Consider the following 63723-nt stretch of genomic DNA (forward strand, 5'->3'; position numbering starts at 1 on the left):
ACACAATATAAGGAACTGTAACAAAGGGTCACAGCATTAGGAAGGTTGAGTATTACTACTGTAAATTGCACTTAACTCTACATAAAAGAACAATATGAAATACAGTGATTCTCATATGACTATCCCTGAAAGAAACAAAACTTGCTAATCTTTTAAGAAAAGAATGGTGCAGAAACAGTACTCCGGACAATTGCATATTCCTGTACTATGTATCTTGATCACACCCACCTCCACTCCTTTGTTCCACTCCCCCATCAAGCTCCTCTCCTACCTTCATGTGCTTACTCAGCCTGGTTTACACTCCTTGATATAATGTTGGTTGATCCAGTTCAGGTGATCTTAACTGCCGAGTTCACAAGTGCAGTGGGTACACTCTGTACAGAAGACATCGTTTCTCCCCATTTACATCTGATAATTTCACACAAGTCTCGGGGATCAACCTTGGGTAGTCAGGCTTGGACTGTACCTTGCAATATACTTTTTGAGATATCACATCAGCTCCAAAGTTGGGTTTTCAATACAGTGTAGATATTTTGGAACTTCACAGTGATGATGATTTTCAAGAGAGAGTTTTAGGTTTCTCTTAAAAATATCATTTGGATAACTAGAGTTGTTGCACAATTAGAAATAGACATTTGTACAAAATGTCCACATGTGATCCAGTATAGTGTCCAAGGATATATATATATATATATATATATATATATATATATATATATATATGTTATGTAACAATGAGAAAAATGTTCTTTGCAGTTTTTCCTGAGAAAGGAAGTGCTCATTCTGGCATCAAACTCCTGTCCTCTCTCTCTCTTTGTTCCCTCAGGGACTGAGGAAGGAAGCATGTGGAGGTGGAACCAGACCTCCTTGGAAGACTTCATCCTTCAAGGGCTCTTTGATGACTCCTTCAACCATCTTTGTCTTTTCCTCCTGATCATGCTGGTCTTCCTTACTGCGGTGAGTGGCAATACTCTCACCATCCTCCTCATCTGTGTTGACTCCCATCTTCACACACCCATGTACTTCCTGCTCAGCCAGCTGTCCCTCATGGATCTGATGCATGTCTCCACAACCATCCCCAAGATGGCTAGCAACTACCTGTCTGGTAAGAAGTCCATCTCTTTTGTGGGCTGTGCCACCCAGCACTTCATGTACCTGTCTCTGGGTGGAGCAGAGTGTCTCCTCCTAGCCCTCATGTCCTATGACCGCTATGTTGCCATCTGTCACCCTTTACGATATACTGTGCTGATGAGCAGAAGAGTGGGAGTGACGATGGCTGTCATGTCATGGTCGAGTGCATCTGTGAACTCCCTCATCCACACATCCATCTTGATGAGCTTCCCTTTCTGTGGTTCAAGAATCATCCACCACTTCTACTGTGAGTATCCCGCTGTTGTGAAGTTGGTGTGTGGTGATGTCACTCTCTATGAGACCACAGTCTACATCTGCAGCGTTGTACTTCTCCTCCTCCCCATCATCCTTGTCTCTACATCCTATGGATTCATTCTGCACAGTGTCATTCAGATGCATTCAGCTGGGAGTAAGAGAAACGCCTTTGCCACGTGCAGCTCTCATCTCATTGTAGTTTCCCTTTGGTATGGTGCCTGCATGTTCTCCTATATGAGGCCCCGGTCCCAACGCACCCCTTTGCAAGACAAAGTTAGTTCTGTTTTCTATAGCATCATCACTCCCACCTTGAATCCCCTGATTTATACTCTCAGGAATAAGGATGTTGCTAAGGCTCTGAAGAGAGTGCTGAGGAGCTATGTTGTTGTCTAGGGACTACAGTTGTAGCTTTTCAGAATATGTACTTGAATAGGATTTACCTTAAACTGATCTGAGCAAATTCCAGGTGCTCTTTGGACTAGTGCACAAATAACATGGATAACTTGTTACTCTACTATTCTAATATGATTTCCGTTATCCCATAGAATAGTTGTTCCGCCATCTTGGACCTTTAACTTGAACTTCTGGTTCTAGGAATGGCACAGAGTATTCTACAAAGCATCCCAAGTGTTTGAAAATCAAGCAAACCACAAGAACCAATCCCTTTTTTAGGAAGAGGAACCTTGGCCACCTGTCACACATACAGTCCCCTTCCCTCCCCAATCTTCTTTTTTTGAGACTTTTAAAATTTAAATTGGAAACAATCTTGTTTTACATATCAGTCCCAGTTCCCTCTCCTTCCCTACCTCCCATTCCCCCACCAATTCCTCTATCCCACCCACATCCACAGGGGATCATCAAAGTCTGCCATATCATTTGGGGCAGAACCTAGGCACTCTCCTGTGTATCCAGGCTGAGAGAGTATCCCTCCATGGAGAATGGGCTCCCAAAGTCCATTCATGCACTAGGGATAAATACTGGTTTCACTGCCAGAGGCCCCATAGACTGCCCAGGCCTCCTAACTGACACCCACAAGCAAATGGGAGCTCAAGGACCCCAGTCTGACAGTTGGGGAACCAGCATAGGATTGAACCAAGCCTTCCCAATCTTCTAATCCAACAAAACTTCCCTAGTTTGTTAGAGAAGCACTCTCATTACCTGCATATGGGTGTGGGCCCTTCTTAGGTTTTCCATAATAAGCTTGTAACTTGTGTTGAATAGTCTTCTGACTTCAAATTCTTCTGGTTTGCCATCTATTTTATAATACAGACACTATTGCATACATACCATGAAGCTCTTAAAGAACTAAGGAAAAAGTAAAACCAAAACCCAAACCCAAGGCAAAAAAACGTTTTTAAAGGAGGTAAACGGAAGGCAACTCAGTTGATAGAGTGTTTGTTTAGCATTCCCAAAATCATGGCCTGGATTTCCAGGAGTGCATGGAATTGGGCATAGTGGTATATGTCTGTGATCCTTGAACTCATGAGGATCAGAATTTCATGGTCCTCTTCAGGTACATAGTGAGTTTCAGCCTCAAAATTAACCCACCCAAACAAAATCAACCAGCCAGCCAGCCAGCCAGCCAGTCAGCCAGCCAAGCCCCAAGAAGACTTATAAAGGCCAATGACATACCTGAAAATATTAAGATAAAACCACAATGGGCTGTAGATAAAACTTCAAGTACTGTACCCAATAGGTATGGGGTGAATGGATATTCTTGCCTTGTTCCTGATTTTAGTGGAAATGTGTAGTGAGATATACACCCCACCCATACCTGTAGCACAGATGAGGATGTGATGGAGGAGAGGACTAGATTTGGGGGCTCAGACACCTGAGCTCTCTCTGGGTTCTGGTCAGCTCTGGAAGGGCAGCTGAGATTGGATGCTCGGAGCGCTGACCTTGGGTTATCGGTTTCTCATGTAAGTGATTTCTCCCCAATAAAATTAACTCTTCATCACAATCCCATGTATATTTCTACCACAGAAATGCTTTGAGTTTCTTTCTGTTTAGTATGATGTTGGCTGTGGGCTTGCTGTAAATGGTATTTATTATGTCCCTTGTATTACTAGTCTCTCCAGGACTTTTGTTATGAAGAGATATTAGATTTTTCTTCGTCTAATGAGATGATCATGTTTTTAGTCTGTTTATTTGGTGGATTATGTTCATAATGTTTATGTGTGTTGAACTGTCTCTGAATCTCTGGGGTAATGCCAATCAATCATGGTGGGTAAATGATGAGCCCCATTATTGGTTGTCCAGTGCAGAGTGGTCAGCCTTGAAACTATATCTTCTCAGTAGGTTGTATTTATTAATTTGTGTATGTTATAAATATAACAAGAGAAAAATGCTATCAACTTGAGAGTCGGGGCATGGCAGGGGTTCAAGGGAAGGTAGCTAGGGAAGTTGGGGAGAGAAAAGTGAGGGGGAAAGTGATATAATTCTATTTAAATTAAGAACATTAAAAAAAATGAAAAAAAGAATTACCCCTTTCTTTTAGGTTTTCCAGTTTGGTGGTATGCAGATTTTTACAGTATTCTCTGTATTTCTTTTTGTTGTTACTATTTTACTAATATCAGCCCTGAGTTTGTTTCTTCCCAATTATTTTTTGGGTGTTATTTTTTTCTTATGTTTCTAGAGCTTTCTAGTGTGTCATTAAGTTATTGATGCAAGAACTCTCTAGTGTTTTGATGTAGTGCTGGGAACTTGTCTCTTAAAATTGCCCCATTGGGTCCCACAAGTTTGGGTATGTTGTATTTTCACTTTGATTCAACTCTAAAAAGTTTTAAATTTCCTTCTTGACTTCTGTCTTGGCCCAGTTTTCATCCTGTAGTTCATCTTCCAAGAGTTGGTGTATTTTCTAATCATTTACCAGAAATCAATTCCAAAAGGTTGTGGACCACAGCATTAGGTACAGAGACAGCAAATACCTTATCTCTCAGCTGTTTGTGTTAGACTGTTTTCTGTTGCTAAGAGACCCGAGAAGAAAAAGCTCAAGAGAAGAAACATTTTGGCCATTTTCTCAGGGTTTCAGTCCATAGTCATTTGGATCTGTAGTTTTCAGGTTTGTGGTGAGTTAGGGATGTGTGGTGGAGCATAGCTGCTCACTTCATGGCAGTCAGGAAGAGACACAGAAGGAGTTATGGAAGAAAATATGCCCTTAAGAACTGGCCCTTGTAATCTATTCCCTCCAGCTTTTGAGACAGCATCTTTTTTATATTAATTTTTATTCATTTTACATACCAATCACAGTTCCCCTCCCCCCATTTTTCCTCTCCTACTTCCCATCTGCTCCACAGAAAGGGTAAGGCCTCCCATGGGGAGTCAACACAATCCTGGCACATCAAGTTGAGGCAGGACCAAGCTCATCCGCCCTGTATAAAGGCTGAACAAGGTATCCCACCGTAGGGAATGGGCTCCAAAGAGCCAGCTCACAGCATCTTCTAGTAAACAGATATTCAGTGAGAGGATGAAAGCTTGCTATCTAAGTCTTCATGTTGTAGCTCAGTTTCAGGTTGGATTCTTGTCAACTCTGCATGACACATGAAAATCACTTAAGAAGCACTCAGATAAATAATAATCCTTATTCAAGGCTGAATACACCAAGGTGATAAAGATATTTTCAGGATTTACAGGGTCACAATAAGGAGCATATTGTCAACCACCAGGGTTACATCATCCTGCTTCCCATCACTGGGGCATGGCCCAGAATTACCTAGTCATTACACTAATCCTAAAGGAATTTGCTCCACCTTGCTGTTTGGACTTGCCCTTTTCTGTGAGTCAGGTTCTCCTCCTTTCATCTCAGAACAGCAGATGTGATGAGTAAACATTTTTGACCAGAGGTGAAACTGCCCCAGGCAACAACTGCTTTCTTATTGCTATCAGTCGTGTGTGGACAATACAGAGAAAACTTGTGAATACCAAGACTGCTTGAGTGTCATGCTTCTTGCCTCCAACCTTTTATTCCCCCTTCTGTTCCTTCTGTATGTTAGCTCCTGGGAGACAGTACTGAGTACAGTTGGTGTCCCTTCTGCTTCTTCCTGGCATTACTATACTGAACATACTACTTTCATACTTCACTACTTTTCCATTCTTGTTTTCATGTCCAGACTTGAACTTTTAGGAACTCCCAAAGCCAGACCTTCCTGGCAGGGGATGGCAGTAGCAAAATTAGTAACACATACTAACATTCCATCACTTCTCAGTAGTCCGTGAAACTATGGATTTGTTGGCAGGCTGATCCACTGATGAGGTCAGAGCCCTCATTTCCCAAAGGCTTTGTGTCTAAACTTTGTTACACTGGGAGCCAAGCTTGTGAGGTTATTGTAGATCTCAGTGATATCACTTTGAAAATAGATGAGGGATTATCAGTTACTGTAAAGTGGGTGATGGGAGCAAAGAGGGTTGGCGGGGGGGGGGAGAAGGAGGAAGGCTTGATATGATCAAGTATGCATATATTGTGGTATCAGAGCAAACCTTATTAATCTGCACAATTAAAGAAAGCAACAAGGGCTGTGGAGAAGGCTCTGCAGTTAAAGCACTAAGCACAAGTGTGATGACTGGAGTTGATAACCTTAGAACTCATGTGGGCATGGCAGGCCTCCTGTAATTCTCTCCCTGGAAGGAAGAGACAGGGCATGCCTAGAGCTGTTTGGCTAGTGAGACTAGCTGCATTGGCTTACTCCAGGTTCAACTGACAGCTCCTGCTTCAATATATAAGGTTAGCCTTAGTTTTCATCCTGGAGAGGTGTGAAAGAGAAAACCTCAGTGGAAGAGTTGTCGGATACTATTGAATTGTGGGCACATATGTGTGATTGTTTTCTTATTAATTGATGCAGAGCTCATCTAACTGTGGGCAGCACCTTCTTTGGACATGTGTGATGGGGAATGTACTTCTGTGTATGTTCATCTTATTGACTGTTGAATAAAGTACTGTTTGGCCAATGAGGGCAAGTTAGACGGGACTAGGAGTCAAAGAGGATTCTGGAAATGTAGTAGAGAAGTGGTGATCCAGGCAGGAAATAACATAGCAGGGAGACTCATATTTAAGGAAGGACAAGCAGGAAGTGGTCCCTTTTCCCCTCCGCTCTTTCTCCAGATTTGCCATGTGATCCACCGGCAAGGGAGGACACCAATGGAAGGTGTCTGAGAAGATAAGTCTTATAAAATATATAGATATATGATAATTAAGACTGAGCTAGCAGATGAGAAATCCTAGTCATTGGCAGCATTTGTACCTAATATAAGTCTCTGTATTATTTTGCCCATCCACTTGGCAGGTAGAACTCAGGTGGCTGGCAGAGACCGCCCACGTGGTGGTAGGGCTTGGGCGGCTTTTGGCGGAAAGATTTACTGTAATACATGTGGTCTTGGGCTGTATAAGGCTAATGAAGTATGAGTCTGCAAGCAAACCAGTGAGCAAGCCAGCAAGGAGCATCCCTCTACAGTACCTGCCTCTATTTCCCTGAGTGACATCCTGCCCTGACTTGACTGTGATGTGGAAGTATAAGTCAAACAATCCTTTCCTCCCCTATGTTGCTTTTAGTCTGAGTTTTTAATTATTGCCAGAGAAGTAAAACTAGAACAAGTGGAGAGTGGCCAAAGAAGATGCTCAACACCAACCTTGGGCACACATACACACAAACCTTCATAACCTCATATGCGTCTCCACACATACAGATATACACATACACGTGCACATGCACATGTGTGTGTGCAACACACACATATGCATTAAAAGAAACATATCAATTGAGAGACCTGATCTTCTTTTAAACATTCAATGATATTTATTTTTATTCTTCTCTCATACAATATATCCCAACTGCAGTTTCCCCTCCTTCCATTCCTCCAACACTGCCCCCACCCTGATCTACTGCTCCTTCGTTTCCCTTCAGAAAGGAGCAGGCCTCTAGGAATATCAACTGCATAGGGCATAACAAGTAACAATAAGACTAGGCACAAACCTTCATGTCAAGGCTGGATGAGACAACCTGGTATACAGAGACAACCTGTATCCTCACTGTTAAGAGTCCGATGAAACCCCTAAACTAAACAACTATAACATATAGGCAGAGAAAGCAACACAGCCCACGCAGGCTCCGTGGTTGCTGCTTCAGTCTCTGTGAGTCCCTATGAGCCCTTTTTAGTTGGTTCTATGAGAGACCATATTTTATTTATCTTTTATTTTTTGAATTTTTTATTTGAATCAGAAACGAGATTGTTTTATATGTCAATTCCAATTCCTTCTCCATCGTCTCCTTCCCTGCCCCCCCCCAACTAACACCCTACCTATCCTATACCCTTTCTGCTCTCCAGGCAGGGTGAGTCCTTCCATGGGGGTGTCTTCCAAGTCTGTCAAATCCTTTGGGATAAGGCTTAGGCCCGTTCCCATGTGTCTAGGCTCAGGGAGTATCCCTCTAGGTGGGATGGGCTCCCAAAGTCCATTTCTATCCTAGGGATAAGTACTGATCTACTACAAGGGGCCCCATAGATTTCTGAGGTCTCCTCACTGACACCCACGTTCATGGGCTCTAGAGGAGTCTCATGCTAGAGGTTTCCCAGCTATCAGTCTGGGGACCAAGAGCTCTGCCTTGTTCAGGTCAGCTGTTTCTGTGGGTTTCACCAGCCTGGTCTGGACTCCTTTGCTCATCACTCCTCCTCCTCTGCAAATGGATTACAGGTCAATTCAGTGTTTAGCTGTGGGTGTCTGCTTCCACTTCCACCAGCTGCTGGATGAAGGCTATAGGATGGTATATAAGTTAGTCTTCAATTTCATTATCAGGGGAGGACATTTAAAGTAGCCTCTCCTCTGTTGTTTAGATGGTTAGTTGGTGTCATCTTTATAGATCTCCAGACATTTCCCTAGTGCCCTAATTCTCTTTAAATCTATAATGTCTCCCTCTATTATGGTATCTTGTATCTTGCTCTCTTCTATTCTTACCCCAACTCAACCTTCCTGCTCCCTCCTGTCCTCCTCACCCCTCCTCTTCTCCCCTTCTCATTCTCCTAGCTCCCTCTCCCCTCCTTCCATACTCCCAATTTGCTCAGGAGATCTTGACCCTTTCCCCTTGAGAGACCATATTTTAATAAAATGCACTTTACTCTATACATGTGTGGACACACACACACACACACACACACACACACACACACACACACACACACACACACACACACACACACACACACCACAAAATAGATTTTAAAATGTAATAAAATTTAAAAACATATACAAAAGTGTAGAAACAATAGAAGACACATGTGTTCATAAGGGTGGGTGCAACTGCACACACACATGCATATATTGCACAGACAGACAGACACACAGATCCAAAAGCTCCCGTTAACCCTTAGGAGACAGACTAGGAGCCAATGAATCCTTTTATCCATTTTTTTCTTTTATCCATTCATAATAATGGCCTCAGTGATTAAATCTCGCTCTGTTTCTTTCACCTATACACAGCTCCTTAATTATCACATGGGGATGGGTGGCTCAGCCTCTTCTTATGGGGTTCCATAGCCCAGGCTTTTGCATTAAAACTGGGGACAGACCAATAGGTATGGTTATATTTATTTATTTCTGAGCCTCAGGATTTCATTACTATTATTAAAGATTGAACTTTGACTTGCTAGGGGCACAAAAAAGATAAGCAATTCCATATTGATAAGACTGTATGTTTCTAATACCCATGTGATTGATTTCAGCTCAATGTACTTACATTATCAACTGTTCCTGTCCCTGATGCTGATCAGATATACAAGGCCTTTTCCTCTCACAGCTTTGTAATCTCTAAGGAATGCTGAGGAGAAGAGATTCCATGACGTATTAAGTTGCGTGAAAAAACATACAGAGAGTTGCAGGGTTCAAGTGTTTTTTGTTTTTTGTTTTTGTTTTTTGTTTTGTTATTGTCCATGCTAGGATGGATGGGCTATGGGTGATGTCTTTGAGCTATCCATGTTCCTATAAGCAACTTCTCACCTCTATTTCTGCAGGTAATCCCAACACACCAGCATGTTTGCCAAGCTGGACTTTGGTGTAATTGTTAATTTGGTTTGCCAACAGTTCCTTATCTGGAGTTAGTAGGTTATTTGTGTTCCATCTTCTCAGGAAAACTGTCACACAGCAAGGTGTCTCTATGTGAGCAGGTTTCCCTGACTTTAAATTTTTATACCATTGAGCCTGTGATGTGTGAGGTACAGCCAATGCCTGAGACACTCTCAAGATAGCTTTCCTACTGTCCCAATATAAATTACTTGGCTTCCCTTTTAAAAATTTGTATATATAAATTGTACAAAAATATTAATGGAGTTTGGCCTGAAATTTTACCTAAGATGTTTTGGTCATATTTCCTCCCATTACTCAAACTTGTTGCCCTACCATGGTCCCCTTTCTATTCCTTTGTAACCATTCTTCTCTGTCTAGGCCTTTGGTTTCTAAGATTCCATATGAAGGACCTAGAGAGATGGCTAAATGGTTAAGAGCACTTTGTGCTCTAACAGAGGGCTGGAATTTGGTGCCCAGCATCCATGCTGGATGGCTCACAACTGTCTGTAACTCCAGCTCTAGGGGGATCCCAGGTACTTTCCTGTCTTCTGCAGGTACCCACCTATGGGTGGGCTCGTACACCCACACTCAATGGAACTGAAAATAAAATAAAACCTAAAAAGATTCCATATGCAATGTTTGTCTTTCTGAATCTGACTTATTTGCTTAACATGGTGATGTCTGGGTCCATCCATCTTCCTGACAATGATAGGAATACAAGAGAGGGTGTAGAAGCAAACAGGGGAATAGCAAGGAAGGAGGTTTCAGAGGCATCAAGATTGATATATGGGAAAACCAATGATAGAGGAAAAACAGAAACCCCTCTTTATTAGTTCTACTACTGTGAGGAGACACCATAGCCAAGGCATCTTGGTTTCAGAGGGTGATTTCATGATCACCATGGCAGGGAACATGGAACTGGAACAGTAGCCGAGAGTTTATATCTGAACCAAAGGCACAAGGCAAGGAAAGAGTTGGCTAACTGGGAATGGTGTGGCCTTTAGAAACCTCAAAGCCCACCCCTAGTGATATCCTTCCTCCAACAAGGTCACATTTCCTAATTTTTCCCAAACAGTTCCACCAGCTGTGGAAAAAGTGTTGTGAACACACACACACACACACACACACACACACACACACACACACACTCCTCCAAAAACTCAGAAGGCACTATGTAAATAGTCTATAAAGGAGTGTGAATGTGTGGGGAACCCTTATGCCCCAGAGACTTTGATCTTCCAAACTCTCTGAACCAGGGGGAAATAAATAAGTCAGCCATGGGCTCTGCTTCAGCTCCTGTCTCCAGATTTATACCTTGACTTTCTGCCCTGACTTCGGGATTGTAAATTGCAATATTAAACAAACCCCTCCCCCAGGGTTGTTTTTGGTCAGAGTGCTTTTCATCACAACACCAGAAAGCAAACAAGGACAGACTACTGTAGAAGAATTAAAGCATGTTATTTCATTTGAATTTCTGATAAGAATCAATAACCTTTGGATTCAGTGATAATGAAATCACCGGTTGCATTATTTTTAGTTAATATTTCTTAGCAAATGAATCCAAAGATCAAAGTAGGCCATGCTAACTGCTAAGGTAGAGAGTGCACCTGACTGTTGTCACTGTGGGTGGAGCACAATAATGTTTTCATTGGCTGCAAGGCTAAATCCACCCCTTTCCCACTGCTTAAGCACTGTAGGTTGGCCTTCTTGAATCACAGCTGGGCAGGGAAGGGAGCTCATCAGACTCAGCCCTGCAAGGTGCAGCACACACAGCTGAGAATAAAGCGCAAAAGAGACTTGATTAAAGAAAACAGCAATGGACCTGGTCCCAAACTTTTCCATGGAAACCTGGATGCTCCTGGCTACTGGCCTGGTGCTCCTCTACCTGTGAGTAAACTGCCAGGCTCCTCTCCTTGATCAGGACTTGGGGATTAGATGATTTTCTCCTCTACCTGTTTGGAAAAATGCAATGAGAAAATGAAGGGGATGTTGCTTGAGTGTGGGATGCTAAGACCTAAGGTGTTGCTGTTGGTCTTATGTAAAGTCCTCCAAGGAGATAAATAGCATTCCTCTACTACTAAACTCTACTTTCTGTGGATGGGAGGATCAAGTGACCTTGGTTAGACTTGGGGTATCCTCTGATTGTGTCTCAGTTTTCCCCCAGGTTATCCAACCAGAGCTCAGCAGAAGCAGATTACAGATAACTGGTCACTGTGGATGATGGGGGCCTCTTCCGCAATGTCTCAGGATTGTGGGGCTGGGAGTACATTTTGTGTTGTCTACACCCATGCCCTCTGATGCAGGAGATGTATAGTATTGCCCGCGTGCACGTGGCTAGTTTCTGATCCCTTGTCTCACCTCTAGGACCATTTATACAGTTCCCCAGTGTACCCCAGGCTGTATGACAGGCTCAATTTATTCCTAGTTTTGTTACCGTTCCCTGGAGCTGTCTATCTTTCCCGAGCTCGATCCCCCTGTCTATAACATGTTGAACTATTTGCTTTTAAGTGATGAATCTTTTTAATGTTATATTTGGTCATTTTATTTTATATGAGTGTTTTGACTGCATGTATGTGTGTGCACTACATGTGTGCTTGCTCATGGAGGTAGGTAGATGACATCTTATCCCTTGGAACTAAAGTTACATACAAATGACTGTGAGCCGCTATGTAGAACCTCTAAAAGAGCAACAAATGCTCTTACCCCTAGAACCATCTCTCTTGTCCCCGTAAGTGATGAGTCTTTAGAGCAAAGGAGACCCAACTTTGATTCTTTCCCTTCAAATCCCCTAGTATAAATAGGAGCATAAGGAGGATGTCAGTAGCTCCCCAGCTATGAGAGCTACTGACATCCTCAAAAGGCAGACATTCTGAAACAATTAGGATGTTAAATTATTCCCTCTAAGTTCTACTGGGACCATCAGTCAAAACATCCATACCAGTATTTCCTTTCAGTGAAGGGATTCCTGTACAAGTGAGGGGAGGAGAGATGTTATCCTGAGTTCTAGAGGTCAAAGTGTATGTGACCACCATCCTCAGCTCTTTCTACTGCAGCTATTTTCAACCTGTGGGTCTTGACCTCTTTGATGTCCAATGACCCTTTCTCAGGGATCACATACCAGATATCCTGTATGCCAAATACCATAGTAAAATTACAGTTATGAAGTAGCAATGAAATAATGTTATGGTTGGGGGTCACCACCACATGAGGAACTGTATTAAAGGGTCACAATGTTAGGAAGGATGAGAATCACTGTACTCTCTCTCTCTCTCTCTCTCTCTCTCTCTGCCTATTAGTCTATGGGTTGTAGATGCCCCCTCTCTCACACACACATCACATTTGACGTCTATCGCCATTTTACTCTAAGGAGAGGTAGACATTTATAATGATGTGAAAAGGAAAAATTCAGATGTGGTTTTATTCTTTAAAGAAATATATAAGTATTTAAAGTATTGTGGCAACATCTTTTCCATTTGATAACATTTTACAATTAATTGAAATGTTTCATTTCCTTCTATTCAGCCCTAGAATTTCTTTGAAATAATCCCAGGACCTTTCTTCAAAAGGTTAAAGTGGGGATGTTGCTTTCAATATTTGTGATATATTTATAGTAATTTCATTTGTTTATAATAGTGTCAGGAATGGGAGTCTAATGCATAAATGAATACATATCATAAAATACATACATACAAAGCATGTGTGCTTTGAAATAAACTTGCTTATCAGGTTTAGAAAAATCATCAGTGTTTGATATACCTGTCTGTCTGGTCATGCAAATAAATCCTTTAGTACGGTGTATAAGGAAGAGCATACCATCAGGTATGAGTTAGGAGGAAGTGGAGAATATGTCTCTTTTCTCAAGAGAATTCTCAAACACAATTGCATGTTGTGACTCCCACTGAAGATCACTAGAAAGACAGCTGATTAGTATCCAATCAATTTCCTAAATAAAAGGAAGTGAAAAATGATATATAAGAACTCAGATTGGATGTCACATGAGCACTCAAACCCAAGTCTCCAGACACTTATTAATGATCAACTTTAAGATTTACAGCCCCCAAATTTTACTTACTTTTAAGATAACCTTTGTGGTCTTTGAGTGTCCTACAGAGAACTCTAGAGAAGTGAATGTAGGGGATGCTGTAGGCACACCTGCAAGGGCGTGGTCAGGGTTACGTAGGGAAGGTTTAAGAGTGAGGGATGCTCACATGGGGGGGGGTCTGCTTTCGCCTTCATCTTCGGCTTGCTGTACTTACTGCTGCCCTGCCGGGTGGCTAGGTCTCTCTGTAAGTAAGGCTTTTCTCTATTAAATTCCCTTGTATTTTTATCTGGCTCCGTATTGGTAATTTCCCACATTAAGTGAAGACCAAAAGTAATTAATTTCTGTTGGAGTTTTTGTTATTTGTTGCCTACATGTTGCCTCCTCTGTTTGAATTTATAGTGTCTGTATCCATGATTGCTGAGCCACTATAACATTCGACGACAACCCCAATGTACTAGTTTTCTCTTTCACTTCACAGGTATGGAACCCATTCACATGGACTTTTTAAAAAGTTGGGAATTCCTGGGCCCAAACCTTTGCCTTTCTTGGGGTCAATTCTTGCTTACCGGAAGGTGAGTGTACATTGGACTCCCTATCTTTCCTTTTATAGTTGCCAAGACTGGCTTAGTTTCATCAATACAAAGGCAAGATCTGGAGCAGAACTGAGGTAGAATTTCAGAAACCATGTTTGGTTTCTGTCTGAAACAAGATCAGCTTTTCTAAAGCCTCACTGTAAGTTTTTGGAGGATCCAGTTTGGCACAGTTGATCAGCTCAGACCTCTGACATATTAATATTCCTGTTGAGGACTTGATGTTCATACTTGTAATCCCTAAAGGGCAATGTCCTTTGTCCCCAGTGCAGATTTTAGCAGGGGACAGTTATGTTTCTGGAATTTTTATTTGCAAAATTAAAATTTACAACTAAAACTTAGCTAAAGTTTTCTTTTTAAGTTTCAGAGACTCAGAACAAATATTTAATTTCCAATGTTATGTGTAGAGGAGAAAGTGTTTTCCTTTGTTGTGTTCTGTGTAGAGGGTGGCATCTTCCCTTTTCCCATGTTGCCAGGGAGCCATTAAGGCAAATTCTTTTATTTTTTAAAAATATTTTCATGCATATGGTTATTTTGCCTGCATACAAGTCTGTGTATGAGTGCTGGGTACCCATAAAGGTGTCCCCTTAGAACTGGAGTTACAGACAGCTGGCATGTGGGTGCTGTGAACTGAACTCTGGTTCTCTGGAACAGCAGGCAATACTCTTAATCACTGTGCCATCTCTTCAACCACCATTGCCAGTTTTTATTAGTTACTTTTTAAAACATTTTTTAAAAATTAGTAACAAGCTTGCTTCACATGTCAGTCCCAGCTCTCTCTCCCTCCCCTCCTCCCCCACCTCCCACCAACCCCCCAAACCCTCACCCCATTCCCCCCTCTGCTCCCCAGGGAGAGTGAGGCCCTCCATGGGGGAATCTCTAAAGTCTGTCCTAGAATCCCAGGCAGGGCCTAGGCCTCCCCTGTGTGTCCCATTGTCATTTTTATTCACTTGCCTTCTCTCTCAGCAACTTGAGACTAAATGCTCCAAGTTAAAAGAGGCCACAAGTTTCTTCAGTGTCATAATTCTTTTTTTAAAAAAATATTATTTATTTATTATGTATACAGTCTTCTGCCTGCATGCCAGCAGAGGGCACCAAATCTCATTCAAGGTGGTTGTGAGCCACCATGTGGTTGCTGGGAATTGAACTCAGGACCTCTGGAAGAACAGTCGGTGCTCTTAACTGCTGAGCCATCTCTCCAGCCCCTAGTGTCATCATTCTAATAGTCTTCTAAGGGAGGGGTCATGAAATAAATGAAAAAGATGCTGAATAAGGAGTTAAATGGATCTCACTGGCATTCCCTTAGCTTTCATTCTCCTTCTGTGTCTATGGAAGGAACAATTCACAAAGTCTGAGAATTTTAGGGATAATGCGTAGAGAAGCAAAATCTTTTTTGTGTACTTTTTATTTGAATATTTTTCAATTTACATTCCAATCCCAGTTCCCCCTCCACCCCCTTCTCCCTCACCCCCATCCACTCCTCAGAGAGGGTAAGGCCTTCCTTGGGGAGTTGACAAAATATGGCATACCAATTTGAGGCTCCTCTCCCTACTATCAAAGCTGGTGGTATCCCACCACAGGGAATAGGCTCCAAAAAGCCAGTTCATGCACTTGGGATAGGTCCTGGTACTACTGCCAGCCCCGCAACAGATTAAGCCATGTAACTGTCACCCACATTCGGAGGTCCTAGTTCAGTCCCATTCAGGTTCCCCAGCTGTCAGTTCAGGCCCATGAACTCCCACTAGCTTGGGTCAACTATCTCTGTGGTTTTCCCCATCATTGTCTTACCTGTCTTGTTCATATGGTCCCTTCTCCATCTCTTCAACTGAATGAGAAACAAAATATTTAGAGACATGTTGTTAGCTGTGATAGTGAAGAGTGAGTAGCCAAGCCTGTGCAATGGTGTTAGCAATTATTCACAGCCAAGGGTGAGATTTGTGCATTTCCCATTTCATACACACCTAGCATTTAATCTCCTTTCCATTCAGACATCGGTGAATAAGAATGCCCCTCTCACTTTGGGGATCCACCATGGAGGGCCTCATCCTCCCTGGGGAGCAGAGGGGGGATGGGATGGGGATTGGTGGGGATGGGGGAGGAGGGGAAGGAGAGAGAGATGGGATTGCCACGTGAAACAGGCTTGTTTCTAATTTAAATAAAAAATAAAGTTCATTATGTATACATAAAAATAGTGAAATAATAAAAGGTTAAATACAAAAATAAAGAATGTCACTCTCAATGTCATTGAGGGACAGTAAGCTTGATTTTGTAAGATTCATATCACTTGTACCCCAACTAGAGGTAAGAAGAGTATATTTAAAATAGTTATGGATTCTCATTTTCTTTCTCTTTCCAGGGTTTCTGGGAATTTGATGTACAATGTGGTAAAAAATATGGGAAAATGTGGGGGTGAGTATTATGGCAACTTCCACCGGGAAGATTTAAAATGTTGACAAAAGCCTACAGGATCTTGAGTGTAAGCGATGTATTATGAAGATTTTTTGGGACTTTTCCTAGCAAAGGTCCCATACGTCTCCCAGTGTCATGATTCACAGACTGAATTTGGCTGAGAAAGTTTCAGTCCAGTGTCTGGATATGTCACCATTTTTGTACTCAAATTACTCAACTTCAATTTTCCATTCACTTAATATCCTTTTTGGTAATCTAATATTTTGATCATGCAAAATTATGAAAAATAGTATATGGGTGATATTAATGTATGCTCCATTCAGGCTTAACAAATGTTCCAGTTTAGTTCTAATTATGACTTCTTTGTAGTGCGATTTTGTGTTTACCTCTTCCCTGTGTGAGCTATATTACACTTCATTTTGTGAGATTTGAGTGAGCCATGGTCAGAATCCCAGACTTCAGCTAGGTGTTCATGTTGCGGCATGTTGTATAACTAAGCTGTTGGTTATATAACATCTGGATCAGATTCTGAGTTTCTGGGCATGTCTCTAACTAGTAAATCTAGATGGCTGGGTTTAATCCTCTCTGCTTTGCCAATGCAGGTTTTATGAGGGTCGACAGCCCGTGTTGGCTATCACTGATCCAGACATGATCAAAACAGTGCTGGTGAAGGAATGCTATTCTACCTTCACAAATCGGCGGGTAGGCATCTGTTTAAAATATCTCGATCTCTATTTATATATTAGGGTCTTTTTGATGCATGCATGTTTACATGCATGCACATGGGTATATGCACATGTGTGCTGATGCTATCCCATATGGAAGTCAGAGAAGAATGTTGGATGTCTTGCTCTATTCTTATTCTCTTGAGACAGGGTTTCTCACTGAACCTGGAGCTAGGCTGTCAGTCAGCAAACACTGGCAATTCTCCTGTTTCTGCCCCTAACAGAGCTGGGGTTACAGATGCACAGGGCCACATCCAGCTTTTTAAAATTTTATTTATTTCTTTTTATAATTGTAATTAGACCAATTTTAAATTAGAAACAAGCTTCTTTTACATGTCAATCCCAGTTCCCTCTCCCTCTCCTCCTCCCCCCCGCCCCCCCATCCCAACTCCTTTCTGCTCTCCAGGGAAGGTGAGGCCTTCCATGGGGGATATGAAGAGTCTGTCATACCATTTGCATCAGGGCCTAGACCCTCCCTTGTATGTATAGGCTGAGAGAGTATCCCTCTATGTAGAGTGGGCTCCCAAAGTCCATTCGTGTACTAGGGATAAATACTGATGCACTACCGGAGGCCCCATAGATTGCCCAGGCCTCCAAACTGACATCCTCATTCAGGGGATCTGGAACAGTCTTATGTTGGTTTCCCAGATATCAGTTTGGGGTCCATGAGCTCCGCCTTGTTCAGGTCAGCTGATTCTGAGGGTTTCACCAGCCTGGTCTTGACCCCTTTGCCCATCACTCCTTCCTCTGTGCAACTGCATTCCAGAGTTCAGCTCAGTGTTTAGCTGTAGGTGTCTTTCTCTGCTTCCATCAGATACTGGATAAAGGCTCTAGGATGGCATATAAGGTAGTCATCAATCTCATTATTGGAGAAGCGCTTTTAAGGTAGCACTGAGAAGAATGTATATTCTTTTGTGTTTGGCTGGAATGGTCTATCGATGTCTGCTAAACCCAATTGGGTCATAACTTCTATTAATTCCTTTGTTTCTTTGTGATTTGAGTTTTAGTAATGCTTCTTTTACAAATGTGGGTGCCTTTGTATTTGGCGCATAGATGTTCAGAATTGAGAATTCATCTTGATGGATTTCTCCTTGATGAATATGAAAAGACCACCTTCATCTCTTTTGATTGATTTTAGTTTAAAGTGTAGTTTGTTAAATACTAGGATTCTACACCAGCTTGTTTCTTGGGTCCATTTGATTAGAAAATCTTTTCCCAACCCTTAACTCTGAGGTACCATCTGTCTTTGAAGTTGAGGTGTTTTTTCTTGTATGCAGCAGAAGGATGGATTCTGTCTTTGTATCCATTCTGCTAGCCTGTGTCTTTTTATAGGTGAGTATGAGGAATGTTAATGACCATTGATTATTCATTTCTTGTTTGCTTTGGATTTGTTGTCATTGGTGGAATTTTGTGTGGATTTCCTCCCCTTTTTTCTTTTGGCTTTTGGTAATGCTTTTCTGAGTGTAGTTCACTTCCTCGAGTTGGATTTTTCCTTCCATAACCTTCTGTAGGGCTGCATTAGTGGATATGTATTGTTTACATCTGGTTTTGTCATGAAATATCTTGTTTTCACCATCTATAGTTATTGAAAGCTTTGCTGGGTATAGTAGTCTGGGCTGGCATCTGCAGTCTCTTAGTGTTGGTAGAATATCTATCCAGGACCTTCTGTCTTTCAGGGTTTCCATGGAGAAGTCAGGTGTAATTCTGATAGGTTTGCCTTTATATATTAATTGACCTTTTTCCTTAGCTGCTCTTAATATTCTTTCTTTATTCTGTATGCTTGGGTTTTGATTATTATGTGGTGAGGGGACTTTTTTTGAGGTCCATTCTATTTGGTGTTCTGTAAGCTTCTTGTACTTTCATTGGCATGTCTTTCTTTAGGTTGGGAAAATTTTCTTTTATGATTTTGCTGAATATGTTTTCTGTACCTTTGAGGTGGGTTTCTTTACCTTCCTCTATACCTATTATTCTTAAGTTTGGTCTTTTCACAGTGTCCCATATTTCCTGGATATTTTGTGTTAGGGATTTGTTGGACTTAAAATTTTCTTTGGTGGATGAATAGATTTCTCCTAGTGTATCTTCAATGCCTGAGAGTCTGTCTTCCATCTCAGAATTCTCTTGGTTATACTTGCATCTGTAGTTCCTGATTGTTTACCCAGCTTTTCTATTTCCAGCATTCCCTCAGATTGTGTTTTCTTTACTGTTTCTATTTCTTTTTTCAGGTCTTGAACAGTTTCCTTTATCTGATTTTTTCTTGGCTTTCTTTAATTGTTGATTTCTTTCCATTTTTGTTTATCTTCCATGTGAAGCTGGGAATTAAACCCAGGTACTCTGCCAGAACGGACAGAGTACATCCCCACACTAAGATTCAGATTACATTTTCAAGCATATTTTTTGCTTTAAATTCATCTAAACCAAGTGTTCTCAATCTTCGGGTCACAGCCACCTTGTATCTCTATCCCTTTGTGTTGAATGACTGTCTCAAGGGGCTTCCTAAGACCATCAGAAAACACAGGTAATATTACAATTCATAAAAGTATCAAAATTACAGTCAGGAAGCAGCAATGAAAATAATTTCATGGCTGGGGATCACCAGGACATGAGGAACTGTATTAAAGGGTCACATTGTTTGGAAGGTTAAGAACTACTGATCTAGTCTACTGATCTAGAACTACTGATCTAGACTTAAAGTTTTGATCCTCCTGCCTTAGTTTGCTGACTACCAACATTACAAATGTCCACCATTACACTGGCTCAACTATAAAATAGAGGGTTTTCTTGTGACATTTTTTATTTCTTAAATAGTTATTTTATATTTGTTTATGTGTATGTTTGTATGTGTGTATGCATATGTGTGTAGGTGGCCACAAAGGTCAGAAGAGGGTACAGGGTCCTTTAGAGCCATAGTTATGGTATTTATGAGGCACCCTGTGTGTGCTGGAAACCAAACTCCAGCCCTTTGCAAGAGCAGCGATTCTTTTTTTTTTTTATCAAATGGAATAAAAAACTACTTTTGTTATGTATGAAAATATTAAGAGGTCTGGAGAGACAGCTCAGCAGTTAAGAGCACTTGCTGTTCTTCAGAAGTTCTCAGTTACAGTCAAGACCATCTGTAACTCCAGTTCCTGAGGACCTGACACTCTCCACGGACTTCAACTGGCACTGTACACAGTACATATACATACATGGAGGCAAAACATTTATATACATAAAATAAAATGAATTTTAAGAATAAATTGAAGAAAATATAGAGAAGCTGAGAAGTAAACACTTTTTTAAGTGTGAATGAGTGTTTTGCATGTCTGTCTGTGTACCATATGTCTGTCAGGTGTTTGTGGAGGCCATTATGGTGTCAGATTCCCTGGAACTAGAGTTGAGACAATTGTGAGCTATTCTGTGGGTACTGGAAATTGAATTTGGGTAAAAGCAGTGATTCTTAAGTGCTGTGTCTTTTTCCAGTCCCTATAGTTTTGTTATATGTACATCATTAAAAAATATTATCAATATTGATAGGTGATACTCTTGTTTCTGAATGTGTCTGCATTAATGTGACCTTCATTTCTATCTATTTTCCTGCAAACAATATAATTTTGCTCTTTATGACTGAATAAAACACAATTTTGTGTGTGTGTCTATAGCATAATATTTTAGTATTCTGAATCTTGTGTTTATGAGAGTTGTGTATGTGTGTGTGTATGTGTGTGCACATGTGTGTGCCTGTGTGAACCTGCAGAGGTCCCAAGGAGGATGTTAAATGTCCTACTGTACTATGTTGTTTTGGCTAGTCTGGCTGACCAGTGAGCCATTGGTGCACTATGTACCTGTCTCCATTCTCCCAACCCTGGGTCACAGGCACCCATAGGCATAGCCAACATCTTTTAAAATGTGGCTGCTGCAGATTTGAACCCAGGTCCTCAGGGTTAAAGAACAGACACTCTTACCCTCAGAGCTCTCGCCCCAGTGGGTTGTTTTGATCTGTGAGTGCTTTAAGTTTCTTCATTTCTTCAAATTTCATTGATTTTTAATTTTTTTTATTAGTTCAAATTAGGAACAAGCTTGTTTCACATGTCAATCCTTTCTTCCTCTCCCTTCCCTCACCCCTACCCCAACTCCCCCACCCCCAACCTATCCCCACCCTATCCACCCTCCACTCCCCAGGCAGGGTAGGGCCCTCAACGGGGGCTCTGCAAAGTCCACCATATCATCCTGGGCTGGGCCTGGGCCCTTCCCCATGTGTCCAGGGCAAGAGTGTATCCCTTCATGTGGGATGGGCTCTCAAAGTCCCTTCTTACACCAGGGAAAAATACTAATCCACTACCAGGGGGCCCCTGGAGTGCAGAGGCCTCCTAATTGACATCCATGTTCAGGGGTCTGGATCAGTCTTGTACTGGCCTCCCAGACAGCATCTGGGGTCGATGTGCTTTCCCTTGTTCAGGCCAACTGTTTCTGTGGGTTTCTCCAACCTGGTACCGACCCATTCGATCTTCATTCCTCCCTCTCTTCAACTAAGTTCCAGAGTTCAGTTCAGTGTATATCTGTGGATGTCTGTCTCTGCTTCCATCAGCCACTGGATGAGGGCTCTAGGATGACATAAAAAGTAGTCATCAGTCTCATTTTAGGGGAAAGGTGTTTAGGTTATCCTCTCCACCATTGCCTGGGTTGTCAGTTCATGTCATCCTTGTAGGTCTCTGGAAATCTTCCTAGTGCCAGATCTCTCCTGGGACCTATAATGGCTCCCTCTAATATGGTATCTCTCATCCTGCTCTCCTCAATTCTTCCCCCAACTCAATATTTCTGTTCCTCTATTTCCTCCCCTCCACTCCTCTTCTCCTGGTCTAATTCTGGCAGCTCCCTCTTCCTTACCCTCATGCTCCCAATTCACTCAGGAGTTCTTGCCCCTTCCCATTCCTGAGGTCCATGCATTTATCCCTTAGAGTCCTTCATGTTTCCTAGTTTCTTTGGTGAAGAGGATTATAGACTGGTAATTCTTTGCTCTATGTCTAAAATTCATATATGAGTGAGTACATACCATGTTTGTCTTTCTGTGACTGGGTTACCTCACTCAGGATGGTTTCTTCTAGTTCCATCCATTTGCCTGGGAATTTCAAGATTCCATTGCTTTTTTTCTGCTGAGTAGTACTCCATTGTATAAATGTACCGAATTTTCTCTACCCATTCTTCAGTTGAGGGGCATCTAGGTTGCTTGCAGGTTCTGGCTATTACAAACAATGCTGCTGTGAACATGGTTGAACATATGTCCTTGTTGTATGAACATGCACTATTTCCAAGAGAGGAATGGCTGGGTCTTGAGGTAGACTGATTCCCATTTTTCTGAGCAACCGCCATACTGATTTCCAGAGTGGTCTTACAAGTTCACACTCCCACCAGCAATAGAGGAGTGTTCATTTTTCTCCACATCCTCTCCAGCATAGATTGTCATTGGTATTTTTGATTTTAGCCATTCTGACAGGTGGGAGGTGGTATCTCAGAGTTGTTTTGAGTTGCATTTCTCTGATGGCCAAGGATTTTGAGCACTTTCTTAAGTGTCTTTCAGCCATTTCAGATTCCTCTGTTGAGAATTCTCTATTTAGTTCTGCACCCCACTTTTTAATTTCATTGTTTGGTGTTTTGGTGGCTAGCTTCTTGAGTTCAATGTATATTTTGGAAATCAGTCCTCTGTCAGATGTGGGATCGGTGAAGATCTTTTCCCATTCTGTGAGCGGTCGTTTTGTCTTACTGACTGTGTCCTTTGCCTTGCAGAAGCTTCTCAGTTTCAGGAGGTCCCATTTATTAATTGCAGATCTCAGTATCTGTGCTACTGGTGTAATGGAAACAGCTTCCTAAACTTTATGCCAGTAGCACAGGTCATTGATTTTTTTTAATGAGCATTTTTATTGCTGTTGTTAGATTTTGTTAGACTCATACTTAAAGTATTTCATTTTCTTTGGAATGATTGTGAAAGTCATTGTGTATTTAATGTGGTTTTGCATATTCCCTACTTACCTTACCAATGTGCCTGGAGTTTTTGTGAGTTGACTAATTTGTAAGTTCCAGATGTTTGTTTGTTTATGTCCTCCATGAATCCCCTATCTTGAAATTATTTTAATAAAAAATAGGGTAGTTTTTTCTTTGTACTTTTCAAGGATATAAATTTTAATCTTTCACAGTTGGGCTCATTTTAGCTGCTGCTCCTAAGTTTTTGTGATTTTTTTGCCATTAAACAAATACACTTAAAAATTTTCATCGCATTTATCAATTATATATTATTAGTGGGGTTAGTCACGATATTGAAATGCATGCATATTGATGCATCCATCTATCTCCAGCCTCCTAGAGAGTGTGAGGCATTTGAAACACACATTTCCCCTACCATTTAATGACATAGTTCTAAATAATTTGTATGTAAGTGATGCCTGTTAACATTTCCCCATAACATTGCCGTTCTCCAAACCTATATAGTGCAATATCTCTTTTGCTTTGGCTTCTAGGTATTTGGTCCATCGGGAATTTTGAAAAAAGCCATCTCCATTGCTGAGAATGAAGAATGGAAGAGAATCCGAGCATTGCTGTCTCCAACCTTCACCAGTGGGAAGCTCAAGGAGGTAATGAAGCCATAAGCTCGTCATTGGAAACATGAAGAACACATCTGGGGACAGGGAGAGTGGAAGACCACAAGCTTTTCCAAGCAGTGTCGTTTGAGTTGAAACTTCCTAAGAATGTCCCTTTGTGTTGATGGGATCTTTTGTTTTGTCCGTGGGAAAGCTGTGTCCACTGGGAACTGAGTCCTTCATCTCATTACGGATGGTATTTTGTTTTGTGTATAGATGCTCCCCATCATTAACCAGTATGCAGATGTGTTGGTGAGAAACATGAGGCAGGGATCAGAGAATGGGAATCCCATCAGCATGAAAGAGTAAGTGCTAGCCCAGCTGTTGGGTGCTGGGTTGTTGTGTTAATTACTTTTCTGTTGCTGTGACAAAAGATCAACAAAAGCAACTTAAGGAAGACAGGCTTCATTTTGGCTTAGTTCTAGAGGGATTCCATACATCACAGCATGGAGACAAGGTGGCCTGGGCAGGAGGCCAGGCTATGCAGACTCAAGGTCTGCCCCAAGTGACCTACTTCTTGTAATGAGGCTCTACCTCTAAGTTTCCACATTTTTCCGAGACAGTGCCACTAACTGGAGACCAAGTGTTCAAACACATGATACTCTGGGGGAGGGGGGGAGGTGTTGCAATTCATATCATAAAAATAGTCCTAGGAGACACAATAACTGCCAGCTGTGGAGTTGAAGTTTTCATTGTTAAGTTACTCAAAAGTGGGTTGTATGGTGTTTCAACTGATTACAACAGCTCAGAGTACTACTGGAGTTGAGGCCAGAGGAAACTGGAGGTATCCCTGTAGCAGCATAGGACTGTAATGGGCCTCCCTGCAAAGCGCTATCTCCTATGACAGTGTGACTTATGGAGAACAAGTCTCACCTCTGTATATAGGATCCATTATTGGGTTGTCTACTCAATTGTTGTTTTTGAAATTCTAGAGAAAAAGATAATTTAGAAAGAAGAAACATTATCTAAACAAATTTGTTAAGTGTTGATTCAGTAGGAAAGAGCAGAGAAAGTACTTGGCACTTATTAAGATGCTATATGAGTACCAGGAAAGTTAAAATGTCCAACAATTTATATTCCATCATAAAATTTCTGAGACTATCAGTGAAATACTTAATCTTTCTTTGGGCTGGCAAGATAGTTCAGTGGGTAAAGGCACTTGCCACCAAGGTGATAACCTGAGTTAGAACCCTGGGATCCACACGGTAGAGGGAGAGAATTGACATCTACATTGAAGAACAAAATAAAATGAATATATACATGCTTAATATTTAGCTTATCCTTTTCATACTTACACAGTTTAGGACTGAACCCATGTCTTAGTTAGGGTTTCAGTTGCTGTGAGGAGACACCATGACCATGACAACTCTTATAAAGGAAAACATTTAATCCGGTGGCTTACAGTTCAGAGGTTTAGTCCATCATCATCATGGTGGGACATGGTGGCATGCAGGAGGACATGGTTCTGGAGAGGTGGCTGAGAGTTCTACATATTACATAGGCAACAGGAAGTGAACTAATTGAATTGGGTAGAATCTTGAGCATAGGAGACCTGAAAGCCCATCCTCAAAGTGACGTATTTTCTCCAGCGAGGCCACACCTACTTCAACAAGGCCACACTTCCTAATAGTGCTACTTCCCTATGAGCTTATGGGGGCTAATTACATTCATACCACCACACCCAGTGAATGCTGCCATCCATAGTGGATAATCTCTCCCCACATCAATTAACACAATCAAGGCAACACCCCACAGGCATGTCCAACTTGCTATAAACAATTCCTTCTTGAGAGTTTCTTCCCAAGCAATTCTAGATTAGATCATTTTGATAATTAAAACTAACCATCATAGTATCCATGTCACCCCACAGCGCAAAGACAGGCACAACACTGTCACCTGATAAAACTCACAATAAAGTATGATACAAGCAAGGGCATCATAGAAAGGGTTTCTGTGTGGCCCTATGACTGGCTTGGATGGATATAGGAATTTACTCATTCTTCACATCTTATGTACCTTAGGTGGAGTAGGAAGAGGTGTAGCTGTTAATTTCCATCTCTCTTTCTCCTCAGCATCTTTGGAGCCTACAGCATGGATGTGATCACTGCCACATCATTTGGAGTGAATGTTGATTCTCTCAACAATCCTCAGGATCCTTTTGTTGAAAAAATCAAGAAGCTCTTAAAATTTGATGTCTTTGACCCATTGTTCCTCTCAGTGAGTACGTGACCTAATATTTTATTCTTTCTGTCTTTTAAAATAACACTGTAGAGAGATATAATCCACATATGTTGCAAGTAGCCCCTTTAAACAGGCTGATGGTTTTCAGTATATGTGAAATATTTTCAGCTATCACTGTTGTCAGCTGTGGGATGTTTTTGTCATCTCAGAAACTCTGTACTTTTAATGGTCAACTTCTTACCTCCCTCAGGAACAAGCAACAAGTAAATCTATTTTCTAACTGCACAGATTTGCCCATTCTGGATTATCTGTACAAATAGAAGAATGTAATGTCACCTTTTTGTTTCTGGCTTTCAAGATAGTATGTTTTAAAAGTTCATGCATCTTGAAGAGGGTATTAGTATTTCATGGCAGAATTATATTCCTTTATTTAAGATTCATTTATTTATGTATGTAAGTGCTGTATTTATGTGCATACCTGCATACAGAAGTGGGCATCAGATTTCATTATAGATGGTTGTGAGCCACCACGTGGTTGCTGGGAATCAAACTCAGGACCTTTGGAAGAGCAACCAGTGCTCTTAACTGCTGAGCTAGCTCTCCAGCCCCTCATATGCCTTTGTATTGGCATGCCATTTCTATCTGTTTGGCATTTTAGGCTGCTGTGAATAGTGCTGCTATGCATATTCTTTTGCTTGTGTTTCAACACATGTTTTCATTTGATTTTGGATGTATACCCAAGGGGAAGTACTGAGTTATATAGCAATGTCTAATATAATGTGCCGAACTAATTAAGGACGTGTCTTTAATCACAAAAGGGTGTTGGCTCTTTTCCAATGTTTTATTTTGTATCTATTCATCTGTTGTGTGCATTTTCATGAGATGAATCCTACCTAGTTAGGGTAATATAACTTGTCTTATAGTCACTTGATTCAGTATACAATATTGTGTTGAAAATCTTGCAGTCACATTTACAAGTGATGCTGCTTTGCAGTTTTCTTTTCCTGCAAGATATTTGTCTGGTCTTAGTATTAGAGCACCACCTTATGGAGAATTTTGGAGATGTTTTCATGTTTGTTCTATATTTTGGAAGTGGTTGGGAAGGAATGGCATATGCTTTTCTTGAAATATTTAGTAAAATTCAGCATCAAAAGCTTTTGGTTTGAGGCTTTACTTGTGGATAGCATTCTTTTTAAAATCAGGAGCACTTTTAATTCTGTATATAAGGCAAGGTAGGAGGAGACAAAGATTAAGTATGATCCTGGAACACATTTACATGATAATCTCCTTTTTATCATAGTTCTCCATTTTCTTTAGGCTGTGAGAAATTCTATGGGTTTCTGTGTATTTGCTTTGTAACAAATAATCTCTCATTTTGTTATACATGTTATTATGCATGGTATTGCATTTCTTTTTGAGTCAGTTTCTATAATTTATGTATTTCTAGGAATTGGTACATTCTAGTCAAGTTGTATAACTGAGGCTATTGTCCGAGTCCTCCAGTTATTAGGAGGGTTCCTTTATGTGCCCGTGTGTTTCTCATGCCATTGTTCTCCTCTCACTTCACTCTGCATGCCAGCAATCTGATCCATCTGTCTAATATAGAACAATACCAGTTAACATTTTGCCAACTCTGAAGATATTTTCAAAGAAGCATCTTTTGTTTTCATTGATTTCCTTCATGTTTTTTATTTCATTAGTTTGAACTTTGGTCAGTAGTATCTACTCTCTCTCTGCCTAAAGTGTGTTTTCTCCTCTCTTTTAGTGGCACATGCTATAAAGTATTGTTATGTGAGATCATCTTTTCCTCAATACCTGTATATTCCCTTCTGGGTATTGTTTTGTCTCCATCTTATAAAGATTTCTTTATTTTTGTGTTTTGGTTAATGTCATCATCATCATTGTTATTGTTATTTATTTGTGTGTGTGTGTGTGTGTGTGTGTGTGTGTGTGTGTGTGTGTGTGTGTGTGTGTATGTGTATTCATTTGTAGGTGGGTAGGTGCACTTGTGTGTGTGGGTGTACACAAGTAGGCAGAGGTCAGGCTCTCTCACTGGCCTGGAACTTCACCAATTTGACTAGCCATTAAGCTTCCAGGAATTCACTGTCTCCAGCTCTCATGTTGCCATTGCTGAACCACTGCACTTGGCTTTTAACATGGGTTCTGGGAACCGAACACAGGTCCTCACATTTGCAAAACAAACACTTTACCCATTGAGCTACCTCTCCAGCCTTGAAAACTCTTTCCTGAGCACCTTGATTAATTGCAGCACTGGATTGAAGTCTGATCTACCCAAAAAGACCTTAGTCCAACATGTCAAGAGTGAGAAGTCAGGGAATTTAACCCTGAAACTATGAGTCAAGAGCCATTGATATCACCTCTATGCTGGTGGTCATACATTGACACACCATTTCCCAGCCAGTGGCCTGGAACCTGAGCAACAGGGAGAGTGAGTTGAGATCCTGCTAACTTTTATTGCTCTGAATGTTGAATAAATGTAATCATTCCAGGTAAAATTTGCATTTTCACCACGGATTCTCTTTTCTTTCCCTTCTAGCACTCTTTCCATTCCTTACCCCAGTATTTGATGCTGTAAATATCTGCATCTTTCCAAAAGATGTCATAAACTTTTTTAAAACCTCTGTGCAACGAATGAAAGAGAATCGCCTACAAGAGAAAGGAAAGGTAATAACTGCTCACATGAGGAATTTCATTGACTGATAATGTGTTTCTTCCTCTCTATAAAAATATGAACACACACACACACACACACACACACACACACACACACACACACTTACTCTGCATCTTTAAAAACTACATGGAGGAGTATAGGTTAAGGACAGGGGTTTTTTGATATTTTGAAGGAATGAAGAGTGTAGTGGTTGGGAATAGAAAAATAAAATAAGCCAGAGAAAGCATTTAAAATTAATAATTGTGGCTGACACTTAGAGTACCACAGAATAAATACTTTGAGGCAAGAATTTCACAGCATGCTAGTAAAAAGAGATTTCTTGCATACGATTTGTGGGGATGTAAATTAGGGAATTATGGAAAACTATATGGATATATCTCAAAAAAATCAAACTGTTATTTTTTTTTCAGTGCTGGGGATAAAACCCCGGCCCTTACACATGGCCAGCAACATATTATTCTTGAACAATGGCCCAAGTTGCCCTGGGTATCTACTTAATCCTATTTTAGAGTTTCATATTGGGAACAAAGTCTATGACTTTGATGTTGGACCAGAAGATCCCAATGGAGAAACTATTATTATTATTTTGGTTTTTACCTGCTTCTGCCTCCTGATTGCTGTGATTAAAGGCATACACCACCTTGCCCAGCTAGAAACAAACATACATACATACATACACACATACATACATACATACATATATACATACATTTTGTTTTGACTTAGACCTTCTTTATTCTCCCCCCCTTTTTTATTATTAATTCAAGTTAGGGAACAGGCTTGTTTCACATGTAAGTCCCCTCTCCCTCCTCTCACCCCCACTCTCCTCCCCCACCTCCAACCTACCGCTCACCCCATCCACCACCACTCCCCAGGCAGGGTAGGGCCCCCAACAGAGGCTCCATTATGTCCATCAAATCTTCCTGTGTTGGGCCTAGGCCCCTCCCCATGTGTCCAGAGACAGAGCGCATCCCTTCACGTGGGATGGGCTCTCAAAGTCGTCGTCGTTGTCCCCCCCTCCCCCCACACACACCAGGGAAAAACGCCAGTCCACCTCCATAGGCTCCCCGGAGTGCAGGGGCCTCCCCATTGGCATCCATGATCAGGGGGCTGGATCAGTCCCGCACTAGCCTCCCAGACAGCGTCTGGGGTTGATATGCTTTCCCTTTTTCAGGCCAACTGTTTCTGTGGGTTTCTCCAACCTGGTACAGATCCCTTCCTCCCTCTCTTCAACTAGGTTCCAGATTTCAGCTCAGTGTATTTCTGTGGATGTCTGTCTCTGCTTCCATCAGCCACTGGATGAGGGCTCTAGGATAGCATAGAGAGTAGTCATCAATCTCATTCTAGGGGAAGGGCTTCTAGACTATCCTCTCCTCCACTGCCTGGACTGTCAGCAGGAACAACCATTATTAATGACTCATTTCTTCAAGGATTAAGTCTCCAGTGATCTGAGTTCACATGAGAGGAAAAAGATGAGCAAAAAGCAAAAAATAGAACTCCCATATGATCCAGCCATCTTCCTGCTGGTTATATAATGATGTAAGCTTGTGTGGGAGACATTTGTATTCCTATGCTCATTGAAGCCATTCAAAAAATTCCAAAAGCTATAGAAGAAGGGACTTAGAAAGTTCTCATTTTAACCTGATGCAAGCAACATTTAATTTATGCATGCGTCAAAATTTAATTTCATTCTATTTTATAAGCCATTTAATGTAAATTTAAAAGACAATGGGACAAAATTACCACCTCCCTTTCCAGAAAGGACAATGATTCTACTTAAAAATTATTTCCAGTTACTTAATTCCCCAGACTGACAAGAAACCATTTCATCTCCAAGCTTATTATTTTACACATTTTCAAAAAAAGAGTCATTTTATTCTATCCAGCATAGCTTAGTCTGCTTTATTTTTAATTTTTATTTTTTTGAGATAGTCTTGCTCTGTAGCCCATGCTTGCCTCTCTTGGTCATTCTGCTTCCAAGTTTCAAGCGTAAGGATCATGGTTTGAGATTAAGATGGGAGGACACAAGATTGAAGTCCAGAACTTCTAACTGTGTAAGCACACACGTGAAGGGAAGGGACTGACCTGGACTGTTCAGAAGCCAGAGAACTCAGGGTCAACGTCAGGAAATACCAGAGCCATTGGACACATACCTAGTGTTCACTCAGGAAAGCATCCTGCTCTCCAAAGCGTGTGTATGGACATTTTGGTTTATCATTTGAAAGGTTCAGGCTTTGACGATGATCGGCTCTACCTCCTTAAGAGACAGACCCCGCCCCCTGACACAGTTGGGCACAGGAAAACTTGCTAAGTCATTGCCATATCACCCACCATGCATTAAGGCCTGCTGAGGACTTTGGGCATGTGTGGAACCTCAGTGCGCATGCGCAGTCTTCCCTTTAAAAGCTCTAACTTCTCTCTCTGCTTCCTCTCTTTATGACACTCTCTCTCTGCTCACTCCTTCTCTGCTCTTCTCTTCTCCCACCTATGAGATCTCTCTGCCTCTCTATGGCGACCAGCCATAGCGGTCAGCCATTACCCTTGTTCCTCTCCTCTCTTAGTCTCCCTATTCTGCTGGGCCATATAATAAACTAGTGAACATGTCTCATCTTGAAGCTTTCTCTTTTCCTCTTTTTAAATAAAGACATGCCATCATTGACTTTGGGGATCCTAGTCAAACTTCTGGACTTTCAGTAAGCACTATTCTCAGAATGGTGGCTAGCTCTTCACTTGTCTGACCACTTAACTGAATCTCACTTGAACCTTTCAACATTATTTTCTCTCAGCAAAGAGTGGATTTCCTTCAGTTGATGATAAACTCCCAGACTTCCAACGTTAAGGATTCTCACAAAGGTAAGCAAGGATGTTTCATGTTTATTGATGGGAATCTCAGAGTGAAGGGTTTGTCTTGGAAATATGCAGGAGGCTTTTCAAACAAACAATTCTAACCCCTTCTAAAAGAAGAAGAAAAAAAACCCAACCCAATCCACAGATGTAGACAGTATCCAGAGGAGCTTTCTAGAAGCAGTGGATTATAACTGTGATCAAAACCTTAAGGGCAGCCATGCACATGCAGTTCAGGGACTGCAGGTCATCGGTGATCTCTGCATCTGGTCCCACAGAACAAAAACTGGCAGGGTCTGTCTAGACACACTGAGTCAAAAGCTCTGTCTGGAGATTCGTATGTAGACTTCCAGTCAGAGGACAGCCCCATGGTGGTGATGGTCATTGGAAACCTGGGATGAATGTTTACCCAGATCTTGATTGACAGCCAAGCTTTGATTTCCCGTGTAGTTGATCTGGAACACATGGAGAAAGCCTTGGGATTAAGCACATATCCCACTACTCTTACTAGTTTTTCACCTACTCATTTTCCCATCTGGGTGGCTGTGATAGTTGAAGGATGATGGCTTTCTAATTCCACCCTGTCCTATGCAACTAGGAGTTATGTTCCATGTAAGAGAGGGGCAAGCTGCCTGTTTTCTGTTTTATTTTTCTTTTTCCTCCTTTTTGTACTCCTTCCCTACCTCCTTCCCATCCTTGTTCTTCCATAACTCCTCTTCCTTCTCCTTCCCTCTCCTACTCTTCTTCCTCCCCCTCTCTCCCCTTTCTCTTTTTTCTCCTGCCTCTCATCTCCTCCTGGATAATCTCACAAATTAATTCTGTTCCCTCACTATCATTACTTATTTTGACACTCAGATTCATTCAGGCGTGTCCATTGAATAAGTCTTTCATATGGGCACCCAAGTTCTTTTTTTTATTTTTTTTGGAAATCATACTATAATCACAACATTTATCCCTTTCCTTTCTCTAAAGCCTTCCACATACTCCTCCACACTCGTTTAACTTCATGTTCTTTTTCCATTCATTGTCATCGAATGCATATTATGTATATATATTCCAAAATATAATTGACTTTGTCTGTATAATGTTATACATTTGTACACTTTCAGGGTTAGCCACTCGATACTGAATAACTGCTCTTCCTTGGAAAAGACTCTTCCTCTCAGCATTCCTTAGCTGCCTGTAGTTCTGTGTGTAGGGTTGAGGCCTCATGGACTTTCCCATCCACTTTGGCACGTCAATTGGTGTCATCCTTGTTCAGCTCATATTTAGACATTCATGCTGTTTAGACTTTATGGGTATTGCTTCTGACATTACTAGGAGACACATCTCACAGAACACTTCCGGATCTTCTGGCTCTTACAGTTTTCCTGCCCCCTCTTCTTCAATGTTCCCTGAACCATAGGTGTGGGAGTGTTTTGTAGATATATCCACTGGGGCTGGGATCCACAGCAGTATTGGCACACATACCTTGGCAGTAACCAACAGCTCTCTAATTGGACTTAAGATCTGCTCAACAACAGGGAAACTGTGCCTGGTACTAAAAACCCAGCTAACTTCTCCCTGCTAGTGAGGTCAAGGATCTTAGAGGAGAATCAACAACCACTACTTTAGTAAACCATCACAATCCTTAACAAGATGAATGGGTATAAGGATACCTATTACCTCTCATTAAGAACCTTCTCTTTGCATCAGAGTTCTTTCTTATTCTCTAATTTTATGTATTTAAAAAGTAGTTTACAGATTTTAGAGAAATTATAGGCTCACAGTCAATTTCAGCTGAATTTAAAATGCTTGCCTGCCCCATCACCTGTACAGCCTCCCATTCCTTTTAGGACAAATTTTAGAATTCACTTATTTTGTTTGTGTCTGTGGGCATGCACATGCAATGGTGTGCATGTGAGGCCAGAGGACACCTTCCACAATTCTGTTCTCTCCTCCCACCTTTTGGGTTCTGGGTATGGAATTCAGTTCATCAGGCTTGACAGCAGGCCCTTTATCTGCTGATCTATCTTGCTGTACCACCATACTCTCCCATTTTTGATATTCACCAATGGAGTAGTGTGTTGGTTATGAGCATTGAACCTACATGCTCATATTATCCCAGAAAATGCAAAGTTATAATTAGGACTCATTCTTGGTCTTGTTCATTGCATGTGATTCATGCCTGATAACCATGGGCAAGTTTATACTTGACTGGCTAGTTTATAGTTTATGGGAAGGTAACATGAATCATTGTGCATGCAATTTCCGTTTTTAATCTCTGCCCTGTAAAGAACAACCATGTAACTAAGGAGCACACAAATAAGGGAAGTCCTGTTGGTTTAAGTTCAGCCTTAGTAAAAATCTTGGATCTTAGGGAACAGGGCTGCAGTTCACACTGTCAGAGCTCATCACTCCACAGAAGCAATCTATCTGGAGTTGATGCTCCTTCCATTTGAGATTAAAGAATTCTCTAAGGAGGATCCACTTATTAGAATATTGCTAGTCATTGCTCTTTAAATAAAAAGAATTATCTTATAATTTATCTATGTGTATGGCTGTCTTGGAACTTGCTGTATAGACCAGGCTGGCCTTGAACTCAGAGATCCACCTGCCTCTGCCCCCTGAGTGCTGGGATTAAAGGCGTGCTTTAATCTACATCCTTAACAGGCTGAGCCATTTATCCAGCCCATCGCTCAATACTCTGTAGCTGTTCCTTTTTCTCTGTAGCTTCTCTAACTTCTGAATTGCATTTTAAAGATTGGTAATACTTGTTTGTCCAATGAATTATAAATACCACAGCTCATGAAAGTTTCGACACTGATCAGGGAGATGTGGAGTGGGTTTGAGATGCTACAGTACTGAGAACTTCTAAAATGTTGCTACTGGTTCACAGATCACACTTTGAGTAGCTTTAATATCACTGCCTCAGGTTTCTTAAGACCTATGTAGTTCATAGATCTGCTAATGTTCCATGCACTCAAATCTTTCTATTTCATATTCACTCAAAGCGTTTCACGCTAAGTTTTAGGCAGAATAACTTAACTTTTCTTAAGGAGAACGACATCATATATTTTATGTATATGAAGAGGATTTCCTAGGGCTGGGGTAATGGCCCAGTAGGTAAGAGCACTTGTTTTGTAAACATGAAGACTTTAGTCTGGAACCCCAACACCCACATAAAGAGATGGGCATGGCTACATGTGCCCACATAGCCCCAGATTCAGAGGGTAGAAACAGGAACACACAGAACTCAGTGGCCAGCCAAACTAGCTGAAATGAGGAGCTTCTAGTTTAGTAAGAGACCCTGTTCCATAACAGTGACACAAAGAATGATGGAGAAAGACACCAGAAGTCCTGCTCTGAACCCCTGTCCACACACACCTGCACACCTATGTCCGACCTGTATACATCATACACTTAAAAATTGAGCAGATTGAAAATTAAAGTATGCAGTATCAGCTTGCCAGTAAACGATCAGTTATGACTTCTGTTCTTACACAGAGACAAAACAAAAACTGAGCAAAACATGGTAGATTTCTAATTATCTGCAGGGCACACTAAAGAAACTGTGTACATGAGACAGAAATGCTTCCTCTTGAGGTTGCTCAGTTGTGGAGCTGTTGAGGAAGTCAGATGTTGAGGATGTCAGATGTCAAGAGGAGTGTAGACCTTAGGAAACTGGGCCAAAGTGACTTTCCCATTTCAATCCCTTGTCAGACCAACATGAGAATGAAAACCATGCCCACTTTGACTCTGAATTGCTTTCTCATGATCTTCTTAGGGATTTGGGATATTTATTTGTGTTGTTTTTCATCCAAATAATGATTTTTAAGTACTGATCTCCTTTACTTAAAGTGTATCTATTGGGCCAGCAATATAGGTCAGCAGAATTGATACCCAGCCAAAGACCTGAGTTCAAACCTCAGGAACCAAATGTTGCAAGGAGAGAACTCACTCCTGCAAGCTGTCCTCTGACTCTCACAAGAACGCTATGACACACTCCTTTACACACACACACACACACACACACACACACACACACACACACACACACACTAAAATATAATGTATTTCCTTTCCCATTAGCTTTATCTGACCTGGAGATTGTGGCTCAGTCAGTTATCTTTATTTTTGCTGGCTATGAGACCACTAGCAGCGCTCTTTCCTTTGCTTTGTACTCACTGGCCACCCACCCTGATGTCCAGAAGAAACTGCAGGATGAAATTGATGCAACTCTGCCCAATAAGGTGAGGGGATGGGACCTGGAGAGGGAGAAAGGGAAGAGGAGACATATTGGCATGACTGGTTCCTTATCACATCCAGTGGGAATTTTTCAACAAAGTGATAAGCATTGATTCCTTCACCACCTTTATTTAAGAAGATTCTGAAGAGAGAAATTAATGGGAAACAGGCACTGGCTGCTGCCTTTAGGAAAATAACATCTTTGCAGATGAATGTTGGTACAGCTTTATCCATTATCTGTTACCAAAAACTGCCAAGAAACAACTACAAAATTACAGTGGCATGGAAGTGTGAGTATTGGTTAGTCAAATGTTTGGGTAGTCAGCTCTGTGGATGTTGTGGGGTGTGCTGTTACCTGTTATTGGCTGAGTGTGACTGGCCTTGCCTGGGCTGGGTTAGGCAGATTGTTTTAGCTCAGCCCCACAATCTCTCTCCACTCATAGGTGGCCTGAGTCAAACTCTTAACCCTATGTTGTGGTCTGTTCAAAAGTCCCATAAAGTAATAGTCAGACATTTCCCACATTGGTTTTTACAACTCTGCTCAAAGTGGGAGACTGTGGGGTGTGAAGTCATACGGTCTTTGGAGAGGTCTGTCTGGTTTATCATTCTCTTCAGAGCTCACAGGTAAGCCCTGAAGGAACAGCCAGCAGGCTGGACCAGCAACAGAGAATGCAGCTGACTTATGGATTCTGTTCTCATTGTGAGTTTTACCAGGGTTGAAATTGAGCATTTTGTCATCTTTAGTATAGAAGAGTCTTTTGTTGTCTTTAGTATAGAAGAGACAACTAATACCTCCTCAGATATTTGAAATTTTATCGTACTCAATGCTTCCTAATTTTACATATAATTAAAGAATGGCCACATGAGATATTTTCACATAAGTACAATAGGGGGTTTTCTTCTTCCCATGTTTAGGTACCTTCAAGTACATGTGTGTGGTCTCTCTGTGGAAAGGTAACTTAAGTGTGTCAAGTTGTTGTTGACTCTAATTATCATGATCTGCTAGTTACGGTTCCTCACATAAGAAAGAAAAAGTAGTATATAGTAATACTGAGGATTTTAGGTCCTGGGTGTGGATCTGTCACAAAGTCTTCCCATATTTCATAATTACCCTACATTTCTTACAGGTGCATTGAGCAGGTTGAAGTTTCAGTTAATAATACCCTTTGTAAATGCTAAGGTCTTTCACCAATGTGAGTTTTTCTTTGGTAGCGTAACCCCCTAGTAGTTTTCCACAGAGGAAAGTTAGTTCAAAAATCTTAATTTACAAAAATCTTTCTCACCCTTTTCAGGTACCTGCCACTTATGATACCCTGGTCCAGATGGAATATCTTGACATGGTGGTGAATGAGACTCTCAGATTATATCCAATTGCTGGAAGACTCGAGAGGGTCTGTAAGACCGATGTTGAAGTCAATGGGGTGCTCATTCACAAAGGGACTGTTGTGATGGTACCAATCTTTGTTCTTCACAAAGACCCAAAGTACTGGCCAGAGCCTGAGGAGTTCCGCCCTGAAAGGTACAGGGATGTGGGAAAGATGAACTACTGAGGACTGGACTAGTCCAAGCATCATGTGCTGTCTCTTGTATTGAAGACACATATGCAGCAATAACAGTCTGTCTCTGTATCTACTTATCATGTATCTATCTGTTTATCTACCTTTTCAAACTTTTAAGGCAAGAGTAGCATCTGTCACAATGTCCTCAACACTATCTTATTTTATGCATTAGTCTGTTCTTCCCTAGGTTTTTCTTGCTGTTACCTTTAGCTCCTCCCATCACCTTCAGAGAATATTTACATTTTCCATTTGACTAGATTTTGCCTCCTGGGTCCTCCAGTGTGGCTATAATGGTGTCATCTGAGGGCCTTGTTTGCAGCTCTGTGGAGGACAGAGGAGACCACAGGTCCTTCCATTCCTGCTTCTTGTCCTGGCCACTTTCTTACCCTATGTGAATTTTCCAAAGCCATGTATCCTGCAGTCAAAATAACATCCTTATGTTGAAGCTTGCTCAAGCAGGCTCTTCTGGGGACCTGAAGGCAAGGTCAGGCTTCAGTCACAGTTCTACAGTCTAATTGTTTTCTTGGCAAGCAAAATAAAGAATGGTGTTTTTAGGGCAGAGGCTAGTAAGCCTAAAGAATTAGGATTTGGACATTCATTGCTTCTAGTTATGTACCACCTGATTTCTGGTACTTTATGTTGTTGGCCATGATGTGCCATCTAGACACCAATAAGTCTATGTATAGTACTTGCTGAAGAAGTTAACCAGAGCTCATCAGTTCTTCTATTTTCTAGATGAGATGACTTCTGTGTTCTTTTCAGTCTCAGCAATTACTCCTTCTATAGCTTTGTGACACACAAACAATTGACTGTACTTTTATTATACTCATTTAATAATGAGACAGTCTGTGTTTTCTGTGTATGAGGGACTACCCCAAACACTAATCAATCATTATGTTGATAAATGTCTACAACAAAGAATGTTTGACAAAGTCACAAGGGTACTGTGTACAAATCAATATCCACAGCATTCTCAGTGGAATTCGATGTGACGGGCAACCATTCATCCATGTGTGGTGTTTATTCACACGCCCCATAACCTTCATTATGTTTTTGGAAATATAATACTCTTATATACATCAAAAAATTTCCAAAACATTAAAAAAACAGCTTAAAACAAAAAAAAGTCACATTGCATTTACTGTTTTTCTAGAAATCAACAATTTTTTCCCCTTAGGTATCATTTTATACCCAAAGAAACACATAGAGAGATTTTTATATCCAAAGGAAAACATAGAGAAATAATTTAATAGAGTAACATTGCATGTCTATTCAAATGATCTGACTTAAGAAGGAAGGGAAGAGCAAGAAGAAAAAGAAGGAGGAGGAGGGGGAAGTAAAGGGAGACTAGAAAGGACATAAGGAGGAAGGAAGGAAAAGGAAGTGGAAGAAAAAAGGAGAGGGGGAAAGAGGAAGGGAAGAGAAGGACAGAGGAAGAGAGGATGGGAAGTTGGGAGGAACAGAGTGAGAGAAAGGGAATGTAAGCAGTAAAGGAAATAAATAAGAGGAAGAAGGTAGAAAAAGAATAACAGAGAAGAAAGAGTAAGGAAAACAACTTCAGGAATGATGAGTATTTTATCCTCTCACTTCATTGGGTTTTAGTTCAGCTAATAGCATACTTTCCTGTAATTGGTCTTATTTCCTATGTCTCAGAGAATCACACTAAATGCAACGGTCATGTATAAAGATGAATGTTCTTTTAAACAGCAGTAACCTCATATCAATATGACTGAAAGCTCCTCCATTGTAAAGCAAGATGGAAGATTTGTAACTTGTATAATTCCTAAGGCATACCATCCACTCTGAGGCCCAGAGAACACCACAGAAGAGGAGTGGAAAGACTGACAGTCCAAGAATGGGGAGGGGCGGCGGCGGCCTTGGCAGAAGGAGAGGCGGTGGAGAGAGCCTGGCTACAGCGAAATGGCAGAGACGGAAGCGGACACCCGGCGGCTGATCACCAAGCCGCAGAACCTGAATCAACGTGAGCAACCTGCTGACCATGGGGGTCGGCGGGGGCCGCTTCACCACCTACGAGATCAGGGTCAAGACAAATCTTCCTGTCTTCAAGCTGAAGGAATCTACTGTGAGAAGAAGATACAGTGACTTTGAATGGCTTCGAAGTGAACTAGAAAGAGAGAGCACGGTTGTAGTTCCCCCACTCCCTGGGAAGGCGTTTTTGCGGCAGTTTCCTTTTAGAGGAGACGATGGAATATTTGACGACAATTTCATCGAGGAAAGGAAGCAAGGACTGGAACAGTTTATAAACAAGGTCGCTGGTCATCCCCTGGCCCAGAATGAACGTTGTCTTCACATGTTTTTACAGGATGAAATAATAGATAAAAGCTATACTCCATCTAAAATAAGACATGCCTGAGTTTGGAAAGAAGAGGCAAACACGAGACCATTAATGATTGATCCACACCAATGAAGAAGTTGTAACTAACGTAGCATGCTGCAGACACTGGTCTAACATGCCCTGGGTATACTAACACTCAACGCTCCCTCCCTTTCATTTCTCTTTCTTTTGCCAGTCGACAAAAAGTTCATTTGTTTTAGTGAAAACTCTCTCGTTGAGCCTCTCACTAGCTCTTCCTTGCTGTGTCCGTGGACACACTATAGCCTCACTGTTCTAACTAAAGTTGCTGACTTGGTCTTATTTGCAGTTTCTGTGTCATGTTTGCTTCTTGAGTCTGACTGACTAGAGTATTTCTCCTCCCCCGTTAGTGTGTGATGTCACCACATAGTCCTCATTTCTGCGCAGTGCACGACACCACGTGTCTTCAGGGCCACCATATGAGGTGTACTTTGTGTGCAGAGTGTGTCTTTCTTCTGGCCTGTAATTTCCTTCACATGGAAGATTAATGAGGGAAATCTTTATATTCTGTATAAAAACAAAATCAAATTTACATACTAAAATCATTTGTCTAAAATTTTAAGTTGTTTTCAAATAAAAGTTGAAATGCAAAGAATGGGGAGGTGGGATAATAGTGCCTTCTGGCTGGAACATGGCCATTGCCATCATGAACACACACTCTCTGTGACCACCTGTGAAAGACTCACACAAAACAGACATAGAAACAGGAGGGAAACCAGCTGTGAAGAAGCGAGTGAATAGAGTTGGGAAGAGCATACAAGAAGTTAATGTGGGATGGGGTAAGAACTAAATAGACAATTCTCAATAGAGGAATCTAAAATGGCTGAAAGGCACATAAGAAAGTGTTCAACATCCTTAGCCATCAGGGAAATGCAAATCAAAACAACTCTGAGATACCATCTTACTCCTGTCAGAATGGCTAAAATCAAAAACACCAATGACAGTTTATGCTGGAGAGGATGTGGAGAAAGAGGAACACTTCTCCACTGCTGGTGGGAGTGCCAACTTGTACAGCCACTTTGGAAATCAGTATGGCGACTCCTCAAGAAAATGGGAATCAGTCTACCACAAGATCCAGCAATTCCACTCCTAGGCATATACCCAAAAGAAGCACATTCATACAACAAGGACATCTGTTCAACGATGTTCATAGCAGCACTATTTGTAATAGCCAGAAACTGGAAGCAGCCTAGATGCCCCTCAACTGAAGAATGGATAGAGAAAATGTGGTACATTTACACAATGGAGTACTACTCAGTGGAAAAAAAACAGTGGAATCTTGAAATTTGCAGGAAAATGGATGGAACTTGAAGAAACCATTCTGAGCGAGGTAACCCAATCACAAAAAGACAAACATGATATGTGCTCACTCATATGTGGATTTTAGACATAGAGTAAAGGATTACCAGCCTACAATCCACACTGCCAGAGAAACTAGTAAACAAGGAGGACCCTTAAAGAGACAAACATTGTCCCCTGGAGAAGGGGAAAGGGTCACAATCCCCTGAGCAAACTGAGAGCACGGGAAGAGGGCAAGGGAGCTACAAGAATGAGAAGGAAAGAAGAGGAAGGATACAAAGGTCATGAGGGAGCAGAAAGGTTGAGTCCGGTGAAGAATAGAAGAAAGGGTTTGTGATAGGTAGGGTTTTAGTTGGGTTGTGGTAGGGGAGGAGGGGAGGGAGAAGGGAACTGGGATTGTCATGTAAATCAATCTTGTTTCTAATTCAAATAAAAAATGATAAAAAAAGAAGTTAATGTGGGAGGGGAAAATGATCACGATGCATTGTATACAAGAAACTGTAAAAGTCATACCCAAATTTTCATAAACAGCTCAGGGAAGCTTCCTGTTTATTATTGCTTATGTGTATCTAAAAAATGTCCAGAAAGTGACTGTTGTGGGTTTTAGGCTTCATTAACTTGTCTTATCCACTCCTCTGGGACCAGGTTCAGCAAGAAGAACCAGGGCAGCATCAATCCTTACACATACCTGCCCTTTGGGGATGGACCCAGGAACTGCATTGGCATGAGGTTTGCTGTCATGAACATGAAAGTCGCTCTTGTCAGCATCCTGCAGAACTTCTCCTTCCAGCCTTGTGAGGAAACGCAGGTCAGTGTGCTTCCTCACCAGCTTATGTTTTATGGGAGTTTAGCTTTTCAACTGGGCTATTGATTTGCAGAAAAGTATATTGCTCTATTTGTCCAAGGAGTTTCTTTGCAATACCTATTGGAGACTTTAAGTATTTCAGTTTTAGAGTTGCTTCTTTTACTTTATAAAGACCTAAGTATAAAGATTGTCTAAATTCAGGGGCTGCAGGAAATAGGCAGGTCAGTAAGGTACTAGCCTTCAAAGCATGTGGATTTGAGCTTAATCCTCATAGTCCATGCAAAACAAAACAAACAAAGCAAGCAAGAAAACAAACAAACCAAACAATCCACTAACATGCCAAGCAAAAAACCCCCAGCCACCATCCAACCAGCCAAACAAGTCACCTATTACCAACCAGGTGTGTTGACATGCATTGGTAATCCCAATACCGAAGAGACAGAGACCTGAAGATTTCTGGGGCTGACTAAGAAGCCAGACTATAAAATTTGTGAGTTCCAGATCAGTGATAAACCCTATCTCCAAAAAAGGTAGATATCACCCAAGGAAGGACACTGGAAGTAAAAGTAGTTTTTTGTGTGCTTGTAAAGCTCCTTTGGCATTTGTGTGTTTCTTGTTTGTGTTTGTGGTTTGTGCCATTTCATTGACTGTTTCTTGTACTTGTTTAACTGTTCCAGATCCCTTTAAAGCTAGGCAAGCAAGGACTTCTTCAACCAGAAAAACCAGTCCTTCTAAAGGTTGTGTCAAGAGATGGGACCATAAGTGGAGCTTGATGTATAACAATCTGTTATGATGCTGAGTCCCACTGGACCAGAAACCAATTCAGATTGTGAATAAATTCAAAGATGAATATTGTGGTGAGCTTGTGCCCTAATGAAGGATTCTGGGTGTTCATTGAGCTTGCTGTGGAACATCAGGATGTGATGATACCAATCAAAGATGTGCTCAACTCTCTGGGTCTTGTGGGACTCCCAATTTCTACTTCATTGTCACTACCAAATCTCCTTATTTCTAACGAGAAAATAAAGACTAGTTACTAGTTTTATCAACAACTACTTCTGAAAATGAGATATTTTTGTAGTGGTGCTAATGACTAAATTTTTTAAAATTAATTTTTATTTAAATTAAAAACAGTCTTATTTTACATACCAATCCCAGTTCCCTCTCCCTCCTGTCCTCCTACTCTCCTCATCATCCTCACATCTCACTCCCCATCCACTCCTAGGAGAGGGTGAGGCCTCCCATGGAGGATCATCAAAGTCCGTCACATTATTTGGGGCAGGACCTAGGCCCTCCCTGTATATCTAGGCTGAGCGAGTATCCCTCCATGGGGAATGGGCTCCCAAAGCCATTCATGCACTAGGGATAAAACCAGGGGTCCTGGTTCAGTCTTATGCTGGTTCCCCAGCTGTCAGTCTGGAGACAGGGAATCCCCACTTGCTCAGGTCAGATGTCTTCGTGGGCTTCCCCAGCAAGGTCTTGACCCATTTGATCATCACTCCACCCTCTCTACAACTGAATTCCACGAGATAAGCTCTGCTTAGCTGTGAATCTCTGCTTCTGCTTCCATCAGCTTTTGGAGGGAGGCTCTATGATGACATTTAAAGTAGTCATCAATCTCATTATAGGGGAAGGGCATTTAAGGAAGCCTCTCCACTATTGCTTAGATTCTTAGTTTCGGTCATCCTTGTGGGTCCCTGGAGATTTCCCTAGTGCCAGGTTTCTCACTAACCCCACAATAGCTCCCTTCTTCTCCGTTCTTCCCTTTCTGATCCCTCAGATTCTCCTCCCCCCTCATCTTCTCTCCTCCTCTTTCTCCTTCCTCCCTCCCCTTCCCCAATTTACTCAGGAGATCTTGTCTATTTCCCCTTTTCGGGGGCCCATATATGTCTCTCTTAGGGTCCTCCTTGTTTCCTAGTTTCTCTGGGGTTGTGGATTGTAGGCTGGTTATCCTTTGCTCTATGTCTAACATCCACTTATGAGTGTGTACACACGTACCATGTCTTTCTGTGTCTGGGTTACCTTGTTCAGGATGGCTTCTTCTGGTTCCATCCATTTGCCTGTGAATTTCAAGATTTCATTGTTTTTTTCCTCTGATGCATAGTACTCCATTGTGTAAATGTATCACATTTTCTTTATCCATTCTTTGGTTGAGGGGCATCTAGGCTGCTTCCAGTTTCTGGCTATTAGAAATAATACTGCTACGAACATAGTTGAACAGATGTCCTTGTGTTGTGAATGTGCATTCTTTGGGTATATGCCTAAGAGTGGAATTGCTGGATCTTGAGGTAGACTGAGTCTCATTTTCCTGAGAAACTGCCATACTGATTTCCAAAGAGGCTATACAAGTTTGCTTCCCACCAGCAATGAAAGAGTGTTCCCCTTTCTCCAATCCTCTCCAGCATAAACTGTCATTGGTGTTTTTGATTTTAGCCATTCTGACAGGTGTGAGGTGGTATCTCAGAGTTGTTTTGGTTTGCATTTCCCTGATGGCTAAGGATGTTGAGCAATTTCTTAAGTTCCTTTCAGCCATTTCATTTTTATTTTTTAGATTTTATTTATTTATTATGTATACAGTCTTCTGCCTGCATGCCAGCAGAGGACACCAGATCTCATTCAAGGTGGTTGTGAGCCACCTTGTGGTTGTCGGGAATTGAACTCAGGACCTCTGGAAGAACAGTCAGTGTTCTTAACCGCTGAGCCATCTCTCCAGCCCCCTTTCAGCCATTTTAGATTCCTCTATTGAGAATTCTCCATTTAGTTCTGTATCCCACTTTTTAATTGGACTATTTGGTGTTTTGGTGACTAGCTTCTTGAGTTCTTTATATATTTTGGAGATCAGCCCTCTGTCAGATGTGGGGTTGATGAATATCTTTTCCCATTCTGTGGTCTGCTGTTTTGTCTTGTTGACTGTGTCCTTTGCCTTACAGAAGCTTCTCAGTTTCAGGAGGTCATATTTATTAATTGTCGATTTCAGTGTCTGTGCTACTGGAGTTATGTTTAGGAAGCAGTCTCCTGTACCAATTAACTCAAGGGTACTTCCCATTTTCTCTTCTAAGAGGGTCAGTGTGGCTGAATTTATGTTGAAGTCTTTTATCTATTTGGACTTAAGTTTTGTACAGGGCAATAGATATGGATCTATCTGCAATCTTGTACAGTCAGCATCCAGTTATGTCAGCACCATTTGTTGAAGATGCTTTCTTTTTCCCATTGTATAATTTCAGCTTCTTTGTCAAAAATCAGACATTCAGAGATGTGTGGATCAATATCAGTGTCTTCAATTCGATTCCATTGGTCTACCTGTCTGTTTTTGTGCCTATACCTAGCTGTTTTCATTACTATAGCTCTATAGTAGAGCTTGAAGTCAGGGATGGTGATGCTTCTGGAAGTTTCTTTATTTTACAGGTTTGTTTTAGTTATCCCGTTTTTTTTTTTGCTTTTCCATATAAAGTTGGGTATTGTTCTTTCAAGCTCTGTGAAGGAATTGTGCTGGGATTTTGATGGGGATTGCATTGAATCTGAAGATTGCTTTTGGTAAGACTGCCATTTTTACTATGTTGATCCTGCCTATCCAACCTCTACCTGTTCTAACAGCTTGTCTCTCTACTTCTACTGGGTAAGTGTCACTATGGAGCTCCAGCTTTTTAATTTAAATTTTTAAAATTTATTTTAAGTGTATGGGTGTTTGCCTGCATGTGTTATCTTGTATACCACATTCCTGCAGTGCCTGAGAAGGCCAGAAGAGGGCATCAGACTCCACATTCCCCAGAACTGGAGTTACAGATGGTTGTGAGCCATCATGTGGGCGCTAGGAATTGAATCTGGGTCAATTAGCTACTGTGCCATTTCTCCTCTCTTAAATTAAAAAATAAAATTTAAAAAGAATAAATTGTTCCCACCTTAAAAATCTGACAGCAACTAATAATTGTGCAAAAAGTAAGGGGCTAAGAAGAAATTATTTTGTTTCTGTCATAGTGATCATATTTTCTGTAAAAAATCATCATGCACATCTGTAATTTTAGCCCTTAGGCGGTGGAGGCAGGAGGAATAGAAGTTTTCAATGGTTTCTTCACAAGTTTCTTATGAATTACAAAGGTGAAAACAAAACCATAGAAAACAAAACCAGCCAACACCTTTAGCCACACATTCCCTCTGCAGTTTACCCCACTGGAGATAGGGTTTTTCCTACTGGTTGTCTAGATGTAAATTCAAGTAGTTCAGATTTGAGTGACAGAGATGTGACATTTGTTCTGAGAGAGGTGACCCAGTAGCAGTGTTTGATTTCCAGCTATGACACTCATATCCATAGTTACTATTCAAGCTCTGAACATTAGTACATACCTAAATGTTTTTAGAAAATGGCTCAGGGTGTAAAACATGAGATGCCCAAGCATGAAGACTTGAGTTTGAATCCCCAAAATCCATGTGAAAAGCAGGGTGTAACAGTGTATGTCTATAAACCTGTCAACCTGGTGGGCAGAAGGAGGATCATTGTGGCTCACTGACCACCAGCCTAGCCCCAAGTTCAGTGAGAGACCCTGTCTCAAGGGAATAGGGTGGAGAGTGACAGACAGACACCTGATGTCCTCCTCTGGCCTGTAAGCATACTCACATTCACATATAACACACACATGTACAACACACACACACACACACACACACACACACACACACACACACACCTCTGTCTGCCATTTGTATATCCAAAAGTGTAGCTTTCTGGAAGTTGGCAGGAATCCCATTTCTTTGGAAAACTTTCTAATTCTCAGAAGAACTTGCCCTTCCTCCAAATGGCCCCAAGAGTAGACTGAAAACACTTTTTTTTTTTTTCGAGACAGGGTTTCTCTGTGGCTTTGGAGGCTGTTCTGGAACTAGCTCTTGTAGACCAGACTGGCCTCGAACTCACAGAGATCCGCCTGCTTCTGCCTCCCGAGTGCTGGGATTAAAGGCGTGAGCCACCAATGCCCGGCTTGTGAAACATGTTTTAAATTAAATTTTTAATTTTATTTTATATACCAATCACAGTTTCCCCTCTCTCATCTCCTCCCGTTCCCTTCCACAACCTCATTTCTCCCTTCCCCTCATTCACTCCTCAGAAAGGGTAAGGCCTCCCATGGGAGTCAACAAATCATAGAATATCAAGTTGAGGCAGGACCAAGCTCCTCCCTCCTGCATCAAGGCTGAGGGAGGCATCCTCCCATAAGGAATACCACTTTTGATTACCCATATGGGAGTCCCTGGCTTTGTAATTCTGGAGCTCATCTTCAGCTGTAGAAAATCCACTTGGTGCTGGAAGCAGAAAGGGAAACTTACATGTCAGAAAGTGAAATCCCAAATGTCATGTTTGGCTCACTTTTCAGAGTAAGGTTGCAAGTGTGGAAGCACATGCTAGTGTCCAAAGCCACCCACATGCCTTAGGGATATGGAAGTTTCCAAGAAGGAAATTAAGTTCTCATTCCAACAGCTTCTGGTCTTTGTTCTTTCTGACCCTGTTTCCCTAGCTTCTAAACTCCTACTTTGGGCCAGATAACTGCTTGTTCTTCAGATAACCACCTGCTCTTCCAGCTTACAAGCTTGATTACTCAAGGAGCTGCCCTCAGTTCTTCCCATTGTGCTGCCGTAATATTCTTCCTGCCTCTTTCTCTGTCTGCCTCTGTCTCTTCATGTCCATCTCTCCCTCTCTCCCTCTTTCTGTGGTGTATGTTCCCAAGCACGTGGGGGAGATCAGACTGTCCTGTGCCATCAGTCTGCTTTATTCCCTTGAGAAGGGTCTCTCACTGAATCTGGAGTGAGGCTGGTGGCTACCAAGCTCCAGTCATCCTCCTTTCTCTGTTCCTTACAGTGCCGAGGTTTTAGGCACACATCACAGTACCCAGATCTTTACTTAGGAGCAGGAATTCAGACTCATGTCCTCATGTTTGTGCAGCAAGCTGTCTTAGCCACTGAGGCCTCTCTCTATCCCCGTCTTGTCTTAGTTCTTATTTAGTAGGCACACATTTATCCCCTCATATTTCCTGATCACTGTCAGCTTTTGTTCAAGCATCTTGAAATATTGCATCAACAAAAGACATTAATCCAACCGTCAATGGTACCTTAGTATCCAATCCTGTCTCACTGACCTGCAGACACCCTTTGCTGGACACTAGGCAGCATGAAGGTCAACTGAGTTGTGCAGTTTGCAGATTTCATGCTCACCAATACAACACTGCCCTCTTCAGGCTAGATTAGAACTCAAATTTAATGCACACCATCCTTGAGGAATGTGCCAAATAAAAGATAAGAGGGTTGGAATTGTTCCATTAGGGTCTCAACTATGTATCCATAATACAGGCAGATCTTAAACTCACAGTATGGGTTCTGCCTCATCCTCTCAAATGCAGCGATTGCAGGTGTGTCCCACCATATATAAATAAGTTTGGGATTGGAAAGATTCTTTGCTAATCTAAAACTTGGAGAAGATTGTGGTATCAGTAAAACGTGTTTTTGTATGTACCAAAGTACTGTGTTTATAATTGTCCCTCTAGCCCCATCCCTTCCTCCTTTATCCCCCTCACTGGTCCTCTTACTCCCCCTCAACTGTCACTGTCTGTTTTCATGTCATACATGTGTACATATGTATGCATCCACGGATAGTGAGATGATGGGTGACGGATATATAGATAGCACACAGTGAAAGCATGCAGTATGTATACACATCTTTCTCCTTTACCTTCCTTTGTTCCCCGACATCCTTATGCCTTAGACCCCCTACCTTTTTTCAAGGTCTCTTTGTAGCTTCATATTCTTTATATAAATGTAGTTTCTTCTCCCTGAGAGCAGGGAAGATTTATTTTTCTGAGTTAGATCATTTCACTTAACGTGTTAATTTCTAGTTCTTTCCATTTTCCTGTAAAATTTTATTTTGAAATACACACACACACACACACACACACACACACACACACACACACACACACACCTAGATAGCAGTCAGAACTACCCAGTGAGATCAGAGAGAGAGAGAGAGAGAGAGAGAGAGAGAGAGAGAGAGAATCAAATCTCACTGGGTAGTCTTGGTTACTATCTAGTTTCAAAAATATATAAAGAAATATGCAAATCAAATGGTCACACCACATCATAGTTATCAAAATAGGAACTCCTTCATGGGAACCACACCACTCTACCTTTTATCTCTGAGGTGACTTTCCTTAATGCTATTTATGATGGCTTTTAAAAAAATCTGCAATATCCTCTGAAAACCTAGAGATATTCAATGCCTCTGAATTGGAGTAAGGAGCACAAACAGCACTAAAGGAGACAAGGGAAGCATAACAAATAGGCAAAATCCCACAAGTAGTTCACATTTTACCTGGGAAGATTGGGAAGTGAACGTGATCAGGGTGCATTATGTTAAACCCCAATAATCAATAAAATATTATGTTTGAAAGATACCAACAATTAAAACAAAAGTCTGAAGAAAGTCCCTAAAACTTCCACTAGGAGTGCTCCTATACAGCTAAATCAGTGGATGCGTCTACATTTTTAAAGTGGTGAAAGGAACAGGATTTTCTCCCCGACCTCTCACCCTACTATGTCCTATGATGTTCTCTCTTTCCATAATGTCCATAGTCTGGTGCTGTAATCAACCATGCTTTTCAAGAAAGTGGGCAAGAGAGAAACAGCACAGAATGACTTCCTCTACTCCGGTACAATGATACCGGGAATAATAACAGAGAGAAAATTGGGAAATTCACACATTTTTGGAAGCTAATATCTTCCAAAATAAAATTTTCAGTGGGCCAAAGAAGGTATCAATTATCCATTCAAGTAAATTCTATAGTTTGTGGGCTATATCTCATTAAAGCTACAGCTTAAAAAGAAAGAAGTAGGGACTGCTCACAGGATCTGAACTCAGCCAGTGGGCTCCAGCACACCCAGAACTGCCAAGGCCCCAGTAACAGTCCCACCTCCATCCACCAGCCCAGGTAGGACAGGGGCTGCTTCTGGTTTGGGTTCCCCTGCCCTGCTCATGGACACCTGGTTCTGGGGGACTGCTCACGGGATCTGAATTTGGCCAGCAGGTTCCAGCAAACCCAGAGACTGCCAAGGCCCCAGTAACAGTCCTGCCTCCATCCAGGAGAAGAGTACATACATCAGAGTATTGGAACTGTTTGCATCTACCAAAAGGGAACCTTAGTACCGTACCCACCAGGAGAGGAAGAGACTACACCCACCAGAAGAAAGGATGGGAAAAAGACAATATAAAAGCACATTCAACAACAGAAAAACCAATATGACACCACCAGAGACTAGGGACCATATACCAGGAAGACCAGAACATCACAATGCAGATGAAGCAGGAGAGAATGACCTTAAAAACATCTTCATGACACCCAAAACTAATCACTGAACTGAACTGGAATCCAGTTGCAGAGAAGGACAAGTGAAGAGCAAAGGGGTCCAGACCAGGCTGGTGAAACCACAGAAACAGCTGACCTGAACAACGGGGAGCTCTTGGTCCACAGACTGATAGCTGGGATACCAGCATGGGATGGATCCAGACCCCAAGAACATGGGTTTCAGTGAGGAAACCTTGGAAATCAACAGGAACTCCTGTAATAGTTCAGTACTTATCCCTAGCATAGGTGTGGACTCTGGCAGCCCATTCTACATAGAGGAATACTCCCAGAGCCAAGACACATGGGGGTGGGCCTAGGCCCTATCCCAAAGGATATGATAGACTCTGATGACACCCTATGGAAGACCTCACCATCCAGGGGGAGCAGAAAGGATATATGATAGGTAGGGTTTTAGTTGGGGGGATGGTAGGGGAGGAGAGGAGGGAGAAGGGAACTGGGATTGTCATGTAAAACAATCTTGTTTCTAATTCAAACAAATCTGCAAAAAAAGAGAAAGAAATGGAAGAAAAAACAAACCAAAAATACAAGATATCAACAAATCTTTTAAGGAAACATTTCAAGACCTAAAAACTGAAATAGAGACAATAAAGAAGGAATGATGGAAATAGAAAAGCTGATAAATGATCAGGAACTACAGATGTAAGCATAACCAACAGCATACAAGAGATGGAAGAGAGAATCTCAGGAGTTGAAGATACACTAGGAGAAATCAACCAAAGAAAATCTTAAGTCCAACAAATCCCTAACACAAAATATCCAGGAAATATGGGATGCCATGAAAAGACCAAACCTAAGAATAATATGTATAGAAGAAGGTGAAGAAATCCATCTCAAAGGCACAGAAAACATATTCAACAAAATCATAGAAGAAAACTTTGCCAACCTAAAGAAAGACGTGCCAATGAAAATACAAGAAGCTTACAGAACACCAAATAGACGACCAAAAAAGTCCCCTTACCACATAATAATCAAAACCCCAAATACACAGAATAAAGAGAAAATATTAAGAGTAGCACAGGAAAAAGGTCAAGTAATATATAAAGGCAAATGTATCAGAATCACACCTGACTTTTCCATGGAAACTCTGAAAGCCAGAAGGTCCTGGATAGATATTCTACCTACACTAAGAGACCACAGATGCCAGTCCATGAAGGTAGGTGGAATACATCTTATCCCTTGGAACTAAAGTTACATACAGATGGCTGTGAGCCGCTATGTAGAAGCCATGAATTGAGCCCGAGTCCTCTAAAAGAGCAAAAGTGCTCTTATCTCCATCCAAAACAAACAAGAATGAATAATCAATGGTCATTAATATCCCTCATATTAATGGTCTTAACTCGGGCCTATAAAAAGACACAGGTAGCAGAATGGATAAGAAGACAGAATCCATCCTTCTGCTGCATACAAGAAACACATCTCAACTTCAAAGAGAGATGGTACCTAAGAATTAAAGGTTGGGAAAAGATTTTCCAATCAAATGGACCCAAGAAACAAGCGGGGGTAGTAATCCTTATATCCAACAAATTGGATTTTAACTAAAATCAGTCAAAGGAGATGAAGGTCACTTCCTACTCATCACAGGAGAAATCCATCAGGATGAAGTCTCACTTCTGAACATTTATGCCCCAAATACAAACGTATCCACGATCATAAAAGAAGCATTAATAAAACTCAAATCACACATAAAACCACACATACTTATAGTGGGAGACTTCAACACCCCTCTCCCACCACTGGACAGGAACACCAGACAGAAACTTAAAAAAGAAACAAAGGAACTAATAGAAGTTATGGCACAATTGGGCTTAACAGACATCTATAGAACATTCCATCCGAATCAAAACAATATACCTTCTTCTCAGAGCCACATGGAACCTTCTCTAAAATCGACCACATACTTGGCAACATAGAAAACATCAACAGGTACAAATAAATTGAAATAACCCCCTGTGTCTTATCAGACCACCATGCTTTAAAGTTAGAATTCAACAACAACACGAATTACAGAAAACATACAAACTCATGGAAATTAAGTAACACCCAATTGCACAATTCATGGGTCCAGGAAGAAATAAAAAAAGAAATTAAAGATTTCCTAGATTCAATGAGAATTCGGACACAACATATCCAAATCTATGGGACACTTTGAAAGCAGTGCTAAGAGGAAAGATCATAGCGCTAAATACCCACATGCACAACTGAAAGCTTTAGAAAACAAAGAAGCCAATACACCCTGGAGGAGCAGACGCCAGGATATAATCAAATTGAGGGCTGTAATCAATAAAGTGGAAACTAGGAGAACAATTCAAAGAATCAATATAACAAAAAGTTGGTTCTTTGAGAAAATCAACAAGATAGACAAACCTTTATCCAAACTTACCAAACAACAAAGAGTGAACATGCAAATTAATAAAATCAGGAATGAAAAGGGGGACATAACAACAGACACGAAAGAAATCCAGAGAATCATCAGGTCCTACTTCGAAAACCTATATTCCTAAAAATTTGAAAATCTAAAGGAAATGGACAATTTTCTGGACAGATTTCACTTACTAAAATTAAATCAACAGATAAGCAACTTAAATAGACCCCTAATGAAATTGAAGAAGTCATCAGAAGTCTCCCAACCAAAAAAAGCCCAGGGCTTCAGTGCAGAATTCTACCAGAAACTCAAAATACAGCTAATACCAATTCTCCTCAAGGTATTCCACACAATAGAAGCAGAAGGGTCATTGCCAAACTCTTTTTATGAGGCTTCAATCACCTTGATACCCTAGCCACACAAAGACACGACTAAGAAAGAGAACTGCAGACCAATATCACTCATGAACATTGATGCAAAAATTCTCAATAAAATATTGGCAAATCGAATCCAAGAACACATCAGAGAAATCATCCACCATGATCAAATAGGCTTCATCCCAGGGTTGCAAGGATGGTTCAACATATGAAAAATCCATCAATGTAATCCACCATATAAACAGACTGAGGAAAAAGAATCCACATGATCATCTCACTAGACACCGAAAAAGCCTTTGACAAAATCCAACATCCCTTCATGATTAAGGTCTTGGAGAAATCAGGGATAACAGGAACATACCACAAGATAATAAAAGCAATATACAGAAAGCTGACAGCCAACATCAAATTAAATGGAGAGGAACTCAATGCAATTCCTCTAAAATCAGGAACAAGACAAGGCTGTCCACAATCTCCATACCTCTTCAATAATGTCCTTGAAGTTCTAACTAGAGCAATAAGACAACAAAAGGAGATCAGGGGAATACAAATCAGAAAGGAAGAAGTCAAACTCTCACTATTTGCAGATTATATGGTAGTCTACATAGGTGACCTGAAAAACTCTACCAGGGAACTCCTACACCTGATAAACACCTTCAGCAAAGTGGCAGGATATAGGATTAACTCAAAAAATCTGTAGCCCTACTATATAGGGATGACACATTGGTGGAGAAAGAAATCAGAGAAATATCACCCTTTAAAATTGCCACAAACAACATAAAATGCTTTGGGGTAACACTAACCAAAACAGTGAAAGACCTGTACCATAGAATTTTGAGTCTCTAAAGAAAGAAATTAAAGAAGATACCAGAAAATGGAAAGATCTCCCATGCTCTTGGATAGGCAGGATCAACATAGTAAAAATGGCAATCTTGCCAAAAGCAATCTACACATTCAATGTAATCCCCATCAAAATCCCAACACAATTCTTCAATGACCTTGAAAGAACAATTCTCAACTTTATATAGAGAAACAAAATAGGATAACCAAAACAACCCTGTACAATAGAGGAACTTCTGGAGGCATTACCATCCCTGACTTCAAGCTCTATTTCAGAGCTATAGTCCTGAAAACAGCTTGGTATTGGCACAAAAATAGACAGGTAGACCAATGGAATAGAGCCAAAAACCCTGATATTAACCCACACACCTACGAACACCTGATTTTTGATAAACAATCCAAATTTATACGATGGAACAAAGAGAACATCTTCAACAAATGGTGCTGACATAACTGGATGCAGACATGTAGAAGACTACAGATAGACCCAAGCCTTTTGCCCTACACAAAACTTAAGTCAAAATGGATCAAAGACCTCAACATAAACCCATCCACACTGAACCTCTTAGAAGATAAAGTGGGAAATACCCTTGAATTAATCGGTACAGGAGACTGTTTCCTGAACATAACACCAGTAGCACAGACACTGAGATCAACAATTAATAAATGGGACCTCCTGAAACTGAGAAGCTTCTGTAAGGCAAAGGAGACAGTCAGCAAGATAAAACGGCAGCCCACAGACTGGGAAAAGATATTCACCAACCCCACATCTGACAGAGGGCTGATCTCCAACACATACAAATTACTCAAAAAGTGAGTCTCCAAAACACCAAACAATCTAATTAAAAAATGGGGTACAGAACTAAATAGACAATTCTCAATAGAGGAATCTAAAATGGCTGAATGGCACATAAGAAAGTGTTCAACATCCTTTGCCATCAGGGAAATGCAAATCAAAACAACTCTGAGACACCGTTTTACTCCTATCAGAATGGCTAAAATCAAAAACATCAATGATAGTTTATTCTGGAGAGTATGTGGAGAATGGGAAACACTCCTCCACTGCTGGTGGGAGTGCCAACTTGTACAGCCACTTTGGAAATCAGTATGGTGATTCCTCAAGAAAATGGGAATCAACCTACCACAAGACACCGCAATTCCACTCTTAGGCATATACCCAAAAGATGCACATTCCTACAACAAGGACATCTGTTCAACGATGTTCATAGCAGCCCTATTTGTAATAGCCAGAACCTGGGAGCATCCTAGATGCCCCTCAACCGAAGAATGGATAGAGAAAATGTTGTACATTTACACAATGGAGTACTACTCAGCAGAAAAAAAAAATAATGGAATCTTGAAATTTGCAGGAAAATGGATGGAACTTGAAGAAATCATTTTGAGTGAGGTAACCCAATCACAAAAAGACAAACATGTTATGTACTCACTCATATGTGGATTTTAGACATAGAGTAAAGGATTACCAGCCTATAATCCGCACTGCCAGAGAAGCTAGTAAACAAGGAGGACCCTAAGAGAGACATACATGGTCCCCTGGAGAAGGGGAAAGGGACAAGATCTCTTGAGCAAATTGGGAGCCAGGGAGTTGGGGGGAGGGAGCTAGGAGAATGTAAATGGGAGAAGAGGAAGGATGCAGAGGTCATGAGGGAGCAGAAAGGTTGAGTCGGGGGAAGAATAGAAGAAAACAAGAAAGGAGATACCATAATAGAGTGAGACATTTTAGGGTTACAGAGGAATCAGGTACTAGGGAAAGGTTTGGAGATCTCCAAAGATGACACCAGCTAACAATCTAAGCAACAGAGGAGAGGCTCCCTTAAATGCCCTCTCCTGATAATGAGATTGTTGACGGTCTTATGCCATCCTATAGCCTTCATCCAGCAGCTGGTAGAAGTAGAAGCAGACACCCACAACTAATCACTGAACTGAACTGGAATCCAGTTGCAGAGAAGAAGGAGTGATGGGCAAAGTGGTCCACTTTTTGCTGGGATACTAGCATGGGACGGATCCAGACCCCAAGAACATGAGTTTCAGTGAGGAGAGCTCAGAAATCTATGGGACCTCCTGTAGTAGTTCAGAACTTATCCCTAGCATAGGTTTGGACTTTGGGAATACTCCCTGAGCCAAGACACATGGGGGTGGGCCTAGGCCCTATCCCAAAGGATATGATAGACTCTGATGACCCCATATGGAAGGCCTCACCCTCCCTGGGGAGCAGAAAGGATATATGATAGGTAGGGTTTTATTTGGAGGGGTAATAGGGGAGCAGGGGAGGCAGTGGAACTGGGATTGATATGTAAAACAATCTTGTTTGCAATTCAAAAAAATAAAGGAAAAAAAGAAAAGAAAAAAGAAAGAAGTATACACATTGATCAGCAGGAAAAATGGATGAAAGACATCCAGTATTAAGATCCTCATGACTCAAAAACTGAGGGTAAGGCCCTATTGCTGAAGACAACACCTGTATATCTCATTGAACATGGAGAAGTCAAGCTGGTGTCTAGCTAGAGCCTTCAGCCCTACTAACCAGTGTTCAAGACCCTAGAAGGTACCCAGCATGCTACCAGAGTATAAAGGTCAACATCAGCCCAGCTACAAACCCTTTGCTCTGCAGTGTTGACCTGTCTGCATGACACCATGGTGTAACTGTGACACAAACATTGTGCGAATAACAAAGCACTATCTGATTGGATTTAGGCCCACTCCATGAGGCAGAACCCATGCCTGACACTAAGAACCTGAGAGTAGGCAGGCTGTAGAACTAGCGGAAAACCAATACTTATTGTTCTATCAAAGGAGCATAGCAATAAAATATCTCCTAACAACATTCTGCTATACTCATAGATCAATGTCTCACTCAGCCATCATCATAGAAGCTTTCTCCTCAGCAGGTGGGAGCCAATACAAACACCTACAACTGTGCAATGTGCAGAGAGTGAGAGATCTTGGAATCCTCAGTTCCAAATGAGATGTCTTTATCAAATCCCTCCCCCCAGGGCACAGAGAATTATATGGAAGAGGAGGCTGAAAGATTGTAAGAGCCAGTGAGTATGGATCATAACAGGGAAACACTGTCCTCCACACAGAACAGGGATGATGCACACACAAACTCACAAAGACATGCTCAGCATGCTCAGGGCCTGCATGGATCTAAGCCAAATGGAGTCCCAGTGTTGAGATGTAGGCACGAACCCACATCCTTAACCATAAAGCTAGTTCCAGTTGACAACCACTCACAAAGGAAAAATTAGTTTCTCCAAGGAGTCTCACTGGGTACACAAACCCCACTTCAGGTCAGGCTCCATGATGCCTCCCAGTAGATGGCCAATGTAAAATGAAGTCAAGGGTATTTGGGGGTATTTTTATTGCTTCATATTTCTTTGTCTTGGCATTTTAAACCTTACTGGTCTTTTGCTTGTATATTATAGTTTCTGATTTGGGGGTTTTAGGGATTTTTCTATATGTATGTGCTTGTGCATATGGTCTGTGACCATATGAAAATGTAAAAACAACAAATACTCCTGGAAACAAACATCAAGAATCTCTTCAAAGTAGACTTGGGGGAATCCCACAGCTAAAGTGAGTGTTTGTCCCCAGTGTCAGGACTATCTGTGTTTACATCTGTGGTTCCTCTATAATTAAAAAATGGTCATCATTTATGGTACAAATGGTATCTATTCTCTGTCTTTATGAATTTGTTTTTTTCATGATACTGAACATACTTTGCCAGAGAAGTTCCCCAGTCCCTCACGTGGACAGCAGCCAACAGAGAGATGCAAAATTGGTCAAAGTGTTGAGAAATGGAGACCAAGGGTTCAGCCCTAAATGGGACATCTGTATTAACATCCCTCCTTGGTCCAGTGGAAAGAGAGGTTGGAAGAGTGCAGGAGGCAGAAGATTGGGTGGATTGCTGAGAAATGCTGTTTTCTGGACCTGACAGGGCTATCCAAGTTATGGTCACCTGCCACTCAAAGACCAAGCCACTCAAAATTCTGGCACAGAGGGGGTAGGTGGTCTCCAGGCCTCCTCCCACACTGAGGAGCTGCTGACAGTTGATGTTTTCTAGGCAACATCTTTAGAACATGATGTCACTTGTTAGGATTCTATGCTCCAATAGATGGCTACATACACATTAACATATGGGCAACACTAAACAGAGTTAGTGGGCATTAACAAAATAAGACATGTGTTTGGCTGGAAGAGGGAGGCATGAAGGAGCTGGAAGGGAGAAACAGAGGCTTATATATGCTTGAATTTTATTGTATGTACATATTAAATTCCCCAAACAAAAATGTAAAATCTTTTTGCCTGTAGTCATTAACTTCATTTCTGTGGGAAGGTCTGAATGGAACATCATGACAGTGAGTATATGGTTGAGAAAAACAATTTATCCAATTGCAACTGGGAAGGAGATGAGGGGAGGGAGTGGGGGAAACTGAGGAACTTAGAGGATCTGATGAGAGAAAATATACTCTTTAAAGTCAGGACTCCAGTTGTAGAAGTTAACATTCAAAGACTATGTATGATATTACAAACCTGATTTCAGAACTTTGGACTTTAAGCAGGAAATAGAAAGTTTCAAAGGGCATTGAGCCCCAGGCAGGGGAAAAGGAAAAAGGTTGAGAGTTGTAAAATTGTTCACACCCCACAGATCGTGAAAACATTGTCCTTTGACATTGTAACTCACTCTAATATATGTTCATGATGAAATTGTTAGTATCTGCAACCTAACTATTTGTGTTATGCAAATGTTATTAGAAACTAGAAGTCAGAGTTCATTCTAACAGGAATGTAACGTGTAATTTACAAGCCTTATGATAGAAATATGTTTAAGAGAACAAACTTAAGTCGTGTCTGTACCAGAGGCACTGAAGACATTCCCACACAGGTTTTAAAAAGCCATTTTAGCCATTTTATACCTCTCCTTCCCACAGGAGAATGTTTGAGGCTGCAAGAGCTCAGGTGCTACCTCCTGGTGGATTTTTTCTGCTTCAGGAACAATTGGAGCTGGACCATGGCCCATTCCCCATTAACCTTGTTTGTTACAGAGACTGATTCCAGCCAGAGACGGATATGGTTTTCCTTGCCTACAGGGATTCCTAAGACGGAACATGAATGAGGAAATGTGTGGTTCTATGACTGACCCCCCTGGTAGGTTGAAGGGAGCCACCTAAGCCAGGCACAGTCATCTGTCCCATTGCAGAAGCACAGGTTTCTTTTTATTAATTTAAGAGAGGGGAATTGTCGGGAGCTGAATATTGTGCTATTAGAGGATTTCTTGGGGTCCAAAGCTCTGGAGCTCCAGTTTACATTGTATTGCAGATGCCAGCTGATTTGCTGTTGAATGGCATAGCCTCAGTGGAGAATGTCCCCTAGTTTTGCATCTCTACAGAACTAAGCATTTGGGTGGAGGGTTAGGTCTACGTGACAGTGAGGAGAGAGTTAGGAGATATTGGTCTACATGAGGAGAGACAGTTGAGAGAGATCAGCTGATAGGGTCTAGGGAGATGGAAGAGAAATGGTCTCAGGATCAGGGAAGAATGGTTAGATTACAGCCAGGAAGATGCTGAATAAAGGAGAGACTCCAGTTTTGCATCATGGAACTAAGAGCTCTCTAAAGATGATAAGATGCCAATGTTTGGTCTTTATCACCATTGGGTTGCTAGGAATTTCCAAGTCCATGATCCCCCACTCAGGCAGGACTTCATGGCTTCTGTGGTTTGGGGCTGAGACATGCTGGGCCACAACAATCTATCTCTATATCTGTATCTCCATACTTGTGAGTGTACACACACACACACACACACACACACACACAATTAGACATACAAATATGCACATAAAATATATAAAACTCTTCTGGAACAAACATAGTTTACTCTGAAAACTTAATTTGCTTAAGAGGATCTTGCAATAGGGGCAATATGACCTTTGTCTGTATATGCCTATAGTCTAACTGGGTAGGATACCCTAGTGATTTCTTTTTTTTATGTTTTTTTTTGTTTTTGTTTTGGTTTTTTGGTTTTTTTTTTTTTTTGAGACAGGGTTTCTCTGTGTAGCTTTGGAGCCTATCCTGGCACTCACTCTGGAGACCAGGCTGGCCTCAAACTCATTTCTCTGTATTGTTTTGGAGGTTCTCCTAGAACTCGATCTGGAGACCAGGCTGGCCTCGAACTCACAGAGATCCACCTGCCTCTGCCTCCGGAGTGCTGGGATTAAAGGTGTGTGCCACCAATGCTCTGCTTAGCCTAGCCATTTCTTGAGACTAAAATCCAGCCAGCACTATGGCCAATCCAGTGCAAAGTCTTGGCCTTCAAAGGGACATAAAATAGAACAGTGTTCTATTTCAAATGATAGCTTTAAACTTGAGGAGATGTGTACAGTAAGAACAGCTGTAGTTGTAAAGGCAGACATTGTGTGCTAGAAATACATCCTGATAGCCTCCACACTCATCCTCATCCACGTTCATTGACTCATTTACTGCATGTCTTAACAACTTTCTATAAATACTTAGATGACTCACAGCCAGACAGAGGATAAAGGTGAGTCACAGCCTGAAGCTATTCTGATTTCAGTCTGAGTTGAGGTGATGTTTACATCACATTTAACCAGAACTAATCATACAGGTGTTTGAAGTACACAGACTTAGCAGTACTTATGTACTTTCCCTTTTCCTAGCAAGTCAAAGTTCAATTTTAGAAAACAGTGAAGAGCATTAGACTTACAAATAAATACAGTCTTGGTATTGATCTGCTACCAGTGTTAGTGCAGAAGTCAGGCCCCTGAGAATCCCAACAGCATAGGCTGAACCATCAATCTGAATGTGATAATTAAAGAGATGAATAGAGAAAAAGGGGGGAGATTTGATGACAACTATGGTGAGAAAACAGACAAAGGAGTTCATTGACAACAAGACTGCTAACAGTAGCTTTGAGATGGTGTGAGTATGTTGTGTGCATGTGTGCGTTGTTGAGTTTTAAATTTTATTTGATCTGAGTTAATTTAAATAATAGTCACAGATGGTCAGTGGCTATTGTATTAAACACAGTTCTTCCAAATGATCCTTCTCTTTCTTATACAGGCCCATACCTTTTGGAATGGATGTAGGTTACAAGTCAACATTAAGTGTCTTCGGCTATTGCTCTTCACCTTCATTTTTTGAGGCAGGGTTTCTCACCAGTTGGCTACAGTGGCTAAATAGCAAGCCTAGGGAATCCTCTTGTCTCTTTTTACATTGGTACTTGGGAAATGATTGGTGTCTTTATCCTTGCACAGCAAGCACTTTACTCAGTGACATCTCCTCAGCCCCTGGGCTTTGCTATTTTATAGAAAGAAAGCAAAGGATGATGTGTTTAGGGTATTGTGCTGGTTAGTTTTTTTTTAATGTCAGTCCGACACAAATTAGGGTCCTCTGGGAAGAAGGAATCTTAGTGGAGAAAACTGTTGCCAAAGACTGGCCCGTAGGCAGTCTGTAGTGATTCACTTAATCAGCAATGTGGGAGGGCCCAGTCACTGTGAGTGGTACTACCACTCAAAAGATAAGAAAGCAGGTTCTATAAAAAAGCAGGCTGAGTAAGTCATGAGGAGCAAGAAAGTACCCCATGACTTCTGCTTCATTTACTGCCTCCAGATTCCTGCCTTGTACTCTAGTTTTGACTTCTCTGGATGGTGGACTGACTCCAAGCTGTGACAGGAACAAATCCTTTCCTCCCTAAGCTGCATTTGGTTGTGGTGCTTTCTCACAGCAATAGAAACCCTAAGACAGATATGCATGGTAGGCAGAAAGGTAATCTTGGCCAAACCGTGATGCAAATAATCCTATTTCAGTTCTGCTTTTGCAGGGGCTCTGGAAAAGCTGTTGTTGCTGTCATCATTTGCATCCCCAACAGATGGTTGCATGGTTGCTCCTACTCTAAGATACAGCCTTACCATCAGAGATAGTCTCTCTCTCTCTCTCTCTCTCTCTCTCTCTCTCTCTCTCTCTCTCTCGTGTGATCGTGTTTGCATGTGTGATCTGTCATATAGATTTCATTGCTGTGTGAATGTAGCTTTGCTCTTTGATTCTTTTCAATCTGTCACATCCTTCTTATAGTCCTAATTCAGTAGGAAAAAGTTAGAGGCAGAAACAGGACAAAATGGTCAATATCCAATGCTCTCCCTTAGATCTTTCTGACCCTTTCACCTGGTGGCATGAACATTGCAATCAGTATGCTGTTGCTTCTCTTTTAAGTTGGTAGCTTCTGAACTATGACTCATGGGAAGCATTGACCTCCACTGGTTGAGTGAATTGCCTTCAGTAAGATAGAGGAAGCATTACTCTGAACAATCTGCTTGTTACATCCCAATTCCAGAGGTCATAATCTTTTAAAAACATTTTTATTTAATATTCTCTCATTTTACATACCAATTCCAGTTCCCACTGCCTCCTGCTCTCCCCACCTTCCCCCCACCCCATCCCATCCACTCCTCAGAGAGGGTGAGGCTTCCCATATGGAGCCAACAAAGTCTGACATACCTCTTTGAGACAGGACCAAGGCCCTCCCCCCTATATATAGGCTGGACAAGGTATCCCTCCAAAGAGAATGGGCTCCAAAAAGCCAGTTCAAGCACTAGGGATAAATCCAGGTCCTACTGCCAGTGGCCTCACAGATATGCATGTGTGACCCAAGCCACACAAGTGTCACCTGACATAGCAGGCAGACTCATATAAAAGTAGGGACAAGCTGGAAGTTGTCCTTTTTCTCTTGCTCTTCCTCCTGGTCTCTGCTTTGGAGTTGCCATGTGATCTGCTGGCAAAAGAGGGTGCTTACTGTCAGCGTCCTCCATAAGATAAGTCTTATGATTATGGTTGATAATTAAGACTGAGCTAGCAGATGAAAAACCTAGTCATTGGCCAAGCAGCATTTGTACCTAATATAAGTCTCTCTGTGTTACTTGGGACCTTAACATGGCAGCGGGTGAAACTCGCAGAAAGTGCCCATGTGGTGGCAGGGCTCGGGTGGCTTTGGTGGAAAGATTTATCATTACAGAATTGTGTCAGGAGAGCTCTTCCTCCTGCTCTCTTCTCTGCTCTGGAGCTGCCATGAGATCCCGGGAAGAGGACGCCAGCAGAAGGCATCCTCCATAAGATAAGTCTTATAAAATATACAGATTTATGGTAATTAAGACCAAGCTAGCATATAAGAAATCCTAGTCAATTGGCCAGCAGCATTGTAAATTAACATAAGTTTCTGTGTATTATTTGGGGCCTTAAAGCTGTGGCGTGTGGAACTCAGGTGGCCTGGTGGAAAGTAGCCACATGGTGGCGGGGCTTAGGTGGCTTGGCAGAAAGATTTATCGTTACAGTCACCCACATTCAGAGGGTCCAGTTTGGTCCCATGCAGGTTCCCATCTGTCAGTTTGGAGTCAGTGAGCTCACACTAGCTCAGGTCAGCTGTCTCTGTGGGTATCCTCAAAATGATCTTGACCCCTTTGCTCAGATTATCACTCCTCCGTCTCTTTGACCCTTTCCACTAATGCTTAGGGTCTTAGTTGGTGTCATCTTTGTGGATTCCCAGGGATTTCCTTAGAGCCAGGTTTCTTACTAGCCCCCCAACAGAGGTCATAATCTTTTAATTAACCATTTGTATCTATCCATGTATTTATCCATGTTTTGTGCACATATGCATGTGTGGTGTCACATGTGTGTGGGTGAGAGCATGTGCACATATGTTCAGGGTGCTTATGGAAGTTCAAAGTTGACAAAGTCTTTCTTAGTCCCTCTCCACTTTACTGAGGCATACAGATGACAAACTGACTGGTCTAGTCAGTCAATTTGTCCAAGGGGTACTCTGTCCTGCCTTTCCAGTGTTGGGATTGTGGGTGGCCATCATCTTTTAATTTCATTTTGGGGCTCTGAATTCCAGCTCTTACATTCGCACAGTGTGTGCTTTGTCC

At 41.5% G+C, this 63723-nt stretch overlaps 2 protein-coding genes and 1 pseudogene across 2 annotated transcripts; all 3 read left to right on the forward strand.

The window, feature by feature from the left end:
- Nucleotides 1-843: 843 nt before the first annotated feature.
- Nucleotides 844-1779, forward strand: LOC100769429 (olfactory receptor 2AE1). The gene has a single exon (XM_027415261.2). It carries the CDS (start codon nt 844-846, stop codon nt 1777-1779), a length of 936 nt encoding a protein of 311 aa, XP_027271062.1.
- A 9470-nt stretch (nt 1780-11249) lies between these two features.
- Nucleotides 11250-42564, forward strand: LOC100766524 (cytochrome P450 3A9). Its single transcript, XM_027415216.2, has 13 exons — nt 11250-11320; nt 13954-14047; nt 16422-16474; nt 17077-17176; nt 23688-23801; nt 24024-24112; nt 25880-26028; nt 28546-28673; nt 31470-31536; nt 35599-35759; nt 37047-37273; nt 41632-41794; nt 42469-42564. The coding sequence occupies exons 1-13, from the start codon at nt 11250-11252 to the stop codon at nt 42562-42564; spliced, it is 1512 nt and encodes a 503-aa protein (XP_027271017.1).
- LOC103161805 lies at nt 39234-39721 on the forward strand (annotated as a pseudogene).
- Nucleotides 42565-63723: the final 21159 nt, after the last annotated feature.

The sequence above is a fragment of the Cricetulus griseus genome, chromosome 4 (genome assembly GCF_003668045.3).
Source record: "Cricetulus griseus strain 17A/GY chromosome 4, alternate assembly CriGri-PICRH-1.0, whole genome shotgun sequence".
NCBI lineage: Eukaryota > Metazoa > Chordata > Mammalia > Rodentia > Cricetidae > Cricetulus > Cricetulus griseus.

Coding starts and splice junctions, on each gene's coding strand:
- LOC100769429 (XM_027415261.2), top strand. CDS start 844: ATGTGGAGGTGGAACCAGACCTCCTTGGAAGACTTCATCCTTCAAGGG.
- LOC100766524 (XM_027415216.2), top strand. CDS start 11,250: ATGGACCTGGTCCCAAACTTTTCCATGGAAACCTGGATGCTCCTGGCT. Junction 23,802..24,023: donor CCAGTGGGAAGCTCAAGGAG/GTAATGAAGCCA, acceptor TTTTGTGTATAG/ATGCTCCCCATCATTAACCA. Junction 37,274..41,631: donor GAGGAGTTCCGCCCTGAAAG/GTACAGGGATGT, acceptor CTCTGGGACCAG/GTTCAGCAAGAAGAACCAGG.